This window comes from Amblyraja radiata, chromosome 39, assembly GCF_010909765.2.
Source record: "Amblyraja radiata isolate CabotCenter1 chromosome 39, sAmbRad1.1.pri, whole genome shotgun sequence".
Lineage (NCBI taxonomy): Eukaryota > Metazoa > Chordata > Chondrichthyes > Rajiformes > Rajidae > Amblyraja > Amblyraja radiata.
Genome location: NC_045994.1, coordinates 875,344 through 947,432, shown reverse-complemented (window position 1 = coordinate 947,432; position 72,089 = coordinate 875,344). Strand labels below are relative to the sequence as shown.

At 47.3% G+C, this 72,089-nt stretch overlaps 1 protein-coding gene across 1 annotated transcript; it reads left to right on the top strand.

Moving 5' to 3' along the window:
- The first annotated feature begins 44,613 nt into the window (after positions 1–44,613).
- LOC116967516 (RNA/RNP complex-1-interacting phosphatase-like) lies at positions 44,614–67,611 on the top strand. Its single transcript, XM_033014155.1, has 9 exons — positions 44,614–44,747; positions 50,024–50,099; positions 50,488–50,619; positions 51,903–52,026; positions 58,162–58,222; positions 59,959–60,005; positions 60,102–60,177; positions 64,106–64,195; positions 65,415–67,611. The coding sequence occupies exons 1-9, from the start codon at positions 44,629–44,631 to the stop codon at positions 65,803–65,805; spliced, it is 1,116 nt and encodes a 371-aa protein (XP_032870046.1). The 5' UTR covers positions 44,614–44,628; the 3' UTR covers positions 65,806–67,611.
- Positions 67,612–72,089: the final 4,478 nt, after the last annotated feature.

Sequence of the window (72,089 nt, the reverse complement as noted above, 5' to 3'; positions counted from 1 at the left end):
GACACATTGGAACTTTGCTTTTGCTTTGTAAATATTGATTGTAATGTCCAATTGTTTGATAATTTCGATTTTGTTACTATTAATGTCTTTAATGTCTTTACTTGTTCGGAATAAATAAATAAATAAATAAATAAAGTCAGGAGAATGGGGTTGAGAGGGAAAGATAGATCAGCCATAATTGAATGGTGGAGTAGACTTGAAGGGCCGAATGACCTAATTCTGCTCCTGTGACTTATGAGCGAGGGGTCAATGTTACCTGAGGTGTTAACATATGATGGATAAGTAAATGGGATTGTGGTGATGTCCATGATACAGAGAGTATTGCTCAACATGGTGAAATGATGTACTGTCATCCCTTCTAAGCTTACTTTAGAGATATAGCATGGAAACGGGCCATTAGGCTGACCAAGTACGCGCCAACCAGCGATCACCCGTACACTATGTCTACCCTACTCACTGGGGGCAATTTTTAGAATTAATCTACACACCTGCACGTCTTTGGAATGAGGGGGGAAATCGGAGCACCCGGGGAAAACACACACAGTCACAGAGAGAACTTACAAACTCTAGTCCCACCTGCTTGCATTTGGCCCATATTCCTCTCAACCTTTCCTATTTCCAGACCTGTCAAAATGTCTTTTAAATTGAAGATAAGGCACGAAATGCTGGAGTAACTCAGCGGGACGGGCAGCATCTCTGAGAGAAGGAATGGGTGACGTTTCATGTTGAGACCCTTCTTCAGAGTGATGATGAGAGTGGGAACAGAGATAAAATGTAGTCAGAGACAGTAAGACTAATGAGGGAACTGGAAAGGGGGAGGGATGGAGAGAGAGAGAAAGCAAGGGCTACTTAAAGTTAGAGAAGTCAATGTTCATACCACTGTAAGCTGCCCAGGCAAAATTAGAGGTGCTGTTCATAAGTTTATACGTGATAGGAGCCGAATTATGCCATTCGGCCCATCAAGTCTACTCCGCCATTCAATCATGGCTGATCTATCTCTCCCTCCTATCCCCGTTCTCCTGCATTCTCCACATAACCCCTGACATCCGCGCTAATCAAAAATCTATCTATCTGTCAGTCTGAAGAAGGGTCTCGACCCGAAACATCGCCTATTCCTTCTCTCCATAAATGCTGCCTCACACGCTCAGTTCATCCAGCATTTTTGTCCACCTTCGATTTTTCCAGCATCTGCAGTTTCTTTCTTAAACAAAAATCTATCTATCTCTGCCTTTGAAATATCCATTGACGTCCTCCACAGCCTTCTGTGGCAAAGTATTCCACACAATCACCACCCTCTGACTAGCAGTAATTGCGAAACAGACAACTGGATACCTCCAACCACCCTAATGTCAGGCCTCAGGAATCATACATGTTTACGTGTATCCAACATTGCTAATTATGACCAATGCAGTGAGCTGCAGCCGAAGCTCACGCTAAACCCACTAAATTATTTAATCTTCTTCAAACAGATCTCCTGGCAACAACATCAAGGAAGCTAATTTCAATTTGATCGTCCAAACCCTACCTCCAGTTTGCGCTGGGCCCCACTCTGACAATTGAGGAGGCCAAGGACAGAAAGGTCAGTGTGGGAATGGGAGGAGAATTAAATGTTGAGCAACCAGGAGATCAGGTAGGTTCTCCAGTAAAGTCTTGGATGATAATCCAGAAAGGCTCTGGAACCAAAAGGCTCTGCTCACCATGGAGGGCAATGTCAAAGATCAATGAAAAACCAAAGATAAACACAAAAGGCTGGAGGAACTCAGCGGGACAGACGGCATCTCTGGAGAAAAGGGGCAGGTGATGTTTCGGGACTGAAATTAAATCTTTCCCATCTCACCTTCAACCTATGTCCTCTGGTTCTTGATTCCCAAACCCACCATAACTGCGTTCACTTTATCTATTCCCCTCATGGTCTTGTACACCTCTCTAAGGTCAGCCCTCACCCTCCTGCACACCAAACCTGCTCAACCTCTCCCTATGGCTCAGGCCCTCAAGTCCTGGCAACATCCATCGTAAATAGATACAAAAAGCTGGAGTAACTCAGGCAGCATCTCTGGAGAGAAGGAATGGGTGATGTTTCGGGTGACCCTTCTTCAGACTACCAAAATAAATCTCGAAAGATTGCAGCCAAAAATGCCTTGCGCATTCTAAATGGCCACAGAATGGAACAGAGCATCTATTAATTAATTATTACACTGGGCGTGCTGAGGAGTAGGAATAATTGATTACTTCATCGCTTGCCTGAGCTTTGCATTATTTCCCCTCTGTGTGATGTACGGAAATAGCATAAAATAGTAAGGCAGTGGTTTCACATGGATAGTTCGATAGTAGCGGTGAATTTATAACTCAAAGTACCTGCTCAAAGAGAGATACAGTGTGGAAACAGGCTTCTCAACTCAACTTGCCCACACCGACCAACATGTCCCTGCTACACTAGTCCCACCTGCCTGTATTTGGTACATATCACTCTAAACCTGCCCTATCCATCCAAATGTGTATTAAATATTGTTATAGTCCACTATCCCCTCTGACAGCTCGCTCCATACACCTTCTATCCTCTGTGTAAAAAAGTGGCCCCTCAGGTTCCTATTAAATCTCTCCCCCCGCACCTTAAGCCTATGTTCTCTGGTTCTCGATTTCCTCAATTCTGGGTAAAAGACTGTGCATTTACCCAATCTATTCCTTTCATGATCTGATACACTTCTATAAGATCAGCCTCCTGCACTCCAAGGAATAAAGTCCTAGCCTGCCCAACCTCTCCCTATAGCTCAGGCCCTCGAGTCCTGGCAACATTTCGTAAAACTTCTCTGCACCCTCTCCTCCAGATTGACAAGATCTTTCCTCTAACAGGGATCATATGTGAAGCATAATGGACGGGTACATGGATAGGAATGGTTTAGGAAGGTTATGGGCCAAACACAGGCAGGTGGGGCTAGTGTAGATGGGACATGTTGGTCAGTTTGAGTAAGTTGAGCCGAATGACCTGCTTGCATGTTGTGTGACTCTAGGCAGGAGAGATAGTTATCCAGTGTTGACTGAATCCATGAGTGGCTATTCATCCCAACCCCGGGAAAAATACCTCAAACACTAACATCAAGCAGTGCGCATACGCAAACACACACAATGTACAGGTCCCCCACCGATTCTGCGGCAACTGGTGGTCCAGTCAAAATTACAAGTGCACTCTTGAAATGCTCCCAGAACTCCCCCTGAAAATGTGGTACCCAGGCCGGGTGAGGCGGCTTATCTTAACCTCACCGGGACTTCTGTGCCGATAGGTGGGATGAATTTGCCCCTGCGGCCAGAGCCGGCAGATCCGTTCCAATTGCCCAATTACACGGCCAACTTTGTGAGCCGATATCTCAGCCCACCAGTGGCCTAGGTGGATGGCTCCAGTACCATTGAACTCCCCTCGAGACCATGACCTATTTTTGTCCGGCAAAAAGGATAATCCAGAAAGGCTCTGGAACCAAGGGTGCCGGAAAATCGGTGGTGAACCTGCACATGGCAGCATCTTTGACTGGTTTCATCACGGCCAGGTTTGGCAACTCGAAAGCCCAGGTAAGAAGGAGATTATAAAAGGTGGTGGACACTGCCCGATCCATCGCGGATACTGACCTCCCCAGCATTATACGGTCCTGAGAAAACAAGGCCTGTATAACAAAAGGCTCTATTCACCATGGAGGGCAATGTCAAAGATCAATGAAAAACCGAAGATAGACACAAAAGGCTGGAGGAACTCAGTATGACTGACAGCATCCCTGGAGAAAAGGGGCAGGTGATGTTTCGGGTTTGATTACACTGTCCTCATTAATTTTACTGATTGTATGCCTTGTTGTCATCTTCTCCCCTGCCAACAATGAACCATTCTAGTCTGCAGAAGGGTCCCGACCCGAAATGTCACCCATACCTTGTCTCCAGAGATGCTGTCTGTCCCGCTGAGTTACTCCAGCATTTTGTATCTACCTTCGAATGAACCAATCTACTATTCCTTGATCATCATCTGCTTTCAAATGTCTTCCATATCTCTCATTTCCCTCACCCCTGGGTCTCAGTCTGAAGAAGGGTCTCGACCCTAAACGTCACCCATTCCTTTTCTTCACAGATGCTGCCTGACCCACTGAGATAATCCAGATTTTGTGTCTATCTTTGGTTCAAACCAGCATCTGCAGTCCTGGTCCTTCCCACACATCAATGAGGGACCGTGTTCTCTGGGTTAACCAGATGCAGTGTTATTTTATTCTACTCACAGCCTCAGACGCTTCACCATACTAGTGCCTCGACGCGGGGGCTTGGATCGCCTCGACACATCGACCAACTGCCCCGACTGCAGGAGAAAAATGAGGGAAGGTTAGACTTTATTGCCTTCCATCACAGTGAGGAATCCGCTGTGGTGGATGTTTATGTTAACTTTTATGTCGTTTTGTGTCTTGTTACTTTTTTTGTACGGCGAATTGGTAATTCGAATATCACTGTACCTTAATTGGTACAGATGACAATAAAAGACCTTTGAAACCTTTGAAAACAAAGCTTTTCACTTTATCTCAGTACACATGACAATAATAAGCATAAAGTTCTCCAATACAGACTGGGCACAAACTAAACACCACCATAATGAGAAGAACTGATCCCCTGTAGATGGGAATTTGACATTGCATCTTATTCTTGTCTCTCTTCCAGCCATTTGCCCCCATCTTGCTCTACATTTAAGATAGTCACAAAATGCTGGAGTAGGTGATGTTACGGGTTAAGGCCCATCTTCAGATTGAGAGTCAGGGATGAGGCAAACGAGAGATAGAGAGGGTGATATAAGGACTGCAGATGCTGGTTTACACTGAAGATAGGCATGAAACATCACCCATTCCTCCTATCCAGAGATGCCACCTGTTACTCCAGCATTTAGATAAAGTTCTATTGTATCGTAAGTCAGCATTTAATAGTTCAGTTTGTGACATATGACAATAAAATACACTTGACTCTTGACAGGTACATGGATAGGATAGGTATGGAGAGATGTGGAGCAAATGCAGGCAGGAGGACCTAGTGTAGATGGAGCATCTTGGTCAACGTGGGCAAGACAAAATGTGCAGGAACAGCAGATGCAGGATGACACTGAAGATAGACACAAATGCTGGAGGAACTCAGCAGGACAGGCAGATTACAACAGCGATATGAATATTGATTTCTCCAACTTCAAGTAACCCTTGCCTTCCCTCTCTCTCCACCATCCCCAACCCTAGTTAGAAACATAGAAAATAGGTGCAGTAGTAGGCCATTCGGCCCATCGAGCCTGCACCGCAATTCGATATGATCATGGTTGATCATCCAACTCAGTATCCCATCCCTGCCTTCTCTCCATACCCCCTGATCCCTTTAGCCACAAGGGCCACATCTAACTCCCTCTTAAATATAGCCAATGAACTGGCCTCAACTACCTTCTGTGGCAGAGAATTCCACAGATTCACCACTCTCTGTGTAAAAAATGATTTTCTCATCTCGGTCCTAAAAAACTTCCCTCTTATCCTTAAACTGTGACCCCTAATTCTGCACTTCCCCAATATCAGGAATAATATTCCTGCATCTAGCCTGTCCAACCTCTTAAGAATTTTGTAAGTTTCTATAAGATCCCACCTTAATCTTCTGAATTCTAGTGTGTACAAGCCTAGTCTATCCAGTCTTTCTTCATATGAAAGTCCTGACATCCCAGGAATCAGTCTGGTGAACCTTCTCTGTACTCCCTCTATGGCAAGAATGTCTTTCCTCAGATTAGGAGACCAAAACTGTACGCAATACTCCAGGTGTGGTCTCACCAAGACCCTGTACAACTGCAATAGAACCTCCCAGCTCTTATACTCAAATCCTTTTGCTATGAATGCTAACATACTTTCTTCACTACCTGCTGCACCTGCATTCCTACTTTCAATGACACCATGACACCCAGGTCTCGTTGCATCTCCCCTTTTCCTAATCGGCCACCATTCTCCAACTAGCTTCATTGTCCTGTGAAACGTCACCTATCCATGTTCTACACAGATGCTGCCTGACCCGCTGAGCTACTCGAGCAATCTGTGAAACGTCATCTATCCATATTCTTCACAGATGCTGCCTGACACGCTGAGTTACTCCAGTACTCTGTGAAACGTCACCTACCCATGTTCTCCACAGATGCTGCCTGACCCGCTAAGTTACTCCAGCACTCCGTGAAATGTCATCTATCCATGTTATAACCATATAACAATTACAGCACGGAAACAGGCCATCTTGGCCCTTCTAGTCCGTGACGAACACTTATTTTCCCCTAGTCCCATCTAACTGCACTCAGACCATAACCCCCCATTCCTTTCCCATCCATATGCCTATCCAATTTATTTTTAAATTATAAAATTGAACCTGCCTCCACCACTTCCACTGGAAGCTCATACCACACAGCTACCACTCTCCGAGTAAAGAAGTTCCCCCTCATGTTACCCCTAAACTTCTGTTCCTTAATTCTCAAGTCATGTCCTCTTGTTTGAATCTTCCCTACTCTCAATGGGAAAAGCTTGTCCACGTCAACTCTGTCTTATCCCTCTCATCATTTTAAAGACCTCTATCAAATCCCCCCTTAACCTTCTGCGCACCAAAGAATAAAGACCTTTGTTCGACCTTTCTCTGTAACTTAGTTGCTGAAACCCAGGCAACATTCCAGTAAACCTCCTCTGTACTCTCTCTATTTTGTTGACATCCTCCCTATAATTAGCCAACCAAAATTGTACACCATACTCCAGAATTGGCCTCACCAATGCCTTGTACAATTTTAACATTACATTCCAGCTTCTATACTCAATGCTCTGATTTATGAAGGCCAGCACACCAAAAGCTTTCTTTACCACCCTATCTACATGAGATTCCACCTTCAGGGAACTATGCACAGTTATCCCTAGATCCCTCTGTTCCACTGCATTCCCTCAATTCGCTACCATTTGCCATGTACATCCTATTTTGATTTGTCCTGCCAAGATGTAGCACCTCACACTTATCAGCATTAAACTCCATCTGCCATCTTTTAGCCCACACAGCCGGCCTAAATCTCTCTGTAGACTTTGAAAATCTACTTCATTACCCACAACACCACCTATCTTAGTACCTGTATCATCTGCAAACTTACTAAACCAATTTACCACACCATCATCCAGATCATTAATGTACATGATAAACAACAGTGGACCCAACACAGATCCCTGAGGCACCCCACTAGTCACTGGCCTCCAACCTGACAAACAGCCATCCACCATTACTCTCTGGCATCTCCCATTCAGCCACTGTTGAATCCGTTTTGCTACTCCTCCATTATTACCCAACAATTGAACCTTCTTAACCAACCTTCCACGAGGAACCTTGTTAAAGGCCTTACTGAAGTCCATATAGACAACATCCACTGCTTTACCCTCATCATTTTTCCGAGTAACCTTTTCAAAAAATTCAAGATTAGTCAAACATGACCTTCCAGGCACAAATCCATGTTGACTGTTCCTAATCAGATCCTGTTGATCCAGATGCTTATATATATATTATCTCTAAGTATACTTTTCATTAATTTGCCCACCACTGACGTCAAACTAACAGGTCTATAATTGCTAGGTTTACTCTCAGAACCCTTTTTAAACAATGGAACAACATGCAAAGTACGCCAATCCTCCGGCACTATTCCCGTTTCTAATGACATTTGAAATATTTCTGTCATAGCCCCTGCTATTTCTACACTAACTTCCCTCAAGACTTATCCACTTTAATATTTTTTTAAAGTGTCAGTACTTCCTCTTCTTTGAATCTCATAGTTTCCATGGCTATTCTACTTGTTTCCCTTACATCACATAATTCAATATCCTTCTCCAGAGATGTTCTCCAGAGATGCTCCCTAACATTTGTCGTTTCAGGTCAGGACCCTTCCGGTTTGAGTGGGCCAGTGGAGTAGAGAAGCCAAGACAGTTGTTGCACCAACAGTGGATATAAAAAGGTCCAGAGAAGGTAGAAGGCTGGGTAGGGGGAGAGGCGGGGGGGTGGGGGGGAAGGAGGGTGACGTTGAAGACTGGAGACAGGATTGTCACTGGATGGATAGGATTCTCTCCCATAAAGAAAAGCTCAGAGGTGGCAGTAGAGCCCTATGTTCCCAATGTAGGGGGTCCAGAACCAGGTGATCGCAGTTTAAGAATAAGACCCGCTGAGTCACTCCACCTTTTATCTTGGTCTATTAACGGATTCAAATCTACCTTAGATCTCCTTTTATCATCCTGCTTGGCACTTTCCACCAGCATTTTTGATACAGGTTCCATTGTTTCTAAATACGTAGAGTGAATTTTAAAGCTCTGATCTGTTCAATATCTCGCAAACTGTGAACCCACTTCAAGTTGATGGATGGAATGGAGCCCCTCCGTCTCTCATGGTTACGGATGCAGTTCAATGTGATGTCACCGGCCAGGCACATTATGAGGTCACCTCTGTTACCACAGGGCTCAGTTCTGGGACCCCAGCTATTTACGATATATATTAATGATTTGGATGAGGGAATTGAATGCAACATCTCCAAGTTTGCGGATGACACGAAGCTGGGGGGCAGTGTTAGCTGTGAGGAGGATGCTAGGAGGCTGCAAGGTGACTTGGATAGGCTGGGTGAATGGGCAAATGCATGGCAGATGCAGTGTAATGTGGATAAATGTGAGGTTATCCACTTTGGTGGCAAAAACAGGAAAGTAGATTATTATCTGAATGGTAGCCGATTAGGAAAGGGGGAGATGCAACGAGACCTGGGTGTCATGGTACACCAGTCATTAAAAGTAGGCATGCAGGTGCAGCAGGCAGTGAAGAAGGCGAATGGTATGTTAGCATTCATAGCAAAAGGATTTGAGTATAGGAGCAGGGAGGTTCTACTGCAGTTGTACAGGGTCTTGGTGAGACCACACCTGGAGTATTGTGTACAGTTTTGGTCTCCTAATCTGAGGAAAGACATTCTTGCCATAGAGGGAGTACAGAGAAGGTTCACCAGACTGATTCCTGGGATGTCAGGACTTTCATATGAAGAAAGACTAGATAGACTCGGTTTGTACTCACTAGTATTTAGAAGATTGAGGGGGGATCTTATAGAAACATACAAAATTCTTAAGGGGTTCGACAGGCTAGATGCAGGAAGATTGTTCCCGATGTTGGGGAAGTCCAGATCAAGGGGTCACAGTTTAAGGATAAAGGGGAAATCTTTTAGGACCGAGATGAGGAAAACTTTTTTCACACAGAGAGTGGTGAATCTGTGGAATTCTCTCCCGAGGAAGGTAGTTGAGGCCAGTTCATTGGCTATATTTAAGAGGGAGTTAGATGTGGCCATTGTGGCTAAAGGGATCAGGGGGTATGGAGAGAAGGCAGGTACAGGATACCGAGTTGGATGATCAGCCATGATCATATTGAATGGCGGTGCAGGCTCGAAGGGCCGAATGGCCTACTCCTGCACCTATTTTCTATGTTTCTATGATGGTTTACAAACTTGCGATCTTATGAATGGAAGGCCGGCCCAGAAGGGAATAAACCACTTCACCATATGACCACAGGTCACAGTGGTTATAACCAACTGGACTCAAGTGTTAGATACAAGGAACTCAGTTCAATTGAGTTTATTGTCACGTGTACAGAGAAATGCTTTTTGTCGCGTGTTAAAAACAGTTAGCAGAAAGACAATGCATGATTACAATCGAGCCATTTACAATGTATAGATACATGGTAAGGGAATAACGTTTAGTGCAAGGTAAAGCCAGCAAGGATAGTCCGAGGGTCACCAATGAGGTAGATAGTAGTTCAGAACTGCTCTCTGGTTGTGGTAGGATGATTTAGTTGCCTGATAACAGCTGGGAAGAAACTGACCCTGAATCTGGAGGTGTGCGTTTTCACACTCCTGTACCTTTCCTAATTTGCAGAAGGACATTCTTACTATTGAGGGAGTGCAGCGTAAGTTCACCAGGTCAATATCCGGGGTGACGGGACTTACGTATGATGAAAGAATGGGTCGACTGGGATTGAATTCGCTGGAAATGAGAAGGATGAGAGGGCACCTTATGAAAACATATAACATTCTGAAAGGAGTTAAGGCTAGATGCAGGAACAATGTTCCCGATGTTGGGGGAGTCCAGAACCAGGGGTCACAGTTTAATAATAACGGGTTAGGCCATTTAGGACTCAGAAGAGGGAAAATATTTTCATGCAGAAAATCTGTAGAATTCTCTGCCACAGAAGGCAGTGGTGGCCAATTCACTGGATATTTTCAAGTGAGTGTTGGATGTGGCTCTTTGGGCTAACAGAATCAAGGGATATGGGGAGATAGCAGGATTAGGGTATTGATTTTGGATGATTAGCCAAAATCATATTGAAAGGCGGTGCTGGCTCAAAGGGCCAAATGGCCTACTCCTGCACCTATTTTCTATGATTCCACGTCATGGTGAGTCCAGCACTCGTTGACGTCTGGTCCTGAAGACGGGTCCTGAACCAAAACGTCACCCACTCATGTTCTCCAGAGATGCTGCTCAACCCGCTGAGTTACTCCAGCACAAACAATATTAAATCTCAAGTATTTTCATTTCAAGATACAGTGTGGCAACGGGCCCTTTGGCCCACCGAGTCCACGCCGACCAGTATTCACCTCTACACCCGCACTATCCTACACACTGGGGACTTTTTACCAAAGCCAATTAACCTACAAACCTGCACGTCTTTTGAGTGTGGGAGGAAACCGGAGCACCCGTAGAAAACCCACGCGGGTCACGAGGAGAACATACAAACTCTGTACAGACAGCACCTGGGTCTCCGGCGCTGTGAGGCAGCATCTGCCATGTTGGGGGAAAATACTTAAAAAGCAGCAGAATATTTTTGACATTTGCCAAATGAGAGTTGTCTATAGTCAAAGTGTTTGTAGTTTGTTCCTGGCACGAAAATACTTCTGCTTTATCAATTTCACGCTAACTCTATAAACCTAAAGACTCCATTGTTGGAATGCAATTAAATATTTGACAAATCTGAACACCTTAGCAGACAGATATAAAGCACACAGAGGGATTACTGGAGTACATTTTTCCTTTGTAGTCCCTGAGAAATCAGTGGCAGTGGCAGAGGGTTGTTCTGATGTTCTAAGCCATGCCAACCCAGATATGATTGAATGACGGAGAGGACTTGATGTGCCAAATGGAGAAGGAACATCTCATTGGGTTTTAAAGTCTGCAGAGGGCTGACATACAACTTCCTTAGCATCAAGTGAATTGATCAGCATAGTGGCGCAGTGATAGACTAAGATTTGCTGCCTTACAGTGCCTTTCTCTCTCCCTCTCCCTCTCCCTCTCTCCCCCTCTCCCCCTCTCCCTCTCTCCCTCTCCCCGCAGCCCCAGCTCCGCGATGTTGGGAGTCGGCGGCCACAGCGCTCCGGAGCTTACTGCACGGCGACCCGGTAAGGCATTGCCCGCTCCCCGCCTCTCCGACCAGGTAGGGGACTAAGAATTAAAATTTCCCCTTTCAACCCCCGCAGCCGCTACAGTAGTACAGACCTGGGTTGACCATGGGTCGTTTCGGGTCAAGTTTGCCACCAAACGCGAGCTTTGGTGTGCAGACGACATCCTGGAAAAAATGTCCGGTTTTCGGAGCTTTTCGGTTTCCGGAACTCCGGATAAAAGGTTGTGCACCTGTATTTCAGGCAGAGTGCAGGCCACCAAACTCAGTTGCATACCATTTCAGGCAGGGTGCAGGCCACCAAACTTAATTTCATAGCATTTCGGGCAGAGTGCAGGCCACCAAACTCGATTTCATAGCATTTCAGGCAGTGCAGGCCACCAAACTCCATTTCATAGTATTTTAAGCAGAGTGCAGGCCACCAAATTCAATTTCATAGCATTTCAAGCAGAGTGCAGGCCATCAAATTGCCAAACAGCTCACTGCATTGTCATTAAGGGCTAACAAATTATTTATTGCAAGTACATTGCAGACTCACAGTTCAGTTGATTCACAGAATCACAGTTGTGGACTCTCCCTCACTATCTTCCAGAGTGACTGACTCACGTCCAGGCATCTGGAGTTTTACAGTCCTTCCCCTCCCCCGGAATGGGGTGTTACATTCATCATGGTGATTGACAGGCGAGAGGACCAATCAGCTGATCTCAAGATTTTTTAAACACTCATAACTTTTTTATTTTTCATCGATCGGAAAAATCCTCGGGGCTGCCTCAGCGGATGAGGACTGTGATATTCTCTCCATATCCGCTATCTTTAAGAGCCCTATCTAGCTCTCTCTTGAAAGTAACCAGAGAACTGGCCTCCACCGCCCTCTGAGGCAGAGAATTCCACATACTCACAATTCTCTGTGTGAAAAAGTGTTTCCTCATCTCCGTTCTAAATGGCTTACCCCTTATTCTTAAACTGTGGCCCCTGGTTCTGGACATCAGGAACACGTTTCCTGCCTCTAGTGTGTCCAAACCCTTAATAATCTTATATGTTTCAATAAGATACCCTCTCATCCTTCTAAATTGCAGAGTATACCATCCCAGCTGCTCCATTCTCTCATCATATGACAGTCCTGCCATCCTGGGAATTAACCTTGTGAACCTATGCTGCACTCCCTCAATAGCAAGAATGTCCTTCCTCAAATTTGGAGACCAAAACTGCACACAATACTCCAGGTGTGGCCTCACTAGGGCCCTGTACAACTGCAGAAGGACCCCTTTGCTCCTATACTCAACTCCTCTTGTTATGAAGGCCAACATGCCTTTCGCATTCTTCACTGCCTGCTGTACCTGCATGCTTACTTTCATTGACTGATGAACAAGGACCCTCACAGATCCTGTTGTACATCCCAATTTCCCAACTTGACACCATTTAGATAATAATCTTCCTTCCTGTTTTTGCTAGCAAAGTCGATAACCTCACATTTATCCACATTAAATTGCATCTGCCATGCATCTGCCCACTCCCCCAACCTGTCCAAGTCACTCTGGATTCTCATAGCATCCTCCTACAGTTCACAGTGCCACCCAGCTTTGTGCCATCTGCAAATTTGCTAATGTTACTTGTAATCCCTCCATCCAAATCATTAATAATATATTGTAAATAGCTGCGGTCCCAGCACCGAGCCTCGCGGTACCTCACTAGTCACTACCTGCCATTCTGAAAGGGAGCCGTTATTCCCTATTCTTTGTTATATATATATACACACACACACCTTTGGTAACCAGTTGATGTAGTCATGCACTCTTAACACATGCAATATTTTCCTCATTGTCAGAGTTGTATATTTTAGCTTTTTATTTCCACTGCACTCACAAAAAGTGTGACCCAATTGTGAATAACTCTTGATTGAATTTCAGGAGCCAGAGACGAGACAGCTGAATACTTGGTTGCCGAAGGCAAAACAATGTAAATCAGGAATACTCAAACGAACCAGAGGCAGAGAGAGTTACATGAGGTGGGTTGAGGCCCCGCAATGGTATGAAATTGAAAAGACAAATATGAAGTTGCAGGTTGGCGCTGGGGCTATTCTGATGGTTACAATTACCTAAAATAAGAATTTAAAATCCTGTTGATACTCATTCCTCTCGATGTAACCTTTATTAGAACATTATCTCTTTTTCTCTCTCCACAGATACTGTTTGACATGCTGACTGTCGCCGGCATTTTTTATTTCTTCTTCACATGCAACCCGTGGCTGCTTTATACATCATGGCCACAGGATGTCCCTATTTTTGCAGAAAGATCTCTTCACGGAGCTGGGTTCCTTTGGAGGGCAATGTGGAAAAAGAATGCCATCTTCATGGAATATGCTTTATTGTCAAAAACAAGCCAGTCTGGTATCCCGTGTTTGATGAATACATCACTAACATGGTACAAGCACACATGACAGCCATCAGCACATATTGCCCAACTCAGGAAACTCCACATGAGACCATGAAGAACTTTTCTCCATCCCAACCTTATAACCGATTCTCTTGGTCTGATGTGACTGATTCTCTTGGCCTATTTCAGAAATGACACAATTCCTGGATAGGCTTGATTGATAATAAGGGAATGGAATGTAAGAACATAGGTAATAGGAGTTTCCTGAGTTGGTTAGTTGACCCCTCAGGCGTGCTTTGCAATTCAATAAGACCATGATTGATCCTAATAGCCAGGCCCTATCAGGTGCCATTCAGGAGCCTCATTCCTGTCTGCTTCTAAGGGATCTTGATTTGGGGGCCTCTAAAATTGAAATTGGCCAGGGCCTCAGTTCATCCATGAGAGGGTCTGCTAATAACCAATGTCTACTTCATCAGAGAGATGTGCACAAGACCTCAGGGCAGCGGCCGTAATGCAAGCATCCAATTGAGAAGACATAAGGATGTTCATATCAGCCAGGTGATGACAGGTAATGATGGCAGATGGGCTGATCTACCCTGTTGTCGCTGGGTCTCAACTAAATGTTGAAACACCAATGTTATCACTTGAAAACCAAGCCTGGTTTAACAAGAATGATCTGCAAATGCGATAGCTAATAGGTCACACGCATAGGGAAGTTCGACCGCTCTTCATGGAAAAATGAGGCGCTGTAAGATATTTACAGACTGAGGTGCAAAAGAAAATCTGCAACCTAAAGAATAGATGGTGGGGGAAAGAGTTTGGAGATTCAAGAATTTACTGATATACTCATACGCAGGACTTCAGGTCAGACTGAAGCGCAGGGGACTTCGGCCCCCTCTCCCTACTATCCTACTGGCCAATGTACAGTCCCTTGAAAACAAAGTGGAGGACAAGGGCAAGGCTGCTTTATCAAAGGGATCTGAGGGAATGCTCTGTGTTCTGTTTCACAGAGACATGGCTCACCCCCAGTTCCCCAGACTCAGCGGTCCAGCCTGAAGGGTTCTCCATCCACCGTATGGACCATATCCTGGCATCTGGGAAAGGGAGAGGAGGGGGCGTCTGCCTCATGGTCAAATCTGCGTGGTGCTCAGACGTGGCAGTCCTGTCCAACTCCTGCTCTCCACACCTCGAACATCTGGCGGTGAAGTGCCGTCCCTTCTACCTCCATCATCCTGACCGCAGTCTACGTCCGACCCCAGCACTGAAGGAGCTGCAGGCCGTGGTCAACAAACACCAGACATCTTACCCCGAGGCATTTACCACCATTGTTGGGGACTTCAATAAGGCAAACCTAAAGAAATCACTCCCTAACTTCCACCAACATGTCTCCTGCTGCACCAGAGGACCAAACACCCTCGACCACTGCTACACCACCATCAAGAATGCCTATTGCTCTATCCCTCGCCCTCACTTCGGTAAATCCGACCATACCGCGGTGCTGCTTCTTCCTGCCTACAGGCAGCAATTAAAGATCGCACCCCCAGAAGTGAGGACAGCTGGTTGGGGGGGGGGGGGGGGGGGAGGGAGGGGTTTGAGGAACAACTCCAGGACTGTTTGGAGTCTGTAGACTGGGCAATGTTCAAGGACTCGGCAACGGACTTGAACGAATATGCCACAGTCGTTACAGACTTCATAAAGAAAAGTGTGGAGGACTGCATCCCTACAAAATCCTTCAGAGTGTTTCCCAATCAGAAACCTTGGATGAACTTTGAGATCCGCACTCTTCTGAAGACCAGACACCGGGCATTCATGTCTGATGATACAGTGGTCTACAAGAAGTCCAGATATGACCTTGGTAAGGCCATCAAAAAGGCCAAAAGGGACCTCTGCTCCAAACTGGTGGATGAGACAGATGTGTGGCAGCTGTGGCGGGGCCTGAATGCAATCCAGGAGGCAGCTTGAATGTCGGCGTAGCATCATTCACTGACGAGCTCAATGCGTTTTACGCACGCTTTGATAGGGAGAACACCGATGTGCCTACCCGAGCTTCCATTCGCTGGGATGGGATGTACTCACTCTATACTCATGACTGCGTAGCTGGTCATAGTGCAAACACTATCATCAAGTTCGCTGACGACACCACTGTTGTGGGACGTATCACTGATGGGGATGAGTCAGAGTATAGAAGAGAGATCGAGCAACTGTCCTTATGGTGCCAGCACAATAACCTGGCCCTCAACACCAGCAAAACCAAGGAACTGATTGTGGACTTTGGAAGGAGTAGGATGGGGACCCACAGTCCCGTTTATATCAATGGGTCGATGGTTGAAAGGATCAAGAGCTTCAAATTCCTGGGCGTGCACATCTCTGTAGATCTTTCCTGGTCCGAGAACACTGATGCAATTATTAAGAAAGCACATCAGTGCCTCTACTTCTTGAGAAGATTATGGAGAGTCGGTTTGTCAAGGAGGACTCTCTCTAACTTCTACAGGTGCACAGTAGAGAGCATGCTGACCGGTTGCATCGTGGCTTGGTTCGGCAATTTGAGCGCCCTGGAGTGGAAAAGACTACAAAAAATAGAAAACACAGCCCAGTCCATCATCGACTCTGACCTCCCTTCCATCGAGGGGATCTATCGCAGTCGCTGCCTCAAAAAGGCTAACAGTATCATCCTGGCCACACACTCATCTCCCTGCTACCTTCAGCTAGAAGGTACAGGAGCCTGAAGACTGCAACGACCAGGGCTCGGACAAAACTCTGAACATTATTAGCCCATTATCTGTTATTTGCACTTAATCAGTTTATTTATTCATGCGTGTATATATTTATATAATGGTATATGGACTCACCGATTTGTTTTGTAGTCAATGCCTACTATGTTCTGTTGTGCTGAAGCAAATCAAGAATTTCATTGTCCTATCAGGGACACATGACAATAAACTCTCTTGAATATTGAATCACAATTCTGTTTCTACCTGACCTTCAGTGTCCCAGTCATCCAAGGGTCTGGCCCACAGAGCCAAGAGCAGAGGAAGAAACAATCGGTGGGAGGAACTCATCAGGGCAGGCAGCTTCTGTGGAGGGAAATGGACAGTTAACATTTTTGGTCGAGACCCTTCCTTTGCATTGAAAGAATGGATGGTAGCAAGCCAGTATAAAGAAGAGGTGGTGTCGGGCAAGAAGTGGCATGTGACAGGTGGATCCAGGTGAGGAGGGATGGATTGGTGGATTTAGTCAGGTGGGGCAAGGAGGGTGTGGATAATGACAAAGGCTGGGGCATGACTGGTGCAGGTAATCAGGAGCTGAGTATTATGGAATCTGATAGACATACAGCATGGAAACAGGCTGCTCTAGATGTCAGCTGATCTACATCGGTGAGCCAATGCGATACAATATTTATTGTCATTTGAACCTCAGTGAGGCTCAAACAAAACTCTGTTTCTACAGCCATACAAACAAAAACGATTCATACTAGACACACAACCAATTTAATTCACACAAACATCCATCACAGTGAACCTCCTCCTCACTGTGACGGAAGGCAAAGTCACTTCTCTCCCCTGCTCTCCATTTTTCTCCACGATGTTGAAGCCCCAGGCGGGCGATGGTAAGTCCCACGACCATTTTAGGCCGCGCCGGGCGATGCACCGCCCCGCTCCGGGTCGTTCCAACCCCGCGACACGGGCTGGAGAAGTTGCGTTGCGGGAGCTCTGGAAAGCGCTCTCTCACCCGGACCCGCGAGCGCTCGATGTCCCAGTCCACCGGCCCTGCGGCTGCAGCTGGAGCCTCCGAGCTCCGGGGTCGGGCAGCAGCAGCGAGCCACCACTGCTCCCCACGCTCCGAGGCCGGCCAGCCCCATGATGGTAAGTTCGCAGGCTCCGCGACTGGAACCCCCAGGTCATTCCGGCTGGAGGCCGCTCCACGGTGCTAGGCCCCAACGACAATGGAGACCCGACAAGGAAAAACAAAAATGGAGCTGCGGGATACCGAGGAGACACATGTGAGGGCCTCATCTATGATAGAAGAGGGAAACCCTTGTGCCCTAAAGAATGAGGACATCTCGGATGACCTGGTGTGGAACACGTCATATTGGGCGCAGATGCGGCGTAGACGGAGGAATTGGGAGTAGAGGATTGAGTCTTTGCAGGAGGCAGGATGGGATGAATTGTAGTGTAGATAGTTGTGGGAGTCAGTAGGTTAATAATAGACGTTAGTCCTGTGATGGAGATGGTGAGATCAAGTCCAAGTACATAATAGAATATAGATGGGCGGAGAAATGGTAGATGGAGTTTAATCTGAGCAAGTGGTGTTTCATTTTTGGAGGTTGAATGTCAGGGTTGATGGTATTAATTACAAGGAACAGCTAGACAACCTTAGATTGTTTACTCTGGAATGCAGGAGATTGAGAGGAGATCTGATAAAAGAATATAATTATGGAGAGGGACAAAACTGGACCTAGGGTTGAGATTTTTGATTGGAGAAAGGCTAACTTTGAGGAGATGCGAAAGGATTTAAAAGGAGTAAATTGGGACAGTTTGTTTTATGGGAAAGATGTGGAAGAGAAATGGAGTACATTTAAAGGTGAATGGTTGATGGTTGTTTGTCAGGTTGGAGGCCAGTGACGAGTGGGGTGCCACAGGGATCTGTGTTGGGTCCACTGTTGTTTGTCATGTACATCAATGATCTGGACGATGGCGTGGTAAATTGGATTAGTAAGTATGCAGATGATACTAAGATAGGTGGGGTTGCGGGTAATGAAGTAGAGTTTCAAAGTCTACAGAGAGATTTATGCCAGTTGGAAGAGTGGGCTGAACGATGGCAGATGGAGTTTAATGCTGATAAGTGTGAGGTGCTACATCTTGGCAGGACAAATCAAAATAGGACGTACATGGTAAATGGTAGGGAATTGAAGAATGTAGGTGAACAGAGGGATCTGGGAATAACTGTGCACAGTTCCCTGAAAGTGGAATCTCATGTAGATAGGGTGGTAAAGAAAGCTTTTGGTGTGCTGGCCTTTATAAATCAGAGCATTGAGTATAGTAGTTGGGATGTAATGTTAAAATTGTACAAGGCATTGGTGAGGCCAATTCTGGAGTATGGTGTACAATTTTGGTCGCCTAATTATAGGAAGGATGTCAACAAAATAGAGAGAGTACAGAGGAGATTTACTAGAATGTTGCCTGGGTTTCAGCAACTAAGTTACAGAGAAAGGTTGAACAAGTTAGGGCTTTATTCTTTGGAGCGCAGAAGGTTAAGGGGGGACTTGATAGAGGTTTTTAAAATGATGAGAGGGATAGACAGAGTTGACGTGGAAAAGCTTTTCCCACTGAGAGTAGGGAAGATTCAAACAAGGGGACATGACTTGAGAATTAAGGGACTGAAGTTTAGGGGTAACATGAGGGGGAACTTCTTTACTCAGAGAGTGGTAGCTGTGTGGAATGAGCTTCCAGTGAAGGTGGTGGAGGCAGGTTCGTTTTTATCATTTAAAAATAAATTGGATAGTTATATGGATGGGAAAGGAATGGAGGGTTATGGTCTGAGCGCAGGTATATGGGACTAGGGGAGATTATGTGTTCGGCACGGACTAGAAGGGTCGAGATGGCCTGTTTCCGTGCTGTAATTGTTATATGGTTATATGGTTATATATGGTTAATATAAAATGATGAAAGGCAGGGTAGAAAGGCAGAACCATAAGACAGCAAGATATAGGAGCAGAGTTAGGCCGTCTCACATGACTTGTCTACTCTGCCATTCAACCACGAATGTTCAATTTTCCCCTCAACCTCATTCTCCTGCCTTCTCCCCATAACCTGTGGCGTCCTTACCTATCAATCTCAATAGACAATAGGTGCAGGAGCAGGCCATTTGGCCCTTTGAGCCAGCACCGCCATTCAATGTGATCATGGCTGATCATCTTTTTCACACAGAGAGTGGTGAATCTCTGGAACTCTCTGCCACAGAGGGTAGTCGAGGCCAGTTCATTGGCTATATTTAAGAGGGAGTTAGATGTGGCCCTTGTGGCTAAGGGGATCAGGGGGTATGGCGAGAAGGCAGGTACGGGATACTGAGTTGGATGATCAGCCATGATTATATTGAATGGCGGTGCAGGCTCGAAGGGCCGAATGGCCTACTCCTGCACCTAATTTCTATGTTTCTATGTTTCTATCCCCAATCAGTACCTCATTCCTGCCTTCTCCCCATATTCCCTGACTCCACTATTTTTAGGAGCCCTATCTAGCTCTCTCTTGAAAGCATCCAGAGAACCTGCCTCCACCGCCCTCTGAGGTCGAGAATTCCACAGACTCGCCACTCTCTGTGAGAAAAAGTGTTTCCTCGTCTCCGTTCTAAATGGCTTACTCCTTATTCTTAAACTATGGCCCCTGGTTCTGGACTCCCCCAACATCGGGAACATGTTTCCTGCCTCTAGTGTGTCCAAGCAATGTTACAAATACCCAATGTCTTGGCCTCCTCAGCTGTCTGTGGCAATGAATTCCACAGATTCACCACCATTCTAAAGGTATGTGTGACCTTTTATTGTGAGGCTGTGCCCTCTGGTTCTGGACTCTCCCATTACTGAAAGCATCCTTTTCACGTCCACTCTACCTCGGCCTTTCATTATCTGGTGGGTTTCAATGATATCCGCCCCCTCATCCTTCTAAACTTGAGCTGGTGTAGGCCCAGAACCTTCGAACTCTCCTTGTACATTAATCCAATCATCCTCGGGACCATTCTGGTAAACCTATGGACCTCTCCAATGCCAGCACATCCTTCCTCAATACCCTCGGCTTGATTGTATTCATGTAGTCTTTTCTTTGACTGGATAGCACACAAACAAAAGTTTTTCATTGTACCTTGCTACATGTGACAGTAATAAACTAAAGTAAACTAAATGTGTGGCCCAAAACTGCTCACAATATTCCAAAGGTGGCCTCACCAGCGCCTTATAAATCCCCAGCATTACATCGCTGGTATTATATTTTCGTCCCCTCAACATGAATGTTAGCATTGCATTTGCCTTCCTCACTGCGGACTCAACCTACAGATTAACCTTTTGGGGATCCTGCACCAGCACTCCCATGTCCCTATGCATGACTGACTTCTGAATCCACTCCCCATTTAGAAAGTAGTCTGCACCTTTATTCCTTCTGTTTTCCCAGGATGGAAATGTCAAAGGCTAGAGGACCTAGCTTTAACATGTTGTGTAGGAAGGAACTGCAGATGCTGGTTTAAAGAGAAGATAGACACAAAAAGCTGGAGAGAAGGAATGGGTGACGTTTTGGGTCGGGTCTGAAGAAGGGTCTCGGCCCGAAACGTCACCCATTCCTTCTCTCCAGCGATGCAGCCTGTCCCGCTGAGTTACTCCAGCTTTTTTGTGTCTATCTTAGCTTCAATAAAAAATGGGCAAAGTTTAAAGGAGATCTGCAAGGCAAGTGTTTTACACAGAGGGTGATGAGTGCCTGGACATGCTGCCAGGAGTGGTAGTAGAGGCAAATAGGATAGTGGCATTGATGAGGCTTTTAGACAGGCACATGGACGTGCAGGGAATGGAGGGATATGGATCATCCGAAGGGTTAGGAGATTAACTTAGCTTGGCATGATGTTCAGCACAGAAATTGTGGGACAAAGGGTCCGTTCCTGCCCAGTACTTTTCTATGTTTAATGTATATGGTGCTGAAAAATATGAAAAAAAGGAACGTTATTGAAACTAGACCACATATAACCATATAACCATATAACAATTACAGCACGGAAACAGGCCATCTCGACCCTTCTAGTCCGTGCCGAACACGTATTCTCCCCTAGTCCCATATACCTGCGCTCAAACCATAACCCTCCATTCCTTTCCCGTCCATATACATCATAATCAAATTGAATTGCAGAATAGATTCACAAGGTTGAAAAGCCTATACCCTTGTTTCCTTGTCACGGACTCCATCATGTTCTATCACGTATCTGCACACTAATCTAGCTCTGCCTCCAATGGATCTCTTGTCATCTATTCAATTTCACATTTTTCTTTTCCATTTTCAGTGTTCAAAATTTCCTGACACATTGTTTTTCTCTTCACCAATGCCACATTTTAAATCCTTGACTTTGTTGTTAGATCCCTCAATATCTTCTTCTATGCTATTTTCCCACCTGCTTTCAACCTACAGGCCCATCTGCAAACATCAGTCTTTGTTTCAACTCATGTTTTTAGTCTATGTCCCCTTCCTCTGCCCAACATCAGGGGCCGAGGTGCCAAAAGGGCTCCAGATTTTAACTTTCGTGACCCGTGTCTGGTATCTACTTGAAATTTGGCACAGATTTAGATAAAACATAATTGATAAGGAATTCATAACTCGTCAGTGCAAAATGTTGCACACTAATAATTTAAGCTAATTATAAAAGTAACAGCGCCCCCTTGTGCTCTATAATATTTGGCTGTATATGGGGACATTGAATACGGGACTGCCGCAGAGGTCCTGGGTTTCACCGGCTCCTGAACCTGCCTAATTAATGGGTGAGGGCAGTTCCTGTGCATTCCCCAGTTTATTGAACCTCACCGACAGCCAATGTGTAGAGTTGGGGTCACGGCCATAGTGGGACTGACCAGTGCCAGGCTGGAGGTAGTGGCAGTGCCAGGCTAGAGGAAGGCTAAGGCATCTTCCACTGAGAGGAAAATGCCTGACCCTAACTCTAATCCTAACCCTAGCCCGACATTTATATTTATCATTTTTATTTCACCGTTCATAACATCATAACTTTACAAAGATAAATCAGTTGCAAAATAAAATTATCAGCAAGGTTAGCATTACCTTTCTTCCTTCGAAATCTTGCGATTGTTGTGATGTTATTAGGAGGCAGCTATGATCCGAGTGTGCTCGCTGCCTAGCTAGCATGAAACAAAGGCCGTGATTGGTCAATTGGCATCCGACTCAATGTCAAACGTGCTTTGATTGGACAATTACTACTTGGAAAATTGGAGGTTTTTCCTCATCTTTTAAAAATATGTGCAGGTTTTATTCTTGATGAGTTTCAGGTATGATTTCTATAATATTTTTACACAATATGTCATAAATACAGGTAGATACGTGATTTGGGTCACAAAATGAAACGAAAAAGCACCTCAGTCCACTGTCTATTCCTATTAGAGCCTCAGCTACTCCAATCCTTCTGAACTATTTGTTAAACTCTTTGCATTCTTCACTTATGTTTCCAACAACGAAAGTTATTTTAAAAAGTCAACCTATTGACTTTTGGTCACTCCTTCCAATCCTGCTAATAAACCTTGTATTTGTATCTTTAATGTTACCATTTTTTGTGAACTTATTCCTGTGTGTTGGAAGGTAGCTAGTGAGACCACACCTGGAGTATTGTGTGCAGTTTTGGTCCCCTAATTTGAGGAAGGACATTCTTGCTATTGAGGGAGTGTAGCGTAGGTTTACAAGGTTAATTCCCGGGATGGCGGGACTGTCATATGCGAATAGAGCAGCTGGGCTTGTACACTCTGGAGTTTCGAAGGATGAGAGGGCATCTCATTGAAACATATAAGATTGTTAAGGGCTTGGACACACTAGAGGCAGGGAACATGTTCCCGATGTTGGGGGAGTCCAGAACCAGGGGCCACAGTTTAAGAATATGGAGTAAGCCATTTAGAACGGAGACGAGGAAACACTTTTTCTCACAGAGAGTGGTGAGTCTGTGGAATTCTCTGCCTCAGAGGGCGGTGGAGGCAGGTTCTCTGGATGCTTTCAAGAGAGAGCTAGATAGGGCTCTTAAAAATAGCGGAGTCAGGGGATATGGGGAGAAGGCAGGAACGGGGTACTGATTGGGGATGATCAGCCATGATCACATTGAATGGCGGCGCTGGCACGAAGGGCCGAATGGCCTACTCCTGCACCTATTGTCTATTTCTTTACCCTTCTCCACTTTTCATCCAATATCACGACTAAAGGAAAGCTCTCTCAGGGGGTGCTTATGCGTGTGTTTAATGGGGGGGGGGGGGGGGGGGGGGGGGGGGGGCTCAGGGTGCAATCATGAGCACAAAATATTGACAGTTTTACCCTCGGACTTTGAGCTACCGGACCTGGAAATGGAATTGTTTGTGGAGGAACTCATTTCTCCAGAGTTGTTTTGAAACAAGTCCAACAGGAACTAGCTGTTAAGTTAGTAGTGATATATTTAAAGGTACACAAAATTGCTGGTGAAACTCAGCGGGTGCAGCAGCATCTATGGAGTGAAGGAAATAGGCGATGTTTCGGGCCGAAACCCTTCTTCAGACTGGGTGCGTTCAGAGGGGGAAAGATTAGAGTGAGACAGGGGAGTGGAGAAGTTGAGGCGGTTGACATCGCGGCGGCAGTTCTGGATAAAGAGTTCCAGAGCCGGGACTTTACGAGAGGGGTTCCACGAGGAGGGGGTGCGTTGGAGACGGGAAAAAGGGTCATAATTGGGGGGCGAGGACTCCTTACCATGGAAGTGCGCTGTGAGGCGGAGACGACGGTAGAAGCGTTCCAAGTCATGGTGGGCGCGGAACTCATTGAGATGGGGACGGAGGGGGACAAAAGTAAGACCTCTGCTGAGGACAGACCGTTGGGTGTGGGAGAGGGGGAGGTCGGGGGGGATGGTGAACACCCGGCAGGGGTGGGAGTTGGGGCCAGAGGAAGGCAGGTGGGTGGACTGGGGACGGGGCGATGTGTGGGGGGGGGGGTTGTGGGTGCTGGAGGAGTGGTGGGTGGTCAGGGGGTGGGGGGGAGAGAGGGCTGTAATGTGGGTGGGGAAGAGCGGGGGTGACATGGTTGGGGGGGGATGGGGGAGGGTCAGTGGAGCAGCCACTGAGGTTAGCAAGGCTGGGCAGACGGGCACTAGGACCCAGTGGAGTTAAGTCCAGGAGAGAGGGATTAAGCAGCGTGGAGGCTCCAGGCCCAGTGCAGAGTCCAGGCCCCAGGTAAGGCGACGACTGTGGGTTGCTGGAGGGGGGTGGAGTGGCGTGGGTCACCGGACCCGATGGTCAGAGTCCAGTGGTGGTTGAGTCGGGGTCCGCGGGCGATGCGTGGGTGGTCCCGGTGGGCGGAAGGTCTGCGGGTCGGCGGCGAGATGAATCGGGTGCGTTGCGGCGGCCATGTTGGGGGTGCCCCGGTCCGGCGGGTATCGATGCCGGGTAGGTCGGGTCCGGCGGCGATGTCGGAGGAATCGGCGAGGGAGGGGGAGAAAGGCCGAGTTACCGTAGAAGCTGCGAGGCTGGGCGTCATCGGTAGGCAGGTGAGGGTCGGCGGCTGCGACATCGATGTGGAGGTCGGTGAAGGCGGCGTCCCGGTGAGTATGGAAGTCGCTCCTAGTGGCCAAGATGGCGGGTGTCGCGGGACTCGGGCAGGCGATGCGGGCCAGAGTTGGGGCCCGGAGTCTGCGGGCGGTCGGGTCGCGGAGTGTAGGCATCGGGAGCGGCCTGGAGTCGGGATAATTTAAGGTCCTTTGTGGAATTAAGGTAGGCCAGGAATTTTTTATTTAAGAGGTGGATCTTCCGGTGGATGAAATACAGCTGGGGTCCGTTGCAGGTCTGGGTTAGTGAGGCCTGAAGTCCAGGGAGTGTCGATGTGAGGTCCTGGTGGTGCCGGCGCATCGTGACCAGGGTGGATCTCAGTGCCCGGTTGGAGAATTGCTGGGTATGCCGGTGGATAGCCAGTCGGTACCGATGGTCCGGTTGGGGTCCGAACTGGGAGGTAGGGAACTGGAGCTGGAAGCCATGGGGTATGAGATGGAGGCGCAGGCAGGCCCCGAGGAAGCAAATGTGGCTGTGGTATCGAGTCTGGGTAAGGGTATGGTCGTACAGTTGGAGGGCAGGGGGGATCACAGAGGGTGTGCAATTAGAGAGGAGGTTGTGAAACTGTCTCCGGAGAGAGGAGGAGAACTTCTTCAAAGTAGGCATACCTTGAGGAGATATCGCAGTGGAGTGGACAAAGTGTTCAAGAAGGAACTGCAGATGCTGGAAGATCGAAGGTACACAAAATTGCTGGGGAAACTCAGCGGGTGCAGCAGCATCTATGGAGCGAAGGAAATAGGCGACGTTTCGGGCCGAAACCCTTCTTCAGACTCTAGTGATATATTTAAATTGGCCTTTAGCCAGAGGCTTTTATATAATGTAAACAGGATGCAAATGTCGTAGCATAGGAGCATATCTTGGGGACGGGTAAATGCCCTAAAAGATAGATTATTGATGTCATTGCCAAGCCTGACATTAACCTAATCATGAAGCAGCTGTGAATTAAACTTTATCGGCAATAATTGTGGTGTTTGTTTTCTTATCAAAAGGCAGAGTTTGGTAAATTATTGAAGAATTAATCACTTAGGGTAGGGCTCACCTTTTACAATTTGATCGTTGTCATAAGTCCAAAGGCATTTGTGTTCCTGCTCTTGGACTTTGTGCAATACAGGATGAGTTTTACGAATTTTATACTTCAAACTCTTGCTACTGTTTATTTAAATTGAATGGTATCAACAGAACTTGAGTCTGGCAAAGCTTTTGATTTTCTCAACATCTTTCGGAGAGTTTGCTTCTCCCAACCCCTGTATTTTCAGTGTATTGGTGAAATATTGAGTTGCGCTTTACTTTATACTGTATGAAGAAAAATCAAGGAAGTAAGAAGAAGCTACTTTCTGTAAGTACATCCACAAAAAAGAGGCAGGAGTGTTTATTTAAAATTATGGTAGTCAAATGAGCTCTGGAAACTTTTATTAATAGTGAAACAAAAGTATAACGTTTGAAACAGTGGAAGTTAATTTCTTATGTCTTAAATGAAACAGAGCTTTTGTCATATGCATGCAGATTTTTTTTTCAAATTTTTATCTTTGTGCTTTAAAAATTGCTGTGCACCATTATTCAGTTATAAATGATTTCCTCAAAACATATTCCATAAGTTACTAAAATCTTGAGACGTTCTTTTCTGGTTAGTCGCTACCTAATAAAAATATGCCTACTCTTTCTTTAGTTATGTATTCTAATCTAATACATTCTAATCTAAAAAAAAATCAGCTCTTCAGTTAAGGATCACCCGCATTATTCCACCTTAAATGTCAAATGACCAGCTGGCCTTCCAGTTATCAGTTCCCAGTGTTTGAGCCTGTGGAAAAATGGAAAACTAAGCTCTGGCTCTGTTTCGCTGCTCTTTAATGATACGAAAAGTAGTTGCGTCCAAAATTTGACATCAACTAATAAAACTCAGGACAGTTCCTTGATTCATCCCAAGTCTGTGTCTGTTCGAGTAATGGGAAATTGGTATTAGATGTAACTGCAATTTCTAAGGAATCCTGACAGTAACTTGTGAGAAGGTACACTATCTAGTAAATTGAATATAATCCTTTCTATTCTAAATATCAACAATCCTGTATGGGAGGATGCTGGAATCATAGACGGGTGTAATTTTTCTTCTCTCCTGGTCAGAAATGATTTGGAACACCATAATTTTGTAATACTTCTCCTTTGCATATAAACAAAATCTGCGAGTAGTAGAGAGGGTAGAGTATGAACTAAGACTGGCAAAAAGGGCAGAAAGGGACCAGGAGATAGCTCTCGCGGATAGCATTAAGGACAATCCCAAAAGATTTAATAAATCCACAAGGGGGAAAAGAGTAACCACAGAGAGCGCAGGACCTCTCTGGAATCAAAGCGGTCACCTCTGTGTGGAGCCACAGGAGATGGGCAAGGTCCTCAATGAGTATTTCTCCTCTGTATTTACCAAGGAGAAAGACAGGAGGACGGAGGAACTTTGGGCAGTCACTGGAAGTGTCTTGAGAGCAGGTCAAAGAGGTGCTGAAGGTACTATCGTGTATGAAGGTGGACAAATCTCCAGGGCTTGATCAGATAAACCCAAGGACATTGTGGGATACCGAGAGGAAATTGCGGGAGCCCTGGTTGAAATTTACGAGTCGTCTTACAGGAGAGGTGCTGAAAGACTGGAGGGTGGCAAATGTTCTGCCTCTATTCAAGGGCTGCGGGGAAAATGCTGGGAACTATAGGCCAGTGAGCTTAACATCTGTAGTTGGAAAGTTACTAGAGAGTATTCTGAGGGATAGGTTATACACGCATTTAGATGGACTGGGACTGATTAGGGATAGTCAGCATGGTTTTGTACGCGGGAGGTCATGTCTCACAAATCGGATTGTTTTTTGAAGACGTGACCAAAAAGATTGAAGAGCTGCAGATGTTGTATATATGGACTTCAGCAAAGCATTCGACAATGAGCAGCTGCTCTGGAAGGTTAGATTACATTGGATCCAAGGAGCGACAGCTGAATTAATAGAACTTTTGGCTTCATGGAAGAAGCAGAGGGTGGAAGGTTGTTTCTCGGACTGGAACCCTGTGACTAGTGGTGTGCCTCAGGCATCAGTGCTGGGCCCGTTACTGTTTGTCATCTATATAAATGATTTGGATGAGAACATACATGGCAAGATTACTAAATTTGCAGATGACGCAAACGTGGGTGGTTTTGCAGATAGTGAAGATGGTTGTGAAAATTTGCAGCAGTATCTTGATCGATTGGCAGGTGGGCTGAGGAATGGTTGATCAAATTTAATACAGAGAAATGTGAAGTTTTGCGTTTTGGGAAGACTAACATGGGCAGGACCTACACAGTGAATGATAGGGCTCTGGGGAGTGTTGTCGAGCAGAGGAATCTAGGGGTGCAGGTGCATTGTTCCTTGAAGATGCAGTTAGAAAGGGTGGTCAAAAAGGCTTTTGGCACATTGGCCATCAGTCAGAAGTTGGGAGGTCAGAGTATAGTTGAAATCTTATAGGTTCTTATTGATCTTATAGAGGTGTAGATCGGGTAGATGCACAGAGTCCCATGCCCAGAGTAGGTGAGTCGAGGACCAGATGTGAAGATTTAATCGGAATCTGAGGGGTAACTTTTTCACACAAAGGGTGGTGGGTGTATGGAACAAGCTGCCAGAGGAGGTCATTGTGGCAGGGACTATCCCAACGTTTAAGAAACAGACAGGTACATGGATAGGACAGATTTGGAGGGATATGGGCCAAATGCGGTCAGGTGTAGCTAGGATACTTTGGCTGGTGTGGGCATGTTGAGCCGAAGGGCCTGTTTCCACACTGTTTCACTCTATGACTCCATGACTGGCATTTCCATGACTGGCCTTCTGCAGTTGTACAGGAACCCTAGTGAGACCACACCTGGAGTATTGTGTGCAGTTTTGGTCTCCAAATTTGAGGAAGGACATTCTTGCTATTGAAGGAGTGCAGCGTAGGTTCACAAGGTTAATTCCCGGGATGGCGGGACTGTCATATGCTGAGAGAATGGAGCAGCTGGGCTTGTATACTCTGGAATTTAGAAGGCAGAGAGGGGATCTTATTGAAACATAAAAGATTATTAAGGGTTTGGACACACTAGAGGCAGGAAACATGTGGAAGGAGGGTGTCCCTCTCCCATTGGTACGTAACATTTGCATTTTTCAGCAGCGAGTCTTTTAACTTACACTTGAATACAATATATATACTTTAAATTGGATTGGAGCATTTTTGAAAGGGGGGAGGCTGTGCGATCACTGATCACTGGCCTTGGGGGTACCCGGTGAGGGAGTGGAGCAACCGAGTGGGGAGAGGGTGTGGAAGAAGGGTGTCCCCCCTCCCAGGGTAGGAACCTTTTGAAATTTGATGTATTAAAATCATGTTTTAGTGCACTGTAGAAGTATGATTTCAATGTTTTTTGTATGAAGTATTTTTAAGAGGTAACTTTTTAAGGGGTAACATTATCCACACAAAGGGTGATGGGTGTCTGGAACAAGCTGCCAGAGGAGGTAGTTGAGGCAGGGGCCATCCCAACATTTAAGAACAAGTTAGACTGATACATGGATAGGACAGGTTTGGAGGTATGGACCAAAAGCAGGTAGCGTAGCTGGGACATGTTGGCGGGTGTGGGCAAGTTGCACCGAAGGGCCTGTTTTCACACTGTATCACTCTATGACTACATTATACCTCCACCATGCATAAATGCTTCAAAATCAAGTGATCGAGTTTTATTGCCATATACTCAAGCATAGAAACATAGAAAATAGGTGCAGAAAATAGGCCATCGGCCCTTCGAGCCAGCACTGCCATTCAATATGATCATGGCTATTCATCTAAAATCAGTACCTCTTTCCTGTTTTTTCCCCATATCCCTTGATGTCGTTAGCCCCAAGAACTAAATGTAACTCTCTCTTGAAAACATCCAGTGAATTGGCCTGCACTGCCTTCTGTGGCAGAGAATTCCACAGATTCACAACTCTCTACGTGAAGAAAGTTTGTCCTCAACTCAGTCCTAACTGGCCCCCCTTTTATTCTTAAACTGTGACCCATGGTTCTGAACGCCCCCAACATCGGGAAAATTTTTCCTGCAGTTACAGTAAATGAAAATCTAGCAGGCAAGCAGGATGCTTTCACCAACCACCCCCATTTGAAGTCCACTATCTTCCACCGTATCTACCCAGTGCTTGGTAGTTACTTCCAGCAGCCACTGGTTGTCCTCCAGGATGCACCGAGCCGCAGCCTGATCCATGCCGGTCACCTGGGCGAATTTGGCACAGAGACTCTCACGGCAGCGGCACTCCTCTCTCCTCTCTTCCCCCCCCCCTCCCCTCTCTCCCTCTCTCCCTTCTCTTTCCCCTAACTCTCTCCCCTCTCTTCCCCTAACTCTCTCTCCCCTCTCTTTCCCTTAACTCTCTCTCTCCCCAAACTCTCTCTCCCCTCTTTCCCCTAACTCTCTCTCCCCCTATCTCTCTCCCCCTTTCTTTCTTCTCTCTCCCCCTCTTCTCTCTGCCTCCCTCTCTCCCCCCCTCTCTCTTTCTCCCTCCCCTCTCTATCTCTCCTCTCGTCTCCCTCTCTACACACTCTCCCCTCCTCTCTGTCTCCTCTCTCACCTCTCTCTCTTCCCACCCCTCTCTCTCTCCCTCTCTCCCCCATTTCTCCCTCCCACCTCACTCTCCCCCTGGCTCTCTCTCCCCTCTCTCTTTCTCCTCTGTCTCTATATCCTCTTTCTCTTTGCCCCCCCCACCTCTCTCTTTCCCCCTCTCTCCCCTCTCTCTTCCCCCTCTCTCCCATTCTATCCTACCCTCTCCTCCCTCTCCACCCCTCTCTTCCTTCTTTCTTCCCTCTCATCCCTCTCTCTCTTCCCTCTCTCTTCCCCCCTCTCCCACCTCACTCTCCTCCTCTCTCTCTCCTACCTCTTCCTCCCCCCTTCCTCTTCTCTCTCTCCATTCACGCCCCCTCGCTCTCTCCCCTCTCTCTCCTCTCCCCCACCTCTCTCTCTCTCCCCCCACTCTATCTCTGTCTCCTTCCCCCCTCTCTCTCTCCACTTCCCTTTGAGAGTCTGTCCCTTTGGCACAGAGTCTCTCGCGGCAGCAGCGCTTCCGACGGCTCCGATGGCCCGGGACACTTGCACTGTCCGGAGTGCTCCATGGCCAGAGCTGCAGCAAGCGATTCATCAGCCCCGCAAACACTCGACAGCGCCGCAAACACTCACCATTCCCGGCTCCCCGCATCTGTTCCCGCTGCTGGTTCTGCTCCCATCCCTCCCGCAGCCCCTGCTCTCCAACACCCGCGGACCATGCAGTTTATCCGAGTTTTGAAATTTTCGTTGATCATAAAATTTCTCACCACTGAGCGTAAGAAATTTCTGATCAACGTGAGGGCGTGAGAGTTTGCTTGAGGGCGTGAGTCTCAAGCTCAAAGCGTGAGAGTTGGCAGCCTGTATATGTCTGAAGGACTTGTCCTACCTTCGCATTCAATTTCCTTTGCAAAAATGATAAGAGTGTTAGCTTTCAAATTGCTTGCATGGCAGAGACCTTTGCAAACTGCTTTGTCTGTCCAAACAGTGGTATGCATACATTCTTCAGAATCTGCATTGTGGTCGATAACAAAGCACATAGATGAGCTCTGACTGCAGGCAGATCCAAAGAGCTTGCATTGAGAGTACATTTGTGGATCTAAGTTGGCTGTAATAGGATGCAGAGGGTGAGGGTGGAGGTTGTTTTCTGACTGGAAGCCGATTACGAGTGATTTACCAGTGGATCGGTGGTGCAACCCTAACTTTTTGTTTTATTGATCATTTGGATATAAATATAGGAGGCATAAATAAGATAAATTTCTGATAATTCGTTATCAATTGTTCAGAAATAACTGAACTCTGTTTGAACTCAGCTGGGCCTTGTTTCACAGGCTCCCTTTAAACCCATCGAAGACTTGGTTCCGGCATTTCCTTTAGATTTTCAGAGCCAATTTTTTGTGTTGTCATTAAACTCACCATAGCCTCAGTTTCCGCACTCTTCTTAAACTTATGAGACGTCTTTCCATATACTCCTTTAAACACATTGGTGTCCTGATTCCCACATTTTCTTGGCACATAAATGGCTTGCTGGAAATTTTATTATAGCATGTGGTATAATAAAACAATCGCCAGCAGTCTGTCATGTCCCTTCTCTGTTTTAATTATTTTAAGTAAGTTTTAAATGTGTGTTTCAATGCTACTTGGTTAGTTTATGTTGGGGGAGGGGGGGGAAATAGGGGGAAACTTTTTTCAGTCACTTACCTCGACGGAGATGCGACCTTCTCAGTGTCTCATCTCTGCCCCCCCCCCCCCACCCCTGCCCCACCACGGCCTAACAACTGGAGTGGTGCGGCCTTTCCTGGAGACCCCTCTGGAGCTTCAAACCGCAGGCGAGGCAAAGACTTTAACATCAGACTTTAACATCCTTTGCCGAGGATCACCAGAAGAAATGCTCTGACTGCGGGGCCTGTGGATTTTTAACTCAGTGAAGCCGCGGTCTCCGGTAAGAAGCGGCCGACTCGGGAACTCCAGGCCGCAGGAGAGCCTGAACATCGGACTGTCTTTAGCGGCGACTGTGGAGGGTTTAAAGGCCCCGACCATGGGAGGAAGATGGCTAAACTTTATCGCCTTCCTTCACAGTGAGGAATGTTGATTCCACTGTGGTGGATGTTTATGTTAAATTTTATTCTATGTGTGTATTGTGTTCTTTTCACTTAGTATGGCTGTGTGACTCAAATTCCACTGTACCTTAATGTGTGGTGACAATTAAAGCAAACATGAACTTGAACTTGGTAGCATCTAAACAAGTTTTGTTTTGTTGCTGTTGATATTAATAGGAATTACACAATAGTTTGAAAAATCTGTCAGTTAGCACCGCCAAAGTCTAGAGAGTGCGGCATTATGAGTTTTAATGTAGAAAGTTTACAGATGACACATAAATTGGTGATTGGTGTTGGCAGTGAGGGTGTTTTAGGCTAAAGACTGACATTGATGAGTTGGTAAGATGAATAGAGTAATGGCAGACAGAATTTGGTCCCGATAAGTATGAAGTGATGCATTTTGTGGAGACAAGTAAGATTAGGACATACACAATGAATAGGAGGTGCCACAGGGAATATTGTGTGAATATGTGAGCTTGAGTACAAATCCAAGGATTACGAAAGGTGGCAGCATAGGTAGATAAACAGTTATGACGCCATACAGAATACATTGCCTTCATTGGTCAGGGTGTAGAATAGTGGACATAGTGCACACGGTTGACCAAAATGCATGTTTTTAAGCTGTATGATTCCACTACTTTGTGAGTTCTGACATTGTTGATTCTGTGGAGGTATAAAACAGTATCAATGCCAGATGTTCCTAAGCATGAGATTGGTAGCTAAGCTCAGGATCCTGAAATGCTGGTCTGGAAAGCAGCTAAAATGAGTGGCCATGTTGGGCCTTCCAGTGATGGGGGCATGAAGAAAGTTAATATGAGATGTTAATATGAGTGGTTGTCTTCAGAATATGGAAAAATAAGCAAAAGTCTGGTTTCAAATGTAAAAGTCCCTTGGTTGGATAGAGTTAATCTCAAAGCTTCAGAGCAAATGACTAATGGCCCAGTCTTTAGAGAGTTGCAGAGAGTGATTGAGTCCTGAAGCTGTTTGATGGAATGATTCAACGGACACATAGCCAGAAGTGCTTCAATGTGAAACAGAGAACCAAGGAATAATCAAGCAAATCAAGAGTGTTTAATTGTCTTGTGTACGAACAACAGAAGAATGAAATTCTTCTTTGCCGCTGCATTACAGGCCTGTAAATGCCTGTAAATGCAATACACGTTTCTTCCCAATGATAGGAGCAAAATGAGTGGGTGGTGTGGGTCTGTGATGATATTGGCTGCCAAGTCACTACTTGTGATAGGCGGGGTAGCATCATCCTTGATGCTTGATGCAGGCTTGATGCAGATTTCAGTTGAAAGATCTTGCTAATCGATACCGATCGATAATACATCCCAGCGGATCCAGAACCCCAGTGGAAAAATCAATAGAATTAGCAACAATAGGATGTTCAAGAAGGAACAGCAGATGCTGGAAAATCGAAGGTAGACAAAAGTGCTGGAGAAACTCAGCGGGTGCAGCAGCATCTATGGAGCGAAGGAAATAGACACCGTTTCGGGCCGAAACCCTTCTTCAGACCCGAAGGAAATAGGCAATGTTGCCTATTTCCTTCGCTCCATAGCAACAATAGGAAGCAGGTGAATAAGCAGCGGATTAAATGTTGTTTGTCTACAATGGAACAATACAGGATTGGCAGAGTGAGCAGGCAAATGCATGTTCATTCAATTTACAAAGACCTGATAATGAAGTTGATTATTGGAGGCACAACAGCAGGTCAACACACAGACTAGAACTGAGGCAGCTGTAGATCATATTAACTGGGAACCATATTAATAGTTCATAACTTTCATACGAGTGGAAAATTATACCGAGAGAAGGGGACATGTGTCTGGTTCCCATTACATAGTTTCCTGCAAAAGGTGAAGCAACTTAGTGTGGTTCAGTGGAGCAGCATGTTTATTCTGACCTCAATCACAGTAAGAGATTACCAGAAATAGAAAAGAACAGGGTTAAAGATGTGCTCAGCATCCCATTGCAGCACAGTACACTGCTGGTAGAGCCGCTGTCCCACAGGATCAGAGACCTGGTTTGATCCTTGCCCCAAGTGCTGCTGCCTCTGTAGAGTTTGCACATTCTAGTTGTGACCACATTGATTCCCTCCAGATACTCCAATTTCCTCCAACATCTTAAAGAAGTGCGGATTTGTCAGTTAATTGGCCTCTATAAATTGCCCCTGGTGTGTAGGCAGTGAATGCAAAAGTGGGATAACAGAACTAGTGTGAACAGGTGATCGATGGTCAGCATGGACTTGGTGCCCTCCCCGGACACGGGTGGTCGGCAGAGGAGAGGGACGTCGGGTCGCGGGCCTGCAGACTTCCAGAATTGGAGGTGCTCCAGAATTTCCAACATGTGGATTGAACTTTGGACTGTACGTGTTTTTTTTGGAATTTTAAACATGCCAAATTTGTGGGTTTTGCAAAATAATGTCACTGTGCTGTGCATACGTGACAATAAAGAACCATTGGACCATGTCTGCGCTGACCATGAATCCAATGTAACTAAACCCTTCCTTAATTCCGTTTCTCTTTCCACAAGAGGCTACCTGACCTGACAATGTATTTCCAGCATTTTCCAATTTTATTTAAGATATGCTGCTAAACATGTGGTTTAAGCAGATTCAAAAAATGCAGGATTGGCCAATGGGTCTTACACATGGTAACTTTAAACCTGGCATTAAATTCACCCACAATCGTAACAGATGTCAAAGATTGAAAGGTCAAGTTGTCATTAGGCTTAAGTTGTCATTCTTAAGTCTCTTTACAGAGGATGTTTGTTCTACTGAGTGTTTCTAGAACGTTTTGTTTTTAGTTTCAGCTCTCCAAAGTCGGCTGTTTATGTATTTTGCTCCTGTGACCGATGACACAATGAGTTAATAATAATACAATACAAATTTATTGTCATTTGAGCCCCAATGAGACTCAAACGAAATTTTGTTTCCACAGCCATACAAACAAAAACAATGTCCTACAGACATACACACAATTAAGTTCACACAAACATCCATCACAGTGAACCCACTGTGATGGAAGGCAAAGTCTTTTCTCTCCCCTGATCTCAATTTCTCTCCCGATGTCCAAGCTCCAGGCGGGTGATGATAAGTCCCACGGCCATTTTAGGCCGCGCGGGGCGATTTACGGCCCCACTCCCGGTTTGAAAGTACAAGGTCGGAGCCCCAGCGTGCGATGGTGAGTCCCACGGCCATGAAGCCGCACCAGGTGATGTACGGTCCCGGTCCGGGTCGTTCCAACCCCGCGACACGGGCTGGAGAAGTCGCGTTGCGGGAGCTCCGGGAAGCGGTCTCTCTCTCCCCCCGGACCCGCGAGCTCCCGATGTCCTAGTCCACCGGACCTGCGGCTGCGTTGCTGGAGCCTCCGAGCCCCAGGAGTCGAGTCGCAGCAGCGAATCACCACCGCTCCCCACGCACCGAGGCCGGCCAGCCCCACGATGGTGAGTAGTCCGCAGCTCGCAGTCTCCCGAGCCCCCGGGTCGTTCAGGGTGGAGGCCGCTCCACGGTGCTAGGCCCCAACGACAACGGAGACCCGACAGGGAAAAGGTCGGGTCTCCATGCAGGGAAGAGATTTTAAAAACGGTTACCCCCCTCCCCCCCCCCCCCCCCCCCCCCCCCGCCCCCCCACATATACACATTTAAAACCAAGCTTAAAAAAACACAAACACTACATTTAACTAGACAAAAATAAAAAAAAGACAGACAGGCTGTAGGAGCCACTGCAACGAGTCGCGCCGCCACCAGGAACTTGTTACGCTGGAACAAGAGAATATTTGACTCGTGGAGTTTTACTCCCAGCAACTGTGAACATTTGTGAGAAAGGGATAGAAAATTGGCCATAATATTCCCCTAACAAGAATGGAAGTGAGTAGTGATTGGTGATGGAATGATTCCACGTGTAGCTATTGTGACCAACTGATAGTTTCATCTTTGGTTTGTTTCATTGCACCAGTTTTCTTCCACGTCACCTGGTAACATAACAGGATATCAAATTCCCAGCCAATATTTCACTCTTGGATTCAGTAACTCCTCCTACTTATTTCCCCAGGTATGTTTTATATTTATCTATGTGGTTCTTACGTGGATGACTTTGAACACACAAAATAAGGATTATCGACCATTGACACACAAGCTCAGTTTTGGATGCCTTAAATTCACACACAGTTGGGAAGGATTGCTGCAAGAAAGTTTCAATGGAGGATCTAAGAAGCTGGCAGAGATGTGTAATTTGCAATGTGACCTAGCCCATGAGATTTAGGTACAGTAACCGTTTTATCTTTTCACATTGTATTGAACTGGAAATTTAAAAGTAGTGCCCTCCATAATATTTGGGACAAAGACCCATCATTTATTTATTTGCCTCTGTGCTCCACAATTTGAGATTTGTAATAGAAAAAAATCACATGTGGTTAAAGTGCACATTGTCAGATTTTATTAACGGCTATTTTTATACATTTTAGTTTCACTATGTAGAAATTACAGCTGTGTTTATACATAGTTCCCCCATTTCAGGGCACCATAATGTTTGGGACACATGGCTTCACAGGCGTCTGTAATTGCCCAGGTGTGTTTAAATGCCTTCTTAATGCAGGTATAAGACAGCTCTCAGCACCTAGTCTTTCCAGCACCATTGGAAACTTTTATTGCTGTTTATCAACATGAGGACCAAATTGTGCCAATGAAAGTCAAAGAAGCCATTATGAGACTGAGAAACAAGAATAAAACTGTTAAAGACAACAGCCAAATCTTAGGCTTACTAAAATCAACTGTTTGGAACATCATTAAGAAGAAAGAGAGCACCGATGAGCTTACTAATTACAAAGGGACTGGTATGTCAAGGAAGACCTCCACAGCTGATGACAGAATTCTCTCTATAATAAAAATTCCCAAACACCTACCCGACAGATCAGAAACACTCTTCATAGGTCAGATGGGGAATTGTCAATGACCACTGTCTGCAGAAGGCCCCATGAACAGAAATACACAGGCTATACTGCAAGAGGCAAACCACTGGTTAGCTGCAAAAATAGGATGGCCGGGTTACAGTTTACCAAGAAGTATTTAAAAGAGCAACCACAGTTCTGGAAAAGGTCTTGTGGACGGATGAGATGAAGATTAACATATCAGAGTGAAGAGCAAAGTATGGAGGAGAGAAGGAACTGACCAAGATCCAAAGCATAGCACTTCATAGATACATAGATACATAGAAAATAGGTGCAGGAGTAGGCCATTCGGCCCTTCCAGCCTGCACCGCCATTCAATATGATCATGGCTGATCATCCAACTCAGTATCCCGTACCTGCCTTCTCTCCATACCCCCTGATCCCTTTAGCCACAAGGGCCACATCTAACTCCCTCTTAAATATAGCCAATGAACTGGCCTCAACTACCCTCTGTGGCAGAGAGTTCCAGAGATTCACCACTCTCTGTGTGAAAATGTTTCTTCTCATCTCGGTCCTAAAGGATTTCCCCCTTATCCTTAAGCTGTGACCCCTTGTCCTGGACTTCCCCAACATCGGGAACAATCTTCCTGCATCTAGCCTGTCCAACCCCATAAGAATTTTGTACGTTTCTATAAGATCCCCTCTCAATCTCCTAAATTCTAGCGAGTATAAGCCAAGTCTATCCAGTCTTTCTTCATATGAAAGTCCTGACATCCCAGGAATCAGTCTGATGAACCTTATCTGCACTCCCTCTATGGCTATAATGTCCTTCCTCAGATTTGGAGACCAAAACTGTACGCAATACTCCAGGTGTGGTCTCACCAAGACCCTGTACAACTGCAGTAGAACCTCCCTGCTCCTATACTCAAATCCTTTTGCTATGAAAGCTAACATACCATTCGCTTTCTTCACTGCCTGCTGCACCTGCATGCCTACTTTCAATGACTGGTGTACCATGACACCCAGGTCTCACTGCATCTCCCCTTTTCCTAATCGGCCACCATTTAGATAATAGTCTGCTTTCCTGTTTTTGCCACCAAAGTGGATAACCTCACATTTATGCACATTATACTGCAACTGCCAAACATTTGCCCACTCACCCAGCCTATTCAAGTCACCTTGCAGTCTCCTAGCATCCTCCTCACAGCTAACACTGCCCCCCAGCTTAGTGTCATCCGCAAACTTGGAGATGTTGCCTTCAATTCCCTCATCCAGATCATTAATATAAATTGTAAATAGCTGGGGTCCCAGCACTGAGCCTTGCGGTACCCCACTAGTCACTGCCTGCCATTGTGAAAAGGACCCGTTTACTCCTACTCTTTGCTTCCTGTTTGTCAGCCAGTTCTCTATCCACATCAATACTGAACCCCCAATACCGTGTGCTTTAAGTTTGTATACTAATTTCTTATGTGGGACCTTGTCGAAAGCCTTCTGAAAGTCCAGATACAACACATCCACTGGTTCTCCCCTATCCACTCTACTAGTTACATCCTCGAAAAATTCTATAAGATTCGTCAGACATGATTTTTACCTTTCGTAAATCCATGCTGACTTTGTCCAATGATTTCACCATTTTCCAAATGTGCTGCTATCCCATCTTTAATATCTGACTCTAGCAGTTTCCCCACTACCGATGTTAGACTAACTGGTCTGTAATTCCCCGTTTTTCTCTCCCTCCCTTCTTAAAATGTGGGGTTACGTTTGCTACCCTCCAATCCTCAGGAACTACTCCAGAATCTGAAGAGTTTTGAAAAATTATCACTAATGCATCCACTATTTCTGGAGCTACTTCCTTAAGTACTCTGGGATGCAGCCTATCTGGCCCTGGTGATTTATCGGCCTTTAATCCATTCAATTTACCCAACACCACTTCCCGACTAACCTGGATTTCACTTAGTTCCTCTATCTCCTTTGACCCGCGGTCCCCTGCTATTTCCGGCAGATTATTTATGTCTTCCTTAGTGAAGACGGAACCAAAGTAGTTATTCAATTGGTCCGCCATATCCTTGTTCCCCATGATCAACTCACCTGTTTCTGACTGCAAGGGACCTACATTTGTTTTAACTAATCTCTTTCTCTTCACATATCTATAAAAACTTTTGCAGTCAGTTTTTATGTTCACTGCCAGTTTTCTTTCATAATCTATTTTCCCTTTCCTAATTAAGCCCTTTGTCCTCCTCTGCTGGTCTCTGAATTTCTCCCAGTCCTCTGGTATGCTGCTTTTTCTGGCTAATTTGTACGCATCATCTTTTGCTTTGATACCATCCCTGATTTCCCTTGTTATCCACGGATGCACTACCTTCACTGATTTATTCTTTTGCCAAACTGGGATGAACAATTTTTGTAGTTCATCCATGCAGTCTTTAAATACCTTCCAATGCATATCCACCGTCAACCCTTTTAGAACTAATTGCCAGTCAATCTTGGCCAATTCACGTCTCATACCCTCAAAGTTACCTTTCTTTAAGTTCAGAACCGTTGTTTCTGAATTAACAATGTCACTCTCCATCCTAATGAAGAACTCAACCATATTATGGTCACTCTTGCCCAAGAGGGCACGTACAACAAGACTGCTAACTAACCCTTCCTCATTACTCAATACCCAGTCTAAAATAGCCTGCTCTCTCGTTGGTTCCTCTACATGTTGATTTAGATAACTATCCCGCATACATTCCAAGAAATCCTCTTCCTCAGCACCCCTGCCAATTTGATTCACCCAATCTATATGTAGATTGAAGTCACCCATTATAACTGTTTTGCCTTTGTCGCACGCATTTCTAATTTCCTGTTTGATACCATCTCCAACTTCACTACTACTGTTAGGTGGCCTGTACACAACACCCACCAGCGTTTTCTGCCCCTTAGTGTTTCGCAGCTCTACCCATACCGATTCCACATCCTCCATATTAATGTCCTTCCTTTCCATTGCGTTAATCTCCTCTCTAATCAGCAACGCTACCCCACCTCCTTTTTCTTTCTCTCTATCCCTCCTGAATATTGAATATCCCTGGATGTTCAGCTCCCAGCCTTGGTCACCTTGGAGCCATGTCTCCGTGATCCCAACTATATCATAGTCATTAATAGCTATCTGCACATTCAACTCATCCACCTTATTACGAATGCTCCTTGCATTGAGACACAAAGCCTTCAGGCTTGTTTTTACAACACTCTTACCCCTTATACAATTATGTTGAAAAGTGGCCCTTTCTGATTTTTGCCCTGGTTTTGTCTGCCTGCCACTTTTACTTTTCACCTTGCTACCTATTGCTTCTACCCTCATTTTACACCCCTCTGTCTCTACGCTCACACATTTAAGAAACCCTTTCCCTTTAACTCCATCCTCCACTATCCCATTCGACACCCCACCCCCCTTATTCAGTTTAAAACCACCCGTGTAGCAGTGGCAAACCTGCCTGCCAGAATGCTGGTCCCACACCTGTTAAGATGCAATCCGTCCCTTTTGTACAGTTCCCCCTTACCCCAAAACAGATCCCAGTGATCTAAGAATCTAAATCCCTGCCCCGTGCACCAGTTCCTCAGCCACACGTTCAGGTCCCGTATCTCCCTGTTCCTGCTCTCGTCAGCACGAGGAACTGGAAGCAAACCGGAGATAACAACCCTGGAGGTCCTGCTTTTCAGCATTTTTTCCGAGCTCTCTAAAGTCACGCTGCAGAATATTCATCCCCTTCTTTCCGACATCGTTTGTGCCGACATGCACTACCACTTCCGGATGTTCACCTTCGCCCTTGAGGATTTTCTGCACTCTGTCCGTGACATCCTGGATCCTGGCACCAGGAAGGCAGCACACCATCCTCGCATCCCGTCTGTTGCCGCAGAAACCCCTGTCCGTACCTCTCACAATGGAGTCTCCCACTACAATGGCGTTGCCTGCCTTAGGCCTTTTTGGTTTTGGCTCAACAGCCCTATACGCATCACAAGCCAGTCCGTTGCCCAGTTTAAACACCTCTTCTGTCCCTAAGCTTCTAAGTGGATGAACCTGTTCACAAGAGGTACAACACCCGGGGTCGTTGGCATTCCATGCTTCCCTCCCATTCTCACTGTCTCCCATCTTCTCTCTTCCAGTACCTTAGGTGTAACAATCGTACTGTAGGACTTGTCGAGGAACGACTCCGTTTCTCGGACGAACCGGAGGTCATCCACTTGCTTCTCCAGTTCCCCAACACGGCCCTTCAGGAGCTCTACCTGGATGCACTTCTCGCATTTGTAGCAGCCAGAGGCACTAGCGGTGTCCTTGACCTCCCACACACTGCAAGCATCGCACTGAATCAGCTTGCCTGACATTTCCTTCTTTCGTCTCCGAAGACTCTCGAGCCAAAGACTCACACTTTTCTCACAGGGCACTTCCCTCACAAGGCCGCTCACTCACTGCCGCTCGCTATGAGCAGTCTTGCTTAAATTGACTGATAAATTGCCTGATTTACCAATTTACAAACCAAATTCCTCAGTTTTCAACTGTTTTCCCAGCACTGACTCACTTCTCTCCTCCCACTTGGGCTAGAGCCAATCAGTCGTATCTCTTGCACAGCTCCTGCTGCTGTTGCTCCCAAATACTACAGCAGTTCTGAGTCAAGTCTGCCTGTCCTTGGCCTTTACTTTAACTGTTTTCACTTCTCTCCTCCCACTTGGGCTAGAGCCAATCAGTCGTATCTCTTGCTCAGCTCCTGCTGCTGTTGCTCCCAAACCTACAGCAGTTCTGAGTCAAGTCTGCCTGTCCTTGGCCTTTACTTTAACTGTTTTCACTTCTCTCCTCCCACTTGGGCTAGAGCCAATCAGTCGTATCTCTTGCTCAGCTCCTGCTGCTGTTGCTCTCAAACCTACAGCAGTTCTGAGTCAAAGATGAACAAAATATCAATTTAAAGACAGATATCAACTAATTTCCCCGATTGAGTATGAATATCGATTTCTTTAACATCCTCTCTCTCTCCGTCCCTCCACCACCCGAGTGGTACTAGCTTCAACGTAGTTTTGTTGGGTCTCATTGTGTGAGAAGGAACTGCAGATGCTGGTTTAAACCGAAGAGAGACACAAAATGCTGGAGCAACTCAGTGGGACACGCAGCATCTCTGGAGAGAAGGAATGGGTGACGTTTCTGGTCGAGGCCCTTCTAAAGGTTTTGGGTCGAGACCCTTGGAAGGTTCACGACCAGAAACGTCACCCATTCCTTCTCTCCAGAGATGCTGCCTGGTCCATGCCAGTCACCAGGGCAAATTCGGCACAGAGACTCCCACGGCAGCGACGCAACGGTTTTGACGCCTCTGACGGCTCGGGATTCTTGCACTGAGGCTGCTCCATGGCTGGAGCTGCAGCGAGCAACTCGCCAGCCCCGGCGCCCCGTCCACAACAGTCCCCACTGCAACTTCTGCTTCCATCCCTCCCTCAGCCCCGGCTCTCCAACACCTGCGGCCCATGCACTCGATATGAGTTTTGAAATTCTTGTTGATCACAGAATTTCTCACGACAGAGCATGAGAAATTTGTGATCAGCGTGAGAGCGTGAGAATTTGTCGAAATGCGTGAGTCTCACACTTAATGCGTGAGAGTTGGCAGCCCTGAAAGGGCCTCGAACCAAAACACCACCTATAGGGTGATTTCACGAAAGGTCACTGGAGCGTAGGTCCGCACCCACGTGACCGCAAAATTTAACTGGAGTACATGCGTCACTTCCGGTACATGTTAGTGAATGGGAAAACACGCACTTTCACACCCGTTAAAAACATCGAAAACAGCCAGTTTTTGAGCTGCAATTTACTGTGCCAGCCGGGGTGACCGTGAGGAACAGCTACCTAAATTTACAGTCCAAAATAAAGATAGAAACTAAGGTAAATTCAAGAGGGAGCTGAAGGTGTCAAAACAGCGGAAGAGCTAGCGGACATTTGCCGTGGAGATTTAAAGATCGAAAATATCGGGAATTATCGCGTTTGCTCGCTGCATTTCATCAAAAGTGGCATTATTGACTTTTTATCTTTATTCATTTGTTATATGAAAAGTTTTACAAGTGAAAAATCCGTCAGTAAAATTGCAAAATCGCCCATGGTTCTCAGGTGGGTTTCAGAAGCGTTTTCATTTTGCATGTTAAAACCCACCTGAGAACCATGGGCGATTTTGCAATTTTACTGACGGATTTTTCACTTTTAAAACTTTTCATATAACAAATGAATAAAGATAAAAAGTCAATAATGCCACTTTTGATGAAATGCAGCGAGCAAACGCGATAATTCCCGATATTTTCGATCTTTAAATCTCCACGGCAAATGTCCGCAATCAACTTCCGCTGTTTTGACACCTTCAGCTCCCTCTTGAATTTACCTTAGTTTCTATCTTTCTTTTGGACTGTAAATTTAGGTAGCTGTTCCTCACGGTCACCCCGACTGGCACAGTAAATTGCAGCTCAAAAACTGGCCGTTTTCGATGTTTTTAACGGGTGTGAAAGTGCGTGTTTTCCCATTCACTAACATGCACCGGAAGTGACGCTTGTCCCCCAGTTAAAATTTGCGGGTCACGTGGGTGCGGAACTACGCTCCAGTGACCTTTCGTGAAATCACCCTATACAGTACATGTCTCCAGAGATGCTGCCTGACCTGCTGAGTTACTCCATCACTTTCCAAATCAGATCTGTATTTTCTCCGATAGACATAAAGTTGGAGTACCTTGTTTCTCTGGTGTTATTTTATTTTTATTTCAGGTTTCCAGCAGTTGCATTTTTTTAATGCCTGTGATTGTCCCCAGATCTGCTGCCCGAAGCAAAGATGGCGCACGGTTACTTCCTGTCATTAATATGACGCGCAACAGGTTGCCCATAACAAACATGGCGATGCATTGCAATCCATCACGTGGCGTGGGCACGTCCTCTTCCGGAATGCGTCACTCTTCCGCGCCTGCGCGATGCTGCGCGGCGGCCTGGTCGCGTTGGTCGTGCGGAGGGCGATGTCGGCGCGGCCGGGCAGCGGCGGGGCTCCTGCTGATGGTGGTGGTGGTGGCCGCCGGGGACGCGTCCCCGACAGGTGAGGCGGTGGCCAGACCCCGGCCCCTTCCCACCCTCCTCCACCATCCATTACCCACCCACACCCCCCCCCCATCAACCCTCATCAACTTCCCCAACCCTCATCCTCTCCCCCACCCACCCTCATCACCCCCACCCACATCAACCCTCATCCCCCCACCCACACCCCCCCCATCAACCCTCATCAACTTCCCCAACCCTCAACATCTCCCCCCACCAACCCTCACCCCCCCCCCACCAACATCAACCCTCATCAACTTCCCCAACCCTCATCCTCTCCCACCCTCATCCCCCCCACCCTCATCAACTCCCCCCATCCACCCTCATCATCCCCACCCACATCAACCCTCATCCCCCCACCCACACCCCCCCCATCAACCCTCATCAACTTCCCCAACCCTCATCCTCTCCCCCCACCCACCCTCATCCCCCCCACCCACATCAACCCTCAGCAACTTCCCCAACCCTCATCACCCCCCCCCACCCACATCAACCCTCATCAACTTCCCCAACCCTCATCCTCTCCCACCCTCATCCCCCCCACCCTCATCAACTCCCCCTCCCCCCACCCTCATCCCCCCCACCCACATCCCACCCTCATCAACTCCCCCTCCCCCCACTCTCATCAAATCCACCCCCCCCCTCTCATCAAATCCACCCCCCCCCCTCCCTCCCCACCCTCATCAACTCCCCCACCTTCATCAATCCCCACCAACATACCCTCACCCCTCCCTCTCTACCCTCGTCTCCTTTAAAGTGAAGGGATTAAAAGTAACATTAGCAAATTTGCAAATGACACAAAGCTGGGTGGCAGTGTGAACTGTGAGGAGGATACAATGAGGATGCAGGGTGACTTGGACAGGTTGGGTGAGTGGATAGATGCATGGCAGATACAGTTTAATGTGGATAAATGTGAGGTTATCCACTTTGATGGCAAGTGCAGGAAGGCAGATTATTATCTGAATAGTGTCAAGTTAGGAAAAGGGGAAGTACAACGAGACCTGGGTGTCCTTGTTCATCAGTCACTGAAAGTAAGCATGCAGGTCCAGCAGGCAGTGAAGAAAGTTAATGGCATGTTGGCCTTCATAACAAGAGTTGAGTATAGGGAGGTTTCACGGCAGTCGGGTCACGACCCATGACCCGTACTGTTGCTATGCTACTCCAAATGGAGCACACACGATGAACTGCAGGTAGGCACTTACCATTGTTTCCAACGTAGTGGACCGTAAAAACCCGCTGAAATTGTCAATTTTTGCGCTGTAAATAATTATGGAAATCGGGATAAGCGTGTGAGACATTTAGCCTACTTCAGAATTCCAAAAGTGAGGAGAAATTACGGTAGAGAGAAGCGAGAACTGAAGGGACAACAACGGCCAGAGTGCTTGGTGAACATTGGCCGTTTGCTCACTGCATTTCATCAACTAAGGCATTATTTGTGTTTTTTCTTGATTCCTTTGGCATCTAAAAAGTTTCAGGTGATAAATCTGGTTGTAATTTTTTTTAATCGCCCATGGTTCCCAAGTGGGTTTTTACATACAAAATGAAAACACATCTGAAGAAAAATTTACAGCCAGATTTATCACTTCTGAGAATTTTTAGAAACCAAAGGAATCAAGAAAAAACACAAATAATGCCTTACTTGAAGAAATGCAATGAGCAAACGCGATAATTCCCAATATTTTCAATTCCGATATCTGCACGGCCAATGTTTACCAAGCACCTTAGCTGCTGTTGTCCCTTCAGTTTTCGGTTCTCTATACCTTCATTTCGCTTCACTTTTGGAATTCTGAAGTTGGGTACATGTCTCTCACACTTAGCCCAGCTCCCACAATTTATTTCAGCGCAAAAATTCAACATTTTGGCGGTTTTTAACATGTAGGAAAGTACACGTTTCTTGTATTAATAACATATACCGGAAGTGACGGATGGATTGAGCGGCTCCGTGTGTCAAGCCTTATGACCCAGTGACCTTACGTGCAACCCCCCTATAGGAGCGAAAAAAGCCCTGTTGAGTAAAGTGTGCAGTTTTGTTCTCCTAATTTGAGGAAGGACATTCTTGCTATTGAGGGAGTGCAGCATAGGTTCACGAGGTTAATTCCCGGAATGGCGGGACTGTCATATGGTGAAAGAATGGAGCGACTGGGCTTGCATACACTGGAATTTAGAAGGATGAGAGGGAATCTTATTTAAACGTATAAGATTATTAAGGGATCGGACACGCGAGAGGCAGGAAACATGTTCCCGATGTTGGGGGAGTCTAGAACCAGGGACCACTGTTTAAGAATAAGGAGTTGGCCATTTAGCACGGAGATGACGAAAAACTTTTTCACCCAGAGAGTTGTGAATCTGTGAAATTCTCTGCCTCAGAAGGCAGTGGAGGCCAATTCTCTGGATGTTTTCAAGAGAGAGTTAGATAGAGCTATTGAATGATTTGGATGAAGGGATTCAAAGTAACATTAGCAAATTTGCAGATGACACAAAGCTGGGTGGCAGTGTGAACTGTGAGGAGGATGCTATGAGAATGCAGGGTGACGTGGACAGGTTGGGGGAGTGGGCAGATGCATGGCGGATGAAGTTTAAAGCGGATAAATGTGAGGTTATCCATTTTGGTAGCAAAAACAAGGCAGATTACTATCTAAATTGCGTCAAGTTGGGAAAGGGGGAAGTACAACGGGATCTGGGGGTCCTTGTACATCAATCTATGAAAGTAAGCAGGTACAGCAGGCAGTGAAGAAAGCGAATGGCATGTTGGCCTTTATAACAAGAGGAATCGAATATAGGAGCAAAGAGGTCCTTCTGCAGTTGTACAGAACCCTAGTGAGACAGCACCTGGAGTATTGTGTGCAGTTTTGGTCTCCTAATTTGAGGAAGGACATTCTTGCTATTGAGGGAGTGCAGTGTAGGTTTACAAGGTTAATTCCCGGGATGGCGGGACTGTCATATGCTGAGAGAATGGAGCAGCTGGGCTTGTACACTCTGGAGTTCAGAAGGATGAGAGGATATCTCATTGAAACATATAAGATTGTTAAGGGCTTGGACACACTAGAGGCAGGAAACATGTTCCCGATGTTGGGGGAGTCCAGAACCAGGGGCCACGGTTTAAGAATAAGGAGTAAGCCATTAGAACGGTGATGAGGAAACACTTTTTCTCACAGAGAGTGGTGAGTCTGTGGAATTTTCTGCCTCAGAGGGCGGTGGAGGCAGGTTCTCTGGATGCTGTCAAGAGCGAGCTACATAGGGCTCTTAAAAATAGCGGAGCCAGGGGATATGGGGAGAAGGCAGGAACGGGGTACTGGTTGGGGATGATCAGCCGTGATCACATTGAATGGCGGTGCTGACTTGAAGGGCCAAATGGCCTACTCCTGCACCTATTGTCTATTGTAAAGATAGCGGAATCAAGGGATATAGGAAGAAGGCGGGAACGGCCATGATCACAGTGAATGACGGTGCTGGCCCGAAAGGCCGAATAGCCTACTCCTGCACCCCCATCCCCGGCCCCCATCCCCGGCCCCCATCCCCTCCCCCCCCTTGGCCCCCATCCCCTCCCCCCCTTGGCCCCCATCCCCTCCCCCCCTTGGCCCCCATCCCCTCCCCCCCCTTGGCCCCCATCCCCTCCCCCCCTTGGCCCCCATCCCCTCCCCCCCCGGCCACCCATCCCCTCCCCCCCCTTGCCCCCATCCCCACCCCCCCCCCCCCTTGCCCCCATCACCCTCCCCCCCCGGCCCCCTCCCCTCCCCCCCTTGCCCCCTCCCCTCCCCCCCCGGCCCCCATCACCCTCCCCCCCTTGGCCCCCATCCCCTCCCCCCCCCCGGCCCCCATCCCCACCCCCCCCTTGGCCCCCATCCCCACCCCCCCCTTGCCCCCATCCCCTCCCCCCCCGGCCCCCATCCCCGCTCCGCCCCCCCCCCCCCGGCCCCCATCCCCTCTCCCGGCCCCCATCCCCGCTCCCACCCCCCTCGCCCCATCCCCGCTCCCACCCTGCTACCCGCCCCGACCCCATCGCCCGCTCCATCCCCTCCGCCCCCCCCCTGCTCCCATCCCCGACCCCCATCCCCCTCCCCCCCCCCTCCCGCCCCCCATCCCCGCTCCCCCCCCCCCATCCCCCAGCTCCGCCCACCCCCCCCTCATCCCCGCCTCCCCCCCTCCCCCCCCATCCCCCCTCCCCCCTCCTCTACCCGCCCCCATTCCCCCTCCCACCCCCGCCCCCGGCCCCCATCCCCTCTCCCCCCCCCCCCCCCCCCCCCTCCCCCGCCTCCCCCCCCCGGCTCCCCATCCCCCTCTCCCCCGCCCCCCCCGCCGCCGCTCCGCCCCCGCTCCCCTCATCCCCGCCCCCCCGGCTCCCCATCCCCCCTCCCCCGCCCCGGCCCCCATCCCCTCTCCCCCCCCCCCCCTTCCCCCATCCCCTCCCCCCCCCCTCCCATCCCAGCCTCGCCTCACCCCCCCGCCCCCCATCCCCGCTCCCCCCCCGCTATCCCCATCCCTCCCCGCCCCCCATCCCCCGCATGCCCCCCCTTCACCCCCCCCCCGCCCCGCTCCCCCCCCCCCCCCCCCCTCCCCCCCCCCCCCCCCCCCGCCCCCTCCCCGCTCCCCAACCCCCCTGCCCCCTCCCCCCATCCCCCTCCCCGCCCTCCGCCGCCCCCCTGCCCCCATCCCCTCTCCCACCCCGTCCCCCATCCCCTCCCCCCCCCCCCCCGTGACCCCATCCCCCGCCCCCGCCCCCCAGCCCCATCCCCGCTCCCCCCCCCCCCGTCCCCCATCCCCCTTCCCTCCCCGAATCCCCCCCCCCCCCCCCAGCCCCCATCCCCGCTCCCCGGCCCCCATCTCCCGGCCCCCCATCCCCCCGCTCCCATCCCCCCGGCTCCCATCCAGTCCCCCCCACCGACCCCATCCCTCCCCCTCCCCCGTCACCCATTCCCTCCCCCAGTTACCATTCCCTCCCCCCCCGACCCCCATCCCCTCCCCCTCCGACCCCATTCCCCCCCCGACCCCATCCCCTCCCCGACCCCCATTTCCCCCCCGCCTGCCGACCCCCATTCCCGACCCCCGACCCCCATTCCCTCCCCCAACCCCCATGCCTTCCCCCCCACCTACACTCCCTCTGACACTCTTCCCCCTCACGCTCTTCCCCCTTTCTCCTCCCCACCCACTTCACCTCCCCATTCCACCCTACCCTCTCCCCACCCTCAACCCGTTCCTACCCTCGCCCTAAATCCCCTCCCACCCCACCCGCACTCAAATTCTGGAATCGTCCTGACATGTCCTTCTGCTGGGTTCCAGGTGGCAGGAGTACGCAGCACTCGGCCAGCGCCTCCGAGGGACCCGCTTCATCGCCTTCAAAGTTCCACTGAAGAAGGTTAGTGTCTGTATGTGTGTCTCCTGTCTGTGTGTGTGTGTTATCTGTCTGCCTCTGTCTGTCTCTGTCTGTCTCTGTCTGTCTGTCTGTCTCTGTCTGTCTGTCTCTGTCTGTCTGTCCCTGTCTGTCTGTCTCTGTCTGTCTCTGTCTGTCTGTGTCTCCTGTCTGTGTCTCCTGTCTGTGTTTGTGTGTGTGTGTGTGTGTGTGTGTGTGTCTCCTGTCCGTGTGTGTGTGTGTGTCTCCTGTCTGTGTGCGTGTGGTCGGGCTGGCCTGCTACGGTAACTCTCAGTGCAGCTCTGTATTTGGAGTTTGTTTTGGACATGTAGCACAGGAACGGGCCCTTCAGCCCACGAGGTGCGTACTGACTGATGCCAATTTCTTGTTCCAGGTGTTTGCAAGCTGCCTGCTGCCCGGTGAAGTCTTCACGCCGATGGATCTTTTGAACCAGATCCAGGAGCAGAGTGAGGAGCTGGGCAAGATCATTGACCTCACCTTCACAAAGCGTTACTATGACCCCGAGGTAAGACTGGGCATAGATCCACGTCAAGCCTGTGGCCAGAAATGTAGGAACAAATTCAGTCATCAGAAGCTGGATTACTATTCCTTGTTGACAGGTACTGACTGATCACGTTTCTTACTGAGCAACTTTGCTTTTCACCAGTACTGCCCAGGTGACTGTTTTATTTTGATTTGATCCCGCTTTTGCAAGTATAATATCTAATTCCAATCTAACTTTGTATTCTTAACTTTGTCTTTTAAAAAAAAATCAATATTGTTACTCTTTTATTTTAGATATTTAGTTTAGAGATACAGCATCGAAACAGGCCATTCAGCCCACCAAGTCTAGGCTGACCATCAATACAACCACACTAGTTTTGTTATCCCACTTTCTCATCCATCTACAAAGCACTAGGGGAAATCTTACTGAGGCCAATTAACCTGCAAGCCTGCACGTCTTTGCGATGTGGGAAGAAGCTGGAGCACCCGGAGAAAACCCACGCGGTTACGGATAACATGCGAACTCGACTTAGTTCCATTTCATATTTCCCTCCACACCACCAAATAAAAAACTTGCACATTTCTCCAGAAATAATCTTCATTTTCTTTCAAGGTGAAGTGACTCATTCCCCTCTGAGAGTTCAGTGGCTCTTGCTTAATCTGAAATGTGTTGCAATCGGTGACACAGTGGACCAGGGCTGTATGGGAGGGTTTGTGTTGCTCAGAGGGTGAAAGGCAGCCAGCGTGTAGAGGCAACGGTGTTCTGGTGAAACCAGTGGTGAACTGGTGGGTAAAAGCTAGCGTTGTCAGTGCAGATTGCAGAACATGGAACAGTGAAGGATGGAACAGGCCCTTTTGCCCACAATGTCTATGCCGAACATGATGCCAAGACCAACTCTTATCTGCCATCACACAATCCATATCCCTCCATAACCATGTGCCTATCCAAAACTGCATGTAATACTCCAAATGCAGCCTAACCAAAGTCCTACTGCATCATGACATCCTGACATATTCATTTCCCCAATCAAGAAGGCAAGCATACCATATGCTGTCTTTACCACTTTATCTAGGTGTTGCCACTTTTAAAAGTTGGACTTGGACCCAAAGATTCCTCTGTACATCAATGCTGTTCAGGTTCATCCCGTCAATTGTATATTTTCCCCTTGCATTCAACTTCCCAAAGTGCAATATTTCATATTTGCTCAGATTAAATTCCATCTCCTTCCTCAGTCATTAATTTCTGCATTAAAGTAGCTACCCGCTCCTGTGCTGTGCCTTAGTGTGCTTGATTTTCTGTTGTAGGAGCTGCCGGATGGTTTGCACTATGAGAAGATTTTCACCGCTGGCCACGAAGTACCCAATGCAAAAAACATTTTTAGCTTCAAACGAGCTGTGAAAACATTCCTGTTGGAGAACATGGACAATGGTAAGCACATCTGTGGGCAGGGAAGTGATGGAAGGTGGGCTGCTGGGTATGTCGTGGTCAGGAGTCCTTTGGGGCGTGGGGTGGGGCGAGAAGGGACCAGGTGTGGGAAGGCGGTCAGTTGTTGAGTCATTTACCTAGTGGGTGCGTGGAAGTGGGCAGACAGATGAAGTCAGCCGTCCCTTGTACATCAACACGCCAGGCCTTCACCATTTACTGTCTAAATTTGACCCTTATTAGGCTTTTAAATGCGTCAGAGTTAAATTCCCAAATCAAGGTCATCGTTATAAAGTCATACAATGGGCCCTTTGGCCTAACTTGCCCACACTGACCCACATGTCCCATCTACACTAGTCTCATTTTGCGTCTGGCCCATATCCCTCTATCCTATCCATGTACCTGTATAAATGTTTCTTGAACATTGCAATGGTGAACCATGCCCCTGGCTGTAGAGGCCCTGAGTCTGGAGATTAAGCCTTGCTGAGAGGCTGTGGGTATCTCCATCGTTGTTTGGAGGTGGGATTGTGTTGTACATCGGTGATGGTGGTGGGAATGTGTGGGCTGGCCAAATATCATGTGCCGACCACAACACCAGACTTTTTTAATGCTGAATCTGCGTCCATGCAGAGACATAGAGACTGTGGTCCTTGTAGATGGTGGGAAGGTCTGGACCTCAATCATTAATAATAATTATAATACATTTTATTTATGGGCGCCTTTCAAGAGTCTCAAGGACACCTTACAAAAATTTAGCAGGTAGAGGAAAAACATGTAAGGGGAATGAAATAAATAGTAGAGACATGACTAGTACACAATGTAAAGACAGAATTCAATTCAAAACACAATATGAGGCAATTAATGCACAGATGAAAAAGGGAGGGGGATGTGGGGCTAAGGATAGGCAGAGGTGAAGAGATCGGTCTTGAGGCGGGACTGGAAGATGGTGAGGGACACGGAATTGCGGATCAGTTGGGGGAGGGAGTTCCAGAGCCTGGGAGCTGCCCTGGAGAAGGCTCTGTCCACAAAACTGCGGAGGTTGGACTTGTGGATGGAGAGGAGACCGGCTGATGTGGATCTGAGGGACCGTGAGGGTTGGTAGGGGGAGAGGAGGTCAGTGAGATATGGGGGGGCCAGATGGTGGAGGGCTTTGTAGGTGATGATCAGAATTTTGTAGGTGATCTGGTGGGAGATGGGAAGCCAGTGAAGTTGTTTGAGGACTGGAGTGATGTGATGCCAGGATTTGGTGTGGGTGATGAGTCGGGCGGCTGCGTTCTGGACCAGTTGGAGTCGGTTGATGTAGGTGGAGCTGATGCCAAGGAGAAGTGAGTTGCAATAGTCCAGTCGGGAGGAGATGAAGGCATGGATGAGTCTTTCAGCAACGGGAGGTGTGAGAGAGGGTCTGAGTTTGGCGATGTTGCGGAGATGAAAGAAGGAGGTTTTAATGACATGGCGGATGTGAGGCTCAAGGGAGAGGGTGGAATCAAAGATCACGCCAAGGTTGCGGGCCTGGGGAGATGGGGATACAGTGGTGCCGTCGATGGTGAGAGTGGGGTTATTGATTTTGCTGAGTGTGGCTTTGGAGCCTATGAGGAGGAATTCTGTCTTATCGCTGTTGAGTTTGAGGAAGTTATGTTGCATCCAGGTTTTTATAGCTGATAAACAGGAGTTGATATGGGAGAGGGGGGGGTTGTGGGGGGATTTGGTGCCGAGGTAGATCTGGGTGTCATCGGCGTAACAGTGGAAGTCCAGGTTGAAGTGGCGGAGTATCTGACCAAGGGGGAGGATGTAGATGATGAAGAGGAGGGGGCCGAGTACGGAGCCTTGGGGAACGCCAATCATTCACACCTTCAATGACTTGGCTGAGGCACCAATTGTAAAATGGCAGGATTGCTAGTGACACAAAGGTGAATGGGAACCAGGCATGATATTTTTCTTTTCCTTACAATGAAACAGATTTTTCAATTTTTTTTGTGCCCAATTTTGACACAGTTTAGTTAGTAAGATCGTAAAATAAAAGGGTGAGGGAAGGAGAGTCAGTAGAGGTACCGGTCTGGAGGCGGGCAAGCTTGTGATTCATGATGGAAGTCAGCAAGATCAGCCAATGAGGGGGGGGGAGACACACGCTGGAGGCCGTGGGCGGAGGGAACACAACGACGCTCTTTGGCTTCTGTTGAGATCAGCCCGGCGGCGCTGTGCGAGCTGTGATGGTGCCCGTTTGTCGGAGGGAACCGGAGCGCGTGCGGGTGAACCGCGAGGCCATGAACGAGAGCACGGGCTCTGGGTGAGCGGGACGCCAGGACACTTGAGACGGGGGTGATGGCTGCGGGGCGTTGATCCCCTCCTCTCTTGTAAGGAAAATGAATAAGTTAGCATGACAGTGTTTAGTGTCTCCCATATGGAGCTGCGACTGGAAAGGGAATGCTACCGACGATGATAGAGGGGGTTGGAGGGATGCGGGGCCCTACCTCCCGGGCAGCGGCTACCCCCTCCCCTTTCTGGTGACTTTCTGTTTATATTGGGAATTTTTGTTTTCATTGTTATTGGCAGAGGTTTTTAGTTTTCTACATTCTTAGCGTTGTCGATGTGACATCAGTGTATTGACAGTTAACTGTGCCTTGCAGTATTATGCATTATTATGCCTTGAGATGGTACGTTTCTAAGGTGATGTGTAGGTTTTACTTTTGTGTTCTTTTGGCATCTCTACAAATAGCTCGTTTAGAAATTCAGGTAACATTTTTTGTAAATATTTTTTTAGCTGTATGAAGTCAATTATTTCATGAAATATTTATTCTTTGGAGGTTATTTTACTGGTTATGTGTTAGAAAAAATGTATAAGCTTCTGTTATGTAAACTACCAGCAGAAAGCTTAGGAATTACTTTCAATTTATTGAAAATGAAGGAGCCCCCTGAACCCACACCCACCAATTGGAGTGATCTTGACTGAAGACTAAATGTTAGCTAGGCCGAGGCTTGGTGTAATGTCTTATCTGAAGAACACAACATCTCCGAGACTGCTTCCTCTCAGATACGGTGCACCTGCTGGAACCATGGCTGCTGCATCCTTCCTCTGTTGCCCCGGGCAGTGGGTTGGTCGAGCTTTGGAGTCCCTGTTTTGTTGAGACATTCACCACTTCACCTAGTTCCTGAATCCATGTTAACTCATGTAGTGTTTCCCACGCTGTCCATCCAGCAGAAAATTGTAGTCTGATTCGACATTATTCATCCCATCAACTTGCCTTAAACCTATGTCCCCTGGTCTATTCTCCTCATTATTTTATACATCTCTCCAAGATAATAATAATAATACATTTTATTTATGGGCGCCTTTCAAGAATCTCAAGGACACCTTACAAAATTTAGTAAACAAAATACAAAACATGTAAGCGGAATGAAACAAAACAAAAAATAACGACAAAAAAATAAATAAAAAATAAATAGTAAAGGCATCAACAATACACAATTCAAAGACACAATTCAAAGATCACCTCTCATCCTCCTGCACTCCATGGAATAAAGTGCTAGCTTGCCCAACCTCTCCCTACAGCTTTTTATTTTTAGAGATACAGCACGGAAACAGGCCCTTCGGCCCACCGAGTCCGCACCGACTGGCGATCCCCGCACACTAACACTACCCTACACACACTAAGGACAATTTACACGTACACCAGGCTAATTAATCTACATTCTGTACATCTTTGGATTGTGGGAGGAAACCGAAGATCTCTGAGAAAAACCCACGCGGTTACGGGGAGAACATACAAACTCCGTGCAGACAGCACTCGTAGTCGGGATTAAACCCGGTTCTCTGGCGTTGTAAGGCAGCAACTCTACCGCTGCGCCCCTGAGGTCATGGTGAGGCCTTCTAGTCCTGACAACATCCTCGTAAATCTTTTCCGCACTCTTTCCAGTTTATTGACTGCTTCCTTTAGGAGGGTGACCAAAACCGAAAACTGTACACCAAATGCCAACTCGCCAACATCTTGTTCAAATAATGTAACATCCCAACTTCTATACTCAGCACCTTTTCTGATGAAGGTTAATGTACCAAAAGCCTTCTTTACTACTCTTATTTACCTGTGATGCCACATTTCAGCAAACCATGTACCTGTACTCCTCGTTTCCTGTGCAGTACAACAGCCACAAGGGCCCTGACATTCACTGTGAAGGTCCTGCCCAAAGATCCTATAGCGGATATATGCTACAGGATGTTTGGTCCTGCCCTTGTTTGACATCCCAAAATGCAACGTCTCACATTTATTTGCATTAGACTCCATTAGCCATTCTTCAGCCCACTTGCCCAACTGATTGAGATTCTGCTATAATTATTGACAACTGTTTTCACTATTATTATTATTATTATTATTGCTATATTTATATAGCACATTTTAAGTCAACTTGCATTGACACCAAAGTGCTTTACATAAATTAAATAATAAATTTACATACAAACCATAGAAAAAGGTTAAAAATAAATAAAGAAAGAAAATGGACACAACACATTATAGAGCAACACAAACATCCCCCCACAACAGAATCAAAAATGTCCACTGTGGGGAAAGGCAGCAGAAAGTTAAGTCCTCTTCCTCTGAAACACCCGAGGTCGGGGCCCATTTGTGGCCTTGCAGCCAGTCCGATGTTTTCAGGGCCCTCTTGCCGTGAAGATGGAACACTGGCGTCGGGTGAAACAATTCCTCAAGCGGCTTGGAAAGTCTGGAGCGGCTGCCTCCTCCCCGGAGACCGCGGCACTAGTAGTCGTCAGGCCGCGCCGGTTAAAGCTCCGACCCCGGCGAACTCGATCCCAGCGCCGCCCGCGGCCGGACGCCCGCAGCCGCAGTCCCAGCTCCGCGATGTTTGGATCGACGGCCACAGCGCTCCGGAGCTTACCGCACGGCGACCCGGCAAGGCATCGCCCTCTCTGTGGTTCCGCTCCGTGATGGTGTCCTTGCGCTGCGCCGCCGCCGAAGCTGTAGCCCGGCCGGTCCCGACAGGAAACGCCGCTCCATTCTCGAATGTAGGCCGCGAGGACGGGGCGAAGAAGCAGCTCGGAGGGATGCTGCCTCTCCGACCAGGTAGGGGACTAAGAATTAAAGTTTCCCCCTTCCCCACCCCCACCCACCACATAAAAGACCTCCACTAACATTTTGGACAGGACTTAAAATAAAAAAAAGGTGAAGAGACGGACTGCGGGCAGGCTGCCATACACAGACGGCGCCCACTCCCGCACATCCGCCATCTTGAATCCACTATCTATGATACCCACTTTAGTGTCATCGGCAAACTTACTAATTATGTTTTTCACATTCACAGCCAACTTGTTGCAATAAGCCATAAACATCAAAGGGCCCAGCAACGATTCCTAAGGCACACCACTAGTCACAGGCCTGCATTCCATCAAACAACCTTTCACCGCCATCCTGTTTTGTTCCATGAAGCCAATTCAATACCCAGTCAATAGACACAAAATGCTGGAGTAACTCAGTGGGTCAGGCAGCATCTCTGGAGAGATGGAATGGGTGACGTTTTGTGTCGAGACCCTTCTTCAGACTGAAAGTTACGGGAAAGGGAAACGAGATATAGACAATGTAGAGATATAGAACAAATTAATGAAAGATATGCAAAAATGTAACGATGGTAAAGGAAAGGTGGTCGTAGAGTCGGAGAGCAGGAGGAACCATACAGGGGGAGCAGCGAGAGAGGTTGTTGCAGAACTCGCGTTGGAGAGGAGAACTTCTTCAAAGTAGACATGCCTTGAGGGGATTTTGCAGTGGAGCAGATGAAATGTGTAGGAAGGAACTGCAAATGCTGCTGCTGGTTCTCCCTGGATCCCAAAACCTGTACGTCTTTGGGAAGTGGGAGGAAACCGGAGCTCCTGCAAGAAACCCATGAAGAGACACAGAGACACAGAGAACGTGCAGACTCAGTCAGCTGTGAGGTAGCAGGTCTGGGAGCCTTGCCATTGCCATGTATAGAAGTGTACAACATGGAAACTGGCTATTCAGCCCAACTTGTCCGGTGTGCACCCTTCTGTATTAATCCCAAAGTCCGTTGGCCCAAGCCTCTGCCTATATTTTGTGTGGGATGTTGAATGATGTGATCTAATGTGAGTACGCTGACCTTTCTCCACCTGTCTACTTTTAGATAAACTGATTGGAGTTCATTGCACTCACGGCATCAACAGAACTGGCTACCTCATATGCAGGTGGGTTGCTAAAGTGTTTGGTCACGGTTATACTGTAGAGTTTATTGTTATTATCATGTGTATTGAGGTACAGCAAAATGCTGCTTTTGTTGCTTGCTAGCCAGTCAGCGGAAAGACTATGCATGATTACAATCAAGCCGTTCATAGTGTAAAGATACAAGATATAGGCAATAAAGTTTAGAACAAGGAAAAGTCCGATTAAAGACAGTCCGAGGATCTCCAATGAGATAAAGGGTTCCTCAGGACTGCTCTCTTGTTAGTTTAGTCCAGTTTATTACCAACTGTAGTGAGGTACAGTGAAGAACTTTTGTTGCATGCTATCCAGTCAGTGGAAAGACTACATGATTACAATCAAGCCGTCCACAGTGCACAGATACAGGAAAAGGGAAAAAAACGTTTGGTGCAAGGTAAAGTCTGATTAAAGATATTCCAACGCTCTCCAATGAGAATGATCGTAGCTCAGGACTATTCTCTAGTTGGTGATAGGATGGTTCAGTTGCCTGATGACAACTGGGAAGAAGCTGTCCCTGAATCTAGAGTTTAGTTTCTTTAGTTTAGAGATACAGCGCGGAAACAGAACCTTCCGCCCACCGTGTCCGCTCCGACCAGCGATCCCCACACATTAACACTACCGTACACATGCTAGAGACAAGTTTACATTTATACCAAGCCAATTAACCTACAAACCTGTACGTCTTAAGTGTGGGAGGAAACTGAAGATCTTGTCGAAAACCCACGCAGGTCATGGGGAGAACGTACAAACTCCGTACAGACAAACGCCCACAGTCAGGACCAAACCCAGGACTCTGGCGCTTTTATGCAGTAGCTCTATTGCTGTGCCGTGGAGGTGTGTGTTTCCACACTAGTACTGTAACTGACTGAGTGTCACAAACAAGTTTGAGCAGTTCCATCTGTGTTTGGAATTGGCTTTCAGAGGAAGTTGCCGCTGTACTGAGGCGACTGTGGCTGAAGTGAGGCGACTGTTTTGGATCCCCATGGTCCAAAAATCTGTATCCTTGCATCAACTCCCGAGCCACACATGTACCCTCACTACCACGTGGCATCGAGTGAGGGTACTAATCTGTGGGTAATCCGGAGATTATTACCTTCAGTCCTGCATTTTAATCTGTTGCGTAATTCCCCATATTCACACTGCGGGATCTCATCCCTTTTCCTGCCCGTGTCATTTGTGCCAGCATGCACTTTGCAGAACGACTGCCAGCTGCTCGCCATCCACCTTGAGAATGTTCTGCAACTGCTCAGAGATGTCTGGACCCTGGCACCAGGATGACAACACACTAACCTGCCGTTATACAACACAATAACCAGGGTATTCGTGTGCTCCTTGTCCACTCACTTTCCCGGTGGTCAGCCATCCACCCAAGGTGTGACCACCTCACTTTAACTCCTGTCTATAACAGCCTCAGTCTCCCGGATGAACCCGGGACCACCCAGCTGCTGCTCCAGTTCCCTGACGCTGTCTGTAAGGAGTTGCAGCTGGACACACGTCCCATAGTTGTAGAGCTCTGGGACACTGGACGTCTCCCTAACTTCTCACATCCTGCAGGAGCAGCATTAGCACTGCCCAAATTGCCATCTCCTTTACCGGGGGGGGGGGGGGGAGCACGATTACACACAAAGTCAGGACTTCTGGAAACGAGCTAGAGTGTTACCGTAGAGTGTAGGGTTATTGTTCTCCTGTTCATTACTCCTTTCCCTTGTCTTCCTTCCTCAAGGTATCTGATTGATGTGGATGGGATGGACCCTCGACATGCAATCGACTGTAAGTGCTTGGATTTTACTAGCTGAACTTCCTGAATATTTCCTTTCTTGTCTCTTTAAATCTAAACTTTCTTCATCCTTGGTTCTTTCTCTCAAGTGTTCAATAGATCCCGTGGATATTCAATTGAAAGACAGAATTACATTCAGGATTTGTTGCAGGGACCACATCGAAGGTAAGGTCAACTGAATCACGTTTAGTAACATGCCCTTGGGCTACTGAAGCATCTCTCAGCACTCCGCTTCCCTGTGCGTTATGGCTCTTCCTCGTCGACCAGCTACTTGCTCAGATGTACTACACGGTGCCTCCTGTCTTTCCTCCACCTTCTCCCGTTTCTGAAAGTTCTGCAGGTGATTGTTTTAGACCTGCACTATCTGTTGTATAGCGTTGAAGCTGGCCTTTCAGCCCAACTCATCCATGCTGACCAAGCTAGTCCTATTTGCCACAACTTTTCCTACCCTGTCCAAAATATCATTCAGGCATTACAGTTTTACCTGCTTGCACCACTTCCTCTGGCAACTCGTTCCATATACCCACCACCTTGGGTGTGAAAGAGTTGCCTTTCAGGTCCCCCTCTCACCTTCAGCCTAAGTCCTTTAGTTTTAGACTCCCTTACACTTGTGTGTCAGCAGGAGATGAGGCACTTGTTAAAGGCCTCCCACTATAGAACAACAGCACAACAACAGCCTTGTTGTCATTCAGCTTGCAAACAGGCCCTTTGTCCCAACTGATACATGGTGACCAAGGTATCTATCTGACCTAGTCGTTTGCCTGTATTTGTCCCATATTTTCTATTTATGTACCTGTCCAAATATATTTTAAACGTAATGATACTTGCCTCTTCAGCTTCTTCTGGCAGCCCGTACCATATGCCCATCACCATCGATGTGAAAAAGTTGACCGTTAGGTCCCTTTTAAATCTTTCCCCTTTCACCTTAAACCTATGTCCTTTAATTATTGGCTTACCTTTGTAAAAAAACTCGCCATCCACCTTATCTCTGCCCCACTATTATATGAAACTCAGATCACCATTCAGTCTCCTTTGCTCCAGAACATTTTTCTGCACCGTCTCCTGGAATATGGAGGCATGAACTGCAACAAAATTCCAGGTGTGGTTTTGCCGTTTTGTGCAGTTGTAACTGGCGTGCCGACGCTTGTACTCAAGGCCCCAACCAGCGTGGAATAAGCTGTCCTCGCCACCCTGTCTAACCGTGTTGCTTTTTCAACCATGCACTTGAACCCCCATGTCCCTCTGCTCCACAACACTCCCCAGGGCCCTACCATTCACTGTGCAAGTCCTGCCCTGATTTAACATCCCAATATGCACCATTTGCACTTGCCTGAGTTAAATTCCATCTGCCATTCTTTGGCCCACTTCCTCATTTAATCTCAATCCTTTTGCAGCCTGAGGCAATCTTTACTGTCCATTATACCACCAAGTTTTGGTGTCACCCGTGAATTACAAATCATGCCACCTATGTTCGCATTGAGATTGTTAATATAGATGACAAACAACAGTTTAGTTTGGGGATACAGCGCGGAACCAGGCCCTTCGGTCCACCGAGTCTGCGCAGACCAGTGATCCCCGCACACGAACGCTATCTTACACACACGAGGGACTATTTGCAATTTAACCACGCCAATGAACCAACAACCGGTATGTCTTTGTAGTATGGGAGGAAACCTGAGGACCCGGAGAAAACCCACGCAGGTCACGGGGAAACCGTGTCAACTTCAAACATACAGCACCCGGGTCTCAAGCGAAGTAAGGCAGTTACCCTCCACTACCACCCTCTGACACGTTCCATAAAGCCTTTAGGGAACGAGGGTTCTCCTCTTCCATTAGAATAGTAGAATAGAATAGTTTCTTTATTGTCATTGTAACATGAACCATGTACAACGAAATTGTAAAATGTCAGCCAGTCAGTGCACCATTCAAACATTTCTAAAGCTAACGATACATACAAAGTAAAATATTTAAAAAGATAAACAACTAAAATAAATATCATAAAAATAGCACGCATAAACACCCAGCCCTACATCCTTCTGTCGATTTCATGTATGTATGTATCGCCCCTGCGTTCCTTGGCGGCTACATTTAGTGCCTTTATAGCAGTGGGGTAAAAACTGTTTTTAAGTCTGTTTGTCCTTGTCCTTGTAGATCTGTACCGTCTGCCTGACGGTAACAGTTCAAACAGGGAGTGTCCGGGGTGGGAAATGTCCTTTATAATACTCTGGGATTTTTTTGATGCAGCGGGAACTGTGTAAGTCCTCCAAGGTAAGGAGAGGGCATCCGACAATCCTCTGGGCGTTGTCAATGGCCCTCTGGAGCGCTTTCCTCTGAGCCGCTGTGCAGCTGGTGTACCATACGCATACACAGTATGTTAGGAGGCTCTCAATGGAGCACCGATAAAAGGACAGCAGCAGTCTCTGAGTGATGTTATTCTTCCTGAGCACCCTCAGGAAGTGCAGTCTCTGCTGGACCATTTTCAGCAGCGCAGAGGGTGTTCACGCTCCACGTCAGGTCCTCCTCAATATGGATTCCCAGGAAGCGGAAATCCGCCACCCTCTCCACACAGTCCCCTCCGATAATTAATGGTACCATGTCCGTTTTATTCTTCCTGAAGTCTATTATTATCTCCTTGGTCTTTAAGGTGTTAAGGAGCAGGTTATTTTCTCCACACCACACTGTCAGCTGCTCCACCTCATCCCGGTAGGCGTACTCGTCCCCCCCGGAGATGAGTCCCACCACCGTAGTGTCATCCGAAAATTTAACAATGGTGTTGCTGTGGTGGGCGGGGATGCAGTCATGTGTGTAGATGGTGTAGAGCAGGGGGCTCAGCACGCAGCCCTGTGGAGAGCCGGTACTGAGGCTGAGGGCCGTGGATGTGTGATGGCCCACTCTGACTCTCTGGCTGCGACCCGACAGGAAGCTATTTATCCACATGCAGGTGGAGTGTGGAAGTCCCAAGTCCCCCAGTTTGTCCACCAGTTTGTGGGGAAGGATGGTATTAAAGGCAGAGCTGTAGTCCACAAAGAGCATCCGCACGTAGCTCCCCCGCTGCTCCAGGTGGGACAGTGCAGCATGGAGAGCTGTGGCTACAGCGTCCTCTGTAGATCTATTCGCTCTGTACGCAAACTGGTGGGGGTCAAAGCTTCGGGGCAGGAGTGATGTGATGTGACCCCGGACCAGTTTTTCAAAACACTTCATCACCACTGGTGTGAGTGCGACTGGCCGGTAGTCGTTGAGGCTGGAAATGTGGGTTTTTTTGGGCAAGGGGACTATGGTTGCGGACTTCAGACAGGGTGGAACAGTGGACTGGGCCAGAGACTGGTTGAAAATCCTCGTACAGACTCCAGCCAGCTGGTCAGCGCAGTCCTTCAGCACGCGTCCAGAGACGCCGTCGGGTCCAGTAGCCTTCCTTGGATTGATGGCCCGCAGCGTGCGCCTCACCTCATGCTCCTCTATCTTGAGGGTTAGGCTGCTGTGGGCCATGTGGTGTGATGTGGCTGTCTCGGGTGGCTCCACTTCAAAGCGAGCAAAGAAGATTATAGATGTGGCCCTAACAAGGGTCTCCTCGGTATCTCGCAGCTCCGCTTTTGCTACCAAAAAGCTGGAGTAACTCAGCGGATCAGACTCTGGAGATCATCTCTGGAGAAAAGGAATAGGTGATTTTCAGGTTGAGACCTTTCTTCAGACTAAACAAAACTTTGTGAGACGCTATTTCCTAGTTCACAAAGCCAATCTGAACTATTGCTAATCAAGCCTTGTCTTCACAAATCTGAGTCCCTCTTGGCTGATCAGATGATCAGGTCGTACTTTATCGACATTCCTGCAGAACTTGAATCTTACAAGGGCGGTTGTGGAACTGGACTGTGAGAAGCCAGGCGATATTGTTGTGCTGACGTGGGCCTGCTTGTGTTGATCGGTTGAAGGTTCCACTGACGAGCAGCATTCGTTTGCTCCTCAACTGCAAAGTGACTCCCACAAGGAGACTGAATTTAAAACCCTCGCCTTTTAACCTGTTCCTTTTTGTCTCATTAAGTGACAGTGGGAAGCGTTGTACTGCCTATAATCTCGTGTAATTTCTTCTGTTGTACAGCAATAAAGGAATCGAAGTGCTGGGTTCTTGCGTAGCCCCAGAACAGATGGGACGTTTCCGTCAGCAGCCTGTGTTCCCACCACGAGAGAGGTAAGCAATGGCCCGTGCCCAGCAAGTACCCGTGTAGTGGCATGTTGCAGGTGATGCATCGTCCAGGGGGTGTGAGACTGGTTACTGGCTGCGTTGTAATTATGGTCCAAATGCAGGGAAACATTCGTGGGTGGAAAAGGTTTAGAGGGATGGGGTCAATGCAGACCAATGGGACTAATTCAGGAAGGGATCTTGGTTGGTTTGGAGAAGTTGGTCTGGAGGACCTGCTGATTCTGAGGGGAGGAGGAAGGGGGAGCAGGTACAGGACGGTGCAAACCTTGACAAACGCAAACATTACATTGTCGAGTTTATTGTCATGCTCAAGTATGATGAGGTACAAGAAGATATCCTGCTTGCACCACAGGCACATAGACTCGCACAACACAACCTTATAACAGCCTTAAAAGAAAAAGACTGCAAGAATGCAATTAGTAAAAAAATATTTGTATGTGCAAGAAATGGTCCATGGTGTCCTGCTGCTGAGGTAGGACTAGGATTGTGCAAGTCAGTTCACGAGCCGGATAGTTTAGTTTGGTCATAAGGAATAGGAGTAGAATTAGGCCATTCAACCCATCAAGTCTACTCCGCCAGAGATCGATCATGGTTTATCTATCTCTCCCTCTAACCCCATTCTTCTGCCTTCTCCCCATAACCTCTGACACCCATACTTATCAAGAATCTATCTATCTCTGCCTTAAATATATCCACTGACTTTGCCTCAACAAATAATTCCACAGACTCACCATCCTCTGACGAAAGAAATTCCTCTTCATCTCCTTCTAAAAATAACGTCCTTTAATTCTTAGGCTATGACCTCTAGTCCTAGACCCTCCCACTAGTGGAAACATCCACTCTATCCAAGCCTTATGCTATTCTGTACGTTTCAATGAGATACCCCCCCCCCGCCTCATTCTTCTAAACTCCAGCGAGTACAAGCCCAGTGCCGTCATCATATGTTAACGCACATCGTATATTCACTTACTAATTCCTGGGATCATGCTTGTAAACCTACTCTGGGCCCTCTCTAGAGCCAGCACATCCTCCCTCAGATATGGTGCCCAAAATTGCCCATTTTATTGAACAATGTTGTTTATTATGTTATCTATTGAGTACTGTGTTTACAGACCGGTTGTGCTGCTGCAAGTAAGAATGTCATTGTTCTGTTTTGGGGGCATATGACAATAAAAAACACTCTTAACTCTTGGTTGTCCCCTTACAGAACAAATCGCGGAAAGTATCCACCAAGAAACAACTTCCGTGAATTCAGTCACTTTGCCTGCCCGCCTGTTCAGCCTGCTGATTCCTACTTGTCGAGGCAGCGTTCCAGAGAACAGGGGTTTGGACCCCCTGCTGTTCATCACCCGCCGCTGGGCAATGGACACAGGGCCTACTCTGACTCTACTGGCGGGTGGTGGGACTCGCCAAGGACGAGCTGTCAGTCACAGTCGTCGTGGCGTTCTCGTCAGCTACCGTCTGACTGGGGGAAGAATTGGCCCGTGAACCCCTGGGACGGTTATCAGCTATCTCACGGAACCAGGGACACCAGCGAACGGAAATCAGTCTCTCGAGGTCAGGTTAGGCTGAATACACATCGACGATGGGACAATTGATAAGCAAATGCAAAAGATTTTAGTCACTTTGATTAAACGTAACTGAAAGAAATAATGTGCAGGATGAAATGGAGAGGCTGCTTCGGTGGCTGCATCTATGTTCAGGTATCGGTAGATCGTTTGTCTACTGCTGCCTCTGAACTGTGGAGGAACCTCCATTCATCTGCCTTAATATTGTGCTTGGCTCCCAATCCTCGATTCATTTTATGATGTCACTGCTTCTCGAACTTCTTCTTTTCGCAAAACAAACACTTTTAATCAGTTCATAATCTCCCCATCCATAGTGCAGATTTTAAAAGACATGGCCTCGAATACTATATTGTGAAGGTGGTCTAAGGGGTGGTGAATATTGCCAGCACATTGTACAGGTACTGCTCCCCTGTTGAGTTAGGGGATCACACTGCAGTCCACACTGCATTCATTCCGCTTCCTGTACAACTTAAAACACAGGTGCGGCTGCAATGCTTCAGATCGGGGGCAGCAGATCATGCCTTGACAGTCCTCTGATGGACCAGCACTCGAGTGTTACCTCAGTTCTCAGTGACTAATTCACCCCTTGACTACAGTCAACCCTCTGAATGAACTAACTAAATAGCCAGTAGGGAAACTGGTGAAGGAAGCTGAGGTGGGGCGCAGGGAACTCTATGACCCTAACCGTCCTGTGAGCACCGACTTACTGAGAGGAACTACTTTCCCGCATTGTTTAAACTGCTCTTTGATTCGACAAAAAGCAATTAATCCAGTAGATTGTTTTAGTATTGGGGTCAATTTCTAATCTATCCAAGGGTTCCAAATAAGTTGCTGACATTTCACTGAGTCCGATCGGAAAACATTGTTACTTGCTACTTTAAAACTTAATTTATTTAATTCCATGGGTTTGTGTGTAGTCTGACTCGAGTGCCGTGACAGCCCAAGTCTAATCCGTACTATAAATGAGCACAAAGTGCTGGAGTAACTCAGCAGGTCCGGCAGCTTTCCTGGAGAACATGGATAGGTGAACGTTTCCGATCCAGACCTTGCATCAACCTAGTACAGGCTGATCTGTACTAGTTGCCTACTCTGTTCATCTCTGGCTATCTCAAATAGGATAAGAAAAAGCATCAAGATCCTCTCAGTTCAAGTGGTCTCTATCTGCAGCCTAGATCTGTCCTTGAATAGAACGTGGGGCACTCAGTCTGAAGGAATAAGGTGCATATTTCACCCAGCAAGTCGGTTGCCAGCACATTGCACAGATACCGGGAAATGATATATCTTTCTGGTGAGCGTGGTGTTATTAGAGAGCAGTGAATAGGCATGTGTGTGAGAAGGAACTGCAGATGCTGGTTTACACCAAAGAGACACAAAATGCTGCAGTAACTCATTGGGTCAGGCAGCATCTCTGGAGAAAGGGAGTAGGTGACGTTTCAGGTCGAGATCCTTCATCAAACTGTCCTATGAAGGGTCATGATCCGTCACGTATTCCTTTCTCTCGAGATGGTGCCTGACATGCTGAGTTACTCCAGCATCTTCAGTGAGTAGGCTGGGTTGCCAGTTGTTCCACATTGTCTTGCTCCTGTCGAGGGCGGGCACTGGGTCTGGAGGATGGCTACAGCTTGTACACTGGCCTCCTTCACACTGAGGCTCAGCTCGGTGGTTCAGGAGCATCTGTGTTCCTGCTTGTGTATCTGATGCTCGGTGCTTCATCCTTTTACCCGACTCCCTAAATTCATTGCATCAGTGATTGAGGAAGTCACTAATCAAGATTTTCTACGGTTTTTGGTATCGAATGTAATCTGGAATCAAAATAAATGAATTTGGTCATTTGTATCATTTTTATCTTCACTTCCTGCAGTGTTTAGAAGCTTCAGAAAAAGCAGAGATGATCTTGATGCAGCCTCATCTGTACAAAGGCCATGAGATCCCCCTCTTTGACAGCACTATGGCATCATAATCATTTACTTCCAACCACATCCAGTCGACACAATGAATGTGTCACAGTCACACAACATGGAAGCATGCCCCGGCCCTGGCTCAAATTGTCCAAAATTCCCCATCTATGCGAGTACCATTAGCTTGCGTTTGACCCATATCCCTCAACCTTTACATTGTGTTGTTATACCTGCTTCAATTACTTCCTCTGGCCGCTTGTTCAATATACATACCACCACTCAGTGGAAAAAGGTACCCTTTTAAATATTTTCCCTCTCACCTTAAAGCTATGCCCTCTAGTTCTTGATTGCCCAGTCCTGGGGAAAAAAGACCCTCTATTCCCTTCATAATTTTATCCACATCTATAAGATGTGTATAAAGGATGGGTCCCAGCCTGTCCAATCTATCCCTGCAACCGTCCCTGGAGTCCTGGCAACATCCTTGACAATTTTCTCTGCACTCTGCAGCTTAATGGCATCTTCCCTGTAGCAGGGTGACTAAAGCTGAACATACTGTGTGGCCTCACCAACAACTTGTACAACTGCAACATAAGGTCCCAACTTCTATACTCGAGTCCCTGACTGATGAAGCTCAGTGACCCCACTGTTTTCCTCACCGTGCCCATCTCGTGCCACTTGCAGGGAACTATGTACATGAACTCAAGTCTACAACACTTGGTCCAAGTTTCCCCCCTGAGCCAGTCCCACTTGTCTGGGCTGCAACCTTTCATAGCCATGTACCTAACCATATAACCATATAACAATTACAGCACGGAAACAGGCCATCTCGACCCCTCTAGTCCGTGCCGAACACATAATCTCCCCTAGTCCCATATACCTGCGCTCAGACCATAACCCATAAGGTAGCTTTAAGTACCTGTCCCACTGTTTTAAATGCTGATTATGAAACCCCTTTACTACTTCCTCTGATAGCTTGTTCCAAGTACGCACCACATTGCTTGTGAAAAAGGTTGTCCCTTGGTCTCTTTTTAAAACTTCCTCTCACCTTCAACCTATGCTCGTGTGTTTTAGACCCCCGCCCACCCTGGGTAAAAGACTGGCCACTGCATCTTATCAATGCCTGTCATTGTTTTATCTTCCTCTATAAGATGGTCTCTGGGAAAACCTTCCCAGCCGATGTGCAATGAAGGATTGCAGCGGGTGTGATGAGGTAGACCAGATCATCCCAGCTGACAAAATGTGTAGGAAAGAACTGCTGATGCTGGTTTAAATCGAAGGTAGAGAAGGAATGGGTGATATTTCGAGTCGAGACCCTGTTTTAGACTCGACCTGAAATGTCACCAACGGGACCAGCATTCTGGCAGGCATTTTTGCCACTGTTACACGGGTGAGTTTAAACTAAATAGAGGGGGAGGAGAAGACAAATTGGAAATACAAGGATGGAGTTAAAGGGAAAGGCAGTATAAGAAAAGTTAAGAAAGACACCAGAGTTAATGGGACTTAAAGCTCACGATGGAATAGGAGAGTATGCCCAAGTGAAATAGGAATCGATGTGAAAGGTGAAGTGAGTAATGGATTAAAAGAATTATATATGAATGCACAAAGTATAAGAAGTAATGTGTAACTGCTTGAGGCTCAGTTAGAGATTGGTAGATATGACATTGTGGGGATTACAGAGACGTGGCTGCAGGAGGATCAGAACTGAATATTCAGGGTTATACGTCCTATAGAAAGGACAGGCAGGTGGGCAGAGGAGGTGGGGTAGCCCTGTTGGTGAGGGATGAAATTCAGTCCATTGCGAGGGATGACATACGGACTGACGATGTAGAGTCGCTGTGGATAGAATTTAGGAATTGTAAAGGTAAGAAGAGACTAATGGGAGTTATCTACAGGCCCCCGAACAGTAGCCTGGATACAGGGTGCTAGTTGGAGCAAGAGTTAAAATTGGCATGTAACAAAGGTAAAGCCACTGTGGTTATGGGAGATTTCAATATGCAGGTAGACTGAGAATATCAGGTTGGTTCTGGACCCCAAGAAAGGGAGTTTGTAGAGTGCCTCCGAGATGGATTCTTAGAGCAGCTTGTACTGGAGCCTAACAGAGGGAAGGCAATGCTGGATTTAGTGTTGTCTAATGAACCAGATTTAATAAGGGAACTCAAGGTAAAGGAACGGCAAGGAGATAGTGACCTTAATATGATACGTTTTAATCTGCAATTTGAGAGAGAGAAGATTAAATCAGAAGTGTCAGTGTTGATGTTGAACAAAGGGGGCTATGAAGGCTTGAGAGAAGAGCTGGCCAAGGTCAACTGGAAAAGGATCCTGGCAGGAATGACGGTGGAACAGCAATGGCAGGAATTTCTGGACATAATCCAGAAGATGCAGGATCATTTCATTCCAAAGAGGAAGAAAGATTCTAAGAGGCAACTGTGCCTGACAATGATGAATGAATATGTTTATTGTCATTGCACAATACTGTGCAACAAAATTCCATTGCATCTCCTCCGGTTAAAAAATACAAACACGACAACCATTGACACATATGTACACTTATTAGTAAAAATAATAAATAAGTATTTAAAAATAATTTAAAAAGAATGTCGCATTTGTTGGAATTACATTTTGCTTCCCCCGTGTTCTCTGTTGGAATTAAGTTATTTTGAACACAGAGCTGAATCGCCTCCCAGAGGGTAGCAGAGTGAAAAGGTGGTTGGCAGGGTGGGATGTGTCCTGCTTGATATTTGTGGCCCGGCGCAAGCATCAGGCCCTATATATATCATCCAAGGAGGGCAGTTGAGCCTTACAATGCTCTGTGCAGTTTTTATAACTCTCTGCAGCGCCCTCCTCTCAGCCACAGTGCAGCTAGCAAACCACACCAGGATGCCATAGGAGAGGATACTTTCCACAGCGCATCGGTAGAAGGACAGCAGCAGCGGCTGTGAGACGTTTGCTCTCCGCAGGGACCTCAGGAAATACAGCCACTGCTGTGACTTCTTCACGAGAGTGACGGTGTTCATTTGCCATTTGAGGTCCTGGGAGATGTTTATTCCCAGGAACTTAAAGCCAGTGACTCTCTCCACCATGTCTCCTTTGATGTATAAAGGAGCAGGTTCCTCTCTCCTCTTCCTCCTGAAGTCAACGACCAGTTTTTTTGTCTTTGATGGGTTGAGTACCAGGTTGTTTTTGGTACACCAAACAGTCAGTTTTTGGACTTCATCTCTGTAGGCAGACTCGTCGTTGTTGTTTATCAGTCCCACCACAGTCGTGTCCAAAGATCATAGAGGAGCAAGATAGACCACTCCTCGAAAAACGCGTAGTATGACGCGTGTGATTGTCGACGCCATTTTTTGAGGCATTTTGTTGGGCTTCCCCCCACACTGTCATGGCGTCCTTATCTAAATCTTCACATCACTGCTCTGCTATCAATTGTTCTAATCGTAAATCTAAACGACCCGACCTGTCAATCTTTAGTTTCCCCAATAAAAAAGAAAGGTGAGAAAATATTATTATTATTTTCAGTCGATATTCTGTCGTGAAAATGTTATTTTCTGTTCTCCCATCAACGGCCATTGGGAAACTAGGTTTGTCGGTACATTAGAAAGTTATTAGACTTATTTTTAATAGATCTTTACTTACCATAATAATAAAGACAATTTTAACACTTCTGTACGTTTTTGGTTTTGTTCTTGTAAGGGATTGGTCTCCAAAATATGGCCCGCGGGACACATTGGGCCCAGTGACCACGAGATTTTTCGAGCTCAGATTCGAGTCCGAGAATGCGGCGGCTGTTACCCGTTATAGCCCTCGAATTGTCGAGACATCACAAGCAAAGATTACAAGCCCGCCGTGAAGAAGGGTGCAATCAAATATTATACAACTCTGCTCTATCATCTTTGGGTGCAATGGTGGGCCGGGGGGTTCGGCGGCGGCCGCAATCAAAGATACGAGAGGAGCTCTGCTCTATAATCTTTGGTCGGAATGGGACGGCTGCGCGTTATAATGTGCTATCGTTCCACTCCCTCTCCCCCTTCTCCCTGTCCCCCTTCTCCCTCTCCCCCCTTTTCCCCTTCTCCCTCACCCCCTTCTTCCTCTCCCCCCATCTCCTTCTCCCCCCTTCTCCCTCTCTTCTCTCGATCTCTCTCTCCCCTCTCTTCTCTCGATCTCTCTCTCCCTCTCTTCTCTCGATCTCTCTCTCTCTCTCCCTCCCTCTCTTCTCTCTCCCTCTCTTCTCCCTCTCTCCATCCCTTCCCTCTCTCCCTCCCTTACCTCTTCGTGAGAGTTGGCAGCTCTGCTATGCCTTGGGTCCAAAAGAGGATAGAAAGAAAATACTTAATGGTCTTTGTAAGAAGATTTTAATAAGCTCTTCTACATTTAAGGTAAATTGACATATTAGAGGCAAAAAGCATCTTCAACATACAG

What these genes read in the sequence shown, in the direction of transcription:
- LOC116967516 (XM_033014155.1), top strand. Translation starts at nt 44,629, where the DNA reads ATGCTGCGCGGCGGCCTGGTCGCGTTGGTCGTGCGGAGGGCGATGTCG. An exon ending in CCCTCGACATGCAATCGACT is followed by an intron (nt 60,006 to 60,101) that starts GTAAGTGCTTGG and finishes CTTTCTCTCAAG; the next exon opens with TGTTCAATAGATCCCGTGGA. An exon ending in GTGTTCCCACCACGAGAGAG is followed by an intron (nt 64,196 to 65,414) that starts GTAAGCAATGGC and finishes GTCCCCTTACAG; the next exon opens with AACAAATCGCGGAAAGTATC.